We start from the raw sequence: 72,089 nt of genomic DNA, 5'->3' as shown, positions 1-72,089 counted from the left end.
AAAAGGCTAGACTGGACTTTGCTAAAATACATCTAAAAAAGCCAGCAGACAGATGAAACCAAGATCAACCTCTACCAGAATGATGGAAAGAGAAAAGTATGGCGAAGGCGTGGTACAGCTCATGATCCAAAGCATACCACATCATCTGTAAAACACGGCGGAGGCAATGTGATGGCTTGGGCATGCATGGCTGCCAGTGGCACTGGGTCACTAGTGTTTATTGATGATGTGACACAGGACAGAAGCAGCCAAATGAATTCTGATGTATTCAGAGCCATACTGTGTGCTCAGATCCAGCCAAATGCAGCCAAACTGATTGGTCGTCGTTTCATACTAGAGATGAACAATGACCCAAAACATAAAGCCAAAGCAACCCAGGAGTTTATTAAAGCAAAGAAGTGGAATATTCTTGAATGGCCAAATCAGTCGCCTGATCTCAACCCAATTGAGCATGCATTTCACTTGTTAAAGACTAAACTTCAGACAGAAAGGCCCACAAACAAACAGCAACTGAAAACCACCGCAGTGAAGGCCTGGCAGAGCATCAAAAAGGAGGAAACACAGCGTCTGGTGATGTCCATGAGTTCAAGACTTCAGGCAGTCATTGCCAACAAAGGGTTTTCAACCAAGTACTAGAAATGAACATTTTATTTACAATTATTTAATCTGTCCAATTACTTTTGGTCCCTTTAAAAACAGGGTGGCACATGTTAAAGAGCTGAAACTCCTAAACCCTTCATCCAATTTTAATGTGGATACCCTCAAATGAAAGCTGAAAGTCTGAAATTCAACTGCATCTGAATTGTTTTGTTTAAAATTCATTGTGGTAATGTCTAGAACCAAAATTAGAAAAATGTTTTCTCTGTCCAAATATATATGGACCTAACTGTATATATGGAGAAACAAGCATATTTCTCTGCTAAACATATATTGCAAAGTTTCTTATATTTTTTTTTATTATTGACGGAAAGATTGTTAAAACGACAGAGACCATCTAAATTATAAAAGTAGGTCTGTAAAGCATACCTTCCTGTGATGATATTTAATTCCTTGTTTTGGAGCAGATTTTACCCTCTGAAGTAAGGAAAAAATGGACAACAGATCATTCAAAAGTATTGCAAACTTGTTGGTATGTTAGTTTTTGTGAATAATTTGAAGGCTATGTGCACTTTTTCAATTTTGTACTGCTCCCATGCATCGAAACGAGAATGAAACAACCCTTTTATGTCCACAGCTTCTTAAAAGGGTTTTCCCATGAACAAAAGTTAATTTTAATCAACAGATCTTGGAATAATAATAAGTTCCACAATTTAATGTATTTAAATAAAATGTTCTTGTGTTGAGATAATCTTATAAATGTGCCCCTGCTGTGTACTGTATAATGGCTGTGTCTGACCTTGCTGGAGTATTATCTGATCATACCACATCTCCTGGGCAGGGGAGGAAGCAAAAGACTATACAGACATTACAGCAGGGGGTCACAGATGATTCTTTCTTTGAAGTTAAAAATAAAAAAGCGGTTTGGTATTATGTTAGCCAGTTGAAAAAAGATTGCTCTCAGTGGAAAAAAACAAGATAATCTTGTAGTTATGATACCTTTTAATGGCTAACAAAAATAAAATAAATGATGTTACAAAGAAAACTTTCGGGACAACTTAGGTCCCTTCCTCAGTCATGGTATGGCAAGATATATGAAATATATGCACACAAAGAAAAAAAAGGAAAAGAAAAGCAAAGCAGATGCATGGCATAATAAATTGACATTTAAATAAACAAACAAACTGAGCTTAGAGAGTTAGTCCTTAATTGGATTAGATTAGTGGTGTGAAAGTTTTATGGTCTCAATATCCATGTAAGATCATAGGCCTGGTGCCCTCACTGTCTCTGGAGAAGATTCCACAGATTTTGTAGTGAGACATAAATCCTCCTGACAGATTTATTCCTGTGTGGAGGGTGTCAAAGACTCTAATAAGTTTGTATTCCCAAACTCTTCTGTGTTTTTGTGATTTAAAGTTGCCTTTTAATATGACAACTTTCATATTGTTGATGTGCTGAACCACAGAAATGTTTGGCCAACGGTACCTGGGTTTTTTCATCTGTAATCGTGTGGAGATGAGACCTCATCCTTGCTCTCAGTTTCTGTCCTGTTTCTCCCACATAGAGACTCCCAATAGGAGTTTGATTAGATTCTGATCACCGTGTGATCCGATTTTCTCACATGAGAACATGGGAAAAAAATGTTCTCCATCTTCTCCATTCTGATTTTTTTTTCACGGACTCATTGACTTGCATGGCCGATTGTGATCTGAATATCGGATGCAAATTGAGTAAGCTATGACTTTTTTCATCAGACAGACTTGGTCTGAGGAAAAATATCAGACCTGTGACCAGCCCCATATAAAAAGATTGGTCCGAGTATGATCTAATGTTTTGTCGGATCACAATCAGACCAATAATCTGCAAGAGCCCTTACAGGTGGAAATGGAACATCTGAGAGTTTTGATCAACAAGTTGTTTTAAAGCCTTTACTTTCTATTACATATCCTATATTTTTATTTTTATTTTTGAATGAAGATCAAATATTGATATGTCCACATATATTAAAAAGATCAAATTGCTGTAATTGACCTAACATACACTTATCAACTAATTTACAATAATACCGCAATAAATCTGTTTGCTAAGCCGAAGTCACTGTTCCTATCAGGTCACCAATGCTCAGGTGAGTTAATATAAATGTGATGACATCATAATGAGAAATATCAGCGATGCTACTTGACCTATTGCTTTATGGACCCTAAAATGGAAGGTGATGTCATAAGTGGTGTTGTGGCAGGTATTGGAGTCACAATGGTTATGGCCATATACTGTATATGGGAATATAACCAGCTCACCTAGGAGCGAGAGCAAGGTCCATGCCGGTGGCATTGTGCACTCATTTTAAGGCTCCATAGTTAGTGCTGGTGCCTGGGACATTGCATCATTGTTGATAGTATGATGGCATCATGGGGGAAAGTGGTCACTGTCAGGGTTTTGGGTTGTTGGGTATCAGCCACTTATCTGGTTGATTGCATAGAAGCAACTTACTGGAACACAATAAACTGTCACCAACAACAGGACAAAAAGCAACAGATACTTCATCTTGAAAACCTGATAACATCAACAGAAAAAAAACTATTAGTAATATTAATGCAGTCAGTCACCGAAAATTAACTACACTATTGCTTGTTATTGAGGTATTGAATGTTTGGGGTTGCTAACATGGAAAACTCATGGACAGACGACATTTTTAAAGAAATGTTGGGTCATAATGAATCTTTAAGATTCTTAGTTTCATACACCTGTCTTATTAAAGGGAATCTGTCACCCTCTGGGCGATATCAGACCTCTACTAGGCCATACAGGTTATAGAAATGTAAATCTATACATACCTGTGTGGCCCATAGTAGAGGTTTGATTGAAGAGAAATCTGTTTTTATAAACACCGTTTCGAACAGGCTTGGTGTCCCCCGGGCGCCAAGAAATCCCCACCTATCTGTTTATTATTCCCCGATATCGCTGCCTATATACTTCGTTACCATATCCCCCCCCGCCCTGTGACGTGCACTGTTCTCCCTGACCTCCGGGCATGCGCAAAGCGCTGCTCACATAGAGCCAAGCTTTGCTTCATCCCGGCCCGTCTCTCTGTGCGCTGCTCCGTAGGGTTCTATTGCGCTGGCGCCAGGGAGTCATTGTCACTTCCTGACGCCTGCGCAATAGAACCCTGCGGCGCAGTGCACAGGCAGACGGGGCCGGGAGGGAACAAAGCGTGTTCTATGTGAGCGGCACTTTGCGCATGCCTGGGAAGTTAGGGAACACAGTGCCCTGTGACGTGCAGGGGGGGTGGGGAATATGATAATTAAGCATATAGGTGGGGATTTCGGGGAATAATAAACAGGCGGGGATTTCTTGGCGATCAAACCTCTACTGTGGGCCATACAGGTATGTATAGATTTACTTTTCTATACCCTGTATGCCCATAGTAGAGGTCTGATATCGCCCAGGGGGTGACAGATTCCCTTTAAAGGGCCCACTGGAGTACAATGTGGCTAATTCATTAAGAGGTGCAGGCCACCTAATGGATTTGGCACATCTTATCAGTGGTGTGCGCCTCTGTTCTGGGACTGCAGCAAGATTTCTGGCATAAGAAATGCCGGCACTATTGATGAATTTGACGGGTGGGCGTACCGTCCGGCCCCAACGCCTCCCCAGCTTCGCCCTTTTTGGAGCTGCTAGAAAGTGGTGACAAAATACCAAAAGACACTTTTTTTGCGCAAATATTTTCCAAAAATCCATGTTGCGCAAATATTTTCCAACTTTTCAAGTATTTTACTCCAGTGTTCTGGTGAAAACGCTCTGATGAATCACGTCATGTACACCACTATTTTGTTTCACTTTGTGCTACAATTCTGGTACATTAAATTTCCTATATTGTGCACACATAATAAATTACATCAGATATATTGTGTGATGTAATATTTTTTCTATACTGCAATATGAGTACTACTTCCAGAGACTTATAATATATGCATGAGGTTAATGCAATGTACTTTAAGAAAATTGAGCGGTTCTACTAACCTTGCTTAAATATTAAATATAGAAAAAGCAACTATGAAAATCATCATGTATCACAACATGTATGTAAGGCAAAGTAGTCATCTAGATTATAAAGTCTTACCCGAGAGAAAGGCAGACAGTTGTCGGAGAATGGCAATGACTACAGTGCTACCTCTGCTCTATATATACTAATAGGAAGAGGGACTGAGTCATCTGCCACAAATGAGATTATTGTCTTACTAATATTGGATAGTTCCTACATTCTCTGGGAATTTTTATGCGTCATTTATAGAGAACCTAAGTAACAAAACAGAGGATTGTTTTCAGAATACTGAAGCAAACCAGAAGATCCCAGCTGTCTTTGCCAAGATTTGCACAATCTTCGTTCTTGGTTTCTGTGGACAAGATGTTCATTATAATTACTTTTATATGGACTGTGATTCACCTCATATAAATCCTAACTCAATACCTACCTTACCTCAGACTACCTCTTTAAATTTAAGTATGTAAAGTGATACACAAAGGCACCACTAATGCTAAACCTTACTCATCCTCCATTCTAGTGATGGATCTCCACTGGTCCCAACCGGTATACTATTGTAGTCAATGTCATCAAACGGCAGCTTGATGTCTGTATAAAAACAGAAGTCAAAGCTGCCATGGCATAAAATAAAATAAAATTTTTCACTGTCCAGGTCTACTCTCAACACTGAAATTGCAACGCCCAACAAGGAAAAGCTTTGGAATTATGGAAATCAGAGGATCGATAGACATGTTAATGATATCCAAATGATGAAAAAAGGAAACAAAATTGTCAAAGCTTCTCGATTTATACCGGAACGTGTATGAGCGGCAAGCACAGAAACACATGCACTTACACAGCTTGGCTGCTATCAGTGAGGGTATTAATGGCTGTCTGAGGACTGTTCTGCCTCATTTAATGCACTTGCATATGCAAATCAGCAAGTGCCACTGCTGGCAGCTCCTTTTGCAATCGCTGACCAATGACGTTGTCCCAGATGTGCTTGATCAGGGACAAGTCTGGAGATGCTGCAGGCCATGGTAGCACGTCTAGGCCACGTGCTACCAACACAGTTGCACGGCCATCATGCGGGATGGCGTTATCATGTAGAAAACTGCTGCTGGGACACTTTCAAGAATGACCAGTTCCTTGGGTGAATAAGTATGTGTTGTTTGTCATCATATATAGTCTGGATAACATCTCTGTAAACATGGAGGACTCATACAGCTTTGTTGCTGCTGTCTGAAGACTCAGAGTTCTTAGTATCCTCTAAATTATAGATCACACACCATGACCAGGTTTCTTTTGTGGAGCAGGCATTTCTTTCTGTAGTATTAACTCTAGGATGGGATGAGAAGGCCATTCTTGTAGGAAAATAAGAAAAACACATCTGTCTTCCTTAGGAACTTCCTGGTTATGTAATCAGAAGCTTGGTATATGCAACTTTGTGGAAAAAAAATTATATTAGAGTCTGAATCTCCTGATGAAGACACATTTACAACAAGGCAAGTAAATCTTCCCTGCACAGAAACAGATGGCCAAAGAGGGCACACAAATGTGACGCCCAGCTGCACTTGGTATCACAGATCCTGGAAGAGTGCATTGATGGATTCCTCCACAAGAGGCCCCCATAAACATTCACACATCTCCACATTCCACCTCAGACCAGCAGAGGGAGCCCGTTAGGGATATAAATAGGGAAGGTGGAGCCAGGCAGTTTAGTCTGTTGAGAGAGTTCCTTCAGTAAACGTACCTGAGAGCAGTCAGCTGCAGTGGAGCATAGTCCAGACTCAGTTGAAGCTCAGAATAGGGAGCTTAAGGTGTGCCGGCGCCATAAGATCGGTGAAGCGCGGCAAGCTGCCGTTAGTGTGTACAGCCTAGTGAGGGCCCGAGTAGGCCGAAGGCGAGTGGAGAGTTAGTACGTAGAGGGGGCAGAGGAGCTTAACCAGCTCACCCCGAAGAATCTACCGGACACCGGGTCCGAGCTTACCAGGATCTCTACGACCCAGTAAGGCATAAACGGAATCCCTGGAGAACTACAAGTCCCAGGATCGCTAAAGTGCTGATACATAACAGAGCCAGGAGACACATAGGCCCCACAAGCTGAGGAGCATGTACTCCAAGAGAAGGCTCTACCACAAGGTCAGCCAGCGCAGGACAGAGACAAAGTTAGGCCTGGCTTCAGGCAGGTCAGAAACTTACTACGCAGAGGCAAGAGACAGGAGGCCCTACACCCGCTCATTGGGGAGGATCCTGATATGCGCCCTTCACCCTACAGTGCTCCGGGATGTGCCTGATTTTCCACCAGTAAAAGGCACTGAAGTGACTACCGTGTCCGTCCCCATTCTTGTTCTGACCCGGCTGGATCTCACCTGTCCTGCATCCCCCTCTCCGTACGCTGCCCTGAGGCCTAGCTCCACCTGTGGGGAGCTATACCATCGAGCTGCCTTATCACCGGCCTCAGTGGACTGTGCAGCGCTGGTGATTCTCACCAGAAACCACAGGTGGCGTCACGAACTTCCATAAAATTAACAAATATCCACCCTTTCAAAGAGTGACCCCAGGGTACGGGCCCAGGAGCCGACCACCGTGACATCCCCAAAGGCCAGGCAAAAGGCCCGGGTACAGAGTCGTCCCCATTCCCCCTGGGCGAGTCAATCTCTCCTGGTGTCACGAACAGGATCGCGTGCCCGCTGCAACAACGGAGTGTTATGCCCGTTGCCACCGGGTACTGTGCGCCTTTAATTAAAAACTGTGTATGTTAAACTGTGGTGAAGATTGCCGCCATTGTTGGGCCGCCGAGCGAGAAGAAGGGCGTACCCGCGGGAAACTGAGGGGCGTACCTGCAAAAGACTGCGAAGCCCCAAACGCGCCCCACGCCTCGACGTCAAGCAGGGAAGCGCCTGGTCCTGTAAGGAGCGTCGCTGAACGCTCTGACGTAGGACGCAAGCGACGCAAGATCCTGAAGACGACCGTCACCTGCGGAGCTGCGGCCTACCGGAAGAAAAACTAGAAGGTAGGCCACGGTCAGCTAGGGGGCGCCAGAATGTCCGACGAACAGCACAACGCCGGAATACCGGTCAACTTCCCTGATGTTCAACCCGCGCCCGACGCCTGGCAGGCCGTGGCGGCTGCTCCACCAGCAGCGCCTGTAACCCCTGTCATTCCCATAACTCTACCGTACATTTCTGGAGCAAAGTGGCTCCCCCAGTACAACGGCAAACCAGATACCCTGTCTGGATTCAAACGGAAGATATGCGGTATCTTGGACATGTGCCCTATGACAGGCAAGCAAAGAGCCGCTGTTGTATTAGGACAACTGACTCGTGTTGCGGAACGGGAAGTGGAAACATGGTCGGCTGCAGACCAGGAGTCAGTGTCCGCAATCTTTCAAAAGCTACAGACTGTCTTTGAGGATCTTACTGAGGCGGACCTCCGGATGAGGTTCTACAATTGTTCCCAACAGCCGGAGGACAATGTTCGGGACTATGCCTGGCATCTACAAGGGGCCCTGCGGGCTCTGAAACAGGTTAGTCCGACCAGCATTGAAAATGAGAACAAAATGCTAAAGGTACAGTTTGTCCGGGGACTGAGGTCTCCAGAGGAGAGCAGGACTGTACGTTGGTGGTCCTTGGATCATCCAGATGCCACCTTTGACAATCTTAAGGACATGGCTATAAAAGGACTGCAGCCCCTGGAAACAAATGCCATCCAATGTTACCAGGGTGGGGCTACCCCAGTGCCTGTTACACCCACCTTTTCCCCAGTGGCTGCTGAATCCAAGGTTCCAGCAACGTCCCCTAGAGAGCTGGACAGTCTGCGCTCTGAAGTACGCCAGTTGAGCAAAACCCTGACCACTGTGCTGAGTGCTCTGCAGCTATGGACGGAGCCCGAGGAAGGAGGAAAAATCCTGTTAGCCGATAGTCCCGAGGATGTCCCCTGGATGCGAAGGAGGAGGAGGCCAACACCACCCTCTACGAGGACCAGTGACCAGCACCGTCCACAGAAGGACCCTACCTGCTACCGCTGCCGCAAGACCGGACACACCACCCATAATTGTCCTTTAAACGAGAAAACCCTGGGGCCGAGGGCCGACACCCAGGAGTAAATTCCCCAGGCCCATCAGACTGGTACAACAGGTTAGTCGGAGGAAGACCTTTCCTGTCCATTGCGCTGGACGGGATCCCGACGCACGCTCTGCTGGACACAGGATCTCAGGTAACCATCATTGCCTGACGTCCTCTACAAGAGGTTCTGGTCCATGGACGACCTACATCCGCCAGCTCCAAATCTTTCTGTTTATGCCTCAAACGGACTCCCCCTTAACCTAATCGGGGATAAGAATGTGACTGTAAAGGTGGGGAGAGTGGAGCTGAAGGACCAGGGACTAATTGTAGTAGAGACTAATCCTGATGACACCAATCCATATATGGTACTAGGTGTAACGGGTCTGGGAGGCGGAACCTCTGAGCTACTATACAAGGGGGCGGTCCTTGTAAGGGAGCGGGTGGCGACCAGGGAAGACGGGCAGGCAGTCACAGCAGGTGACCGGGACAGTCTCTGAGTGAACGGGCTGGAGGTCACGGCAAGTGACCGGGGCAGTCTCTGGATGAACGGGCAGGAGGTCACGGCAAGTGACCAGGGCAGTCTCTGGATGAACGGGCAGGAGATCACGGCAAGTGACCGGGGCAGTCTCTGGGTAAAGGGTAGGTACGACCTGTGATGGCAGAGCCTCCAGGTAGGCTAGCAGGCAGACGGTAGACGTGAGCTCCCAGGTGAGCAAGCGAGAGTCTCTGGAATGGCAGGTGGTCACAGCACGTGACGGCGGAGCCTCCAGGTAGGCTAGCAGGCAGGTAACAGGTGTGCGCTCCCAGGTGAGCGGGCAGGAGTCTCTGGAATGGCAGGTGGTCACAGCACGTGACGGCGGAGCCTCCAGGTAGGCTAGCAGGCAGGTAGCAGGTGTGCGCTCCCAGGTGAGCGGGCAGGAGTCTCTGGAATGGCAGGTGGTCACAGCACGTGACGGCGGAGCCTCCAGGTAGGCTAGCAGGCAGGTAGCAGATGTGCGCTCCCAGGTGAGCGGGCAAGCTGGTCCATAGACAGACTGACAGGAGTTGGAGGGCAGACCGTCGGACCTCAGGCTAGCAGGCAGGTAGCAGAGGAGCGCTCCCAGGTGAGCGGGCAAGCTGGTCCTTAGACAGACTGACAGGAGTCGGTAGGCAGACCGTCGGACCTCAGGCTAGCAGGCAGGTAAGCAGAATATCAGGCAGGAATCAGACAGAAAACTGGCAGGAATCTGGCAGGTAACTGGCAACGGGACCTGAGGGCTGAAGCAGAGTAGTGAACAGTGCAACAACATTGCTCGGGCACCTCCATTTTGGAGGAGGTGCCTTATATATGGTGAAGTCCTCCGGCCATTGGCCGGGGACTCCTTAGGACGGCGCGCGCGGCCCCTTTAAGAGGGAGGGAGCGCGCGCCCTAAGCACAGTGGCCGGGAAGGAGCGCGCGCTGCCAGCAGAGCGGGAGGAGTACGCCGGGCTCGGAGCAGAGGGGTGAGGGGAACGGCGTCCCTGCCTAGCAGAGGGCAGGGACGCCGGCGCTACACTAGGCACTAACATTGCTGGTAACTGTTTGGGAGAAGTTGTGTTCTTGCTCCAACAGATAGCTGACACTGCCAGACCAAGACAAAGGAGGGCACTGCAGAAGGAGATCCGAGTCCTGATGTACCAACACCAAGTAAGGTTAACAGATGGTGAAATCGGTAATGTGCGGGTGACGGACCCCATACCCATTGTCATCCCCCCAATGAGTGAAATACTTATCTGGTGTAGAGCCGCCATAGGTCTTAGAGGACAGAGCTACCAGGCGGTAGTAGAGCCCCTTTGCTCCGAGCACAGACCCACGCTCTTAACCGCCAGAGGAGTGGTAGATGTACGCAATGGGAGGGTGCCCATCCGTCTTCTCAACTGTGGGGAAGATGAGGTCAGATTGCCACGTTATGCCACTGTTGCCAAATTACATGCTGTAAATAACAACTGCATTCACAAGGCGGAGTCCTTAACCTCACCAGATGAAGTGGAGTATAATGACCCTGCAACCCAGGTGGAGGATTGGTGTCAACAGCTCCATGTTGGGACGGACACCACTCCTGTCCATCAGAAACAGGGTGTACACCGGGTGGTTCAAGAATACGCGCAGGTGTTCAGTAAACATCCACTTGACTTTGGGTGGGTTAAGGGGGTTCAACATCATATCCCCACAGGCGACCATCCCACAATCAAAGAACGTTACAGGCCTATACCACCAGCGCACTACCAGAAGGCTAAAGAAATGTTGCACGACATGAGAAAGGCGGGGGTAATAAGGGATAGTTGTAGTCCCTGGGCAGCTCCCCTAGTGCTAGTTAGGAAAAAGGACGGGAGCATGAGAATGTGTGTAGATTACCGTCAAGTAAATCGCATTACATATAAAGATGCATACCCTTTACCACGCATAGAGGAGTCCCTAGTGGCCTTAAAGTCTGCAAATTACTTTTCCACCCTTGACCTCACTAGTGGGTACTGGCAAGTAGCTGTGGCTGAGGAGGATCGGGAGAAGACGGCCTTCACCCCCCCAATGGGACTCTGCGAGTTCAACAGTATGCCGTTTGGACTCTGTAATACCCCTGGAATGTTCCAGAGATTGATGGAGTGCTGCCTGGGACACCGCAACTTAGAGACTGTGTTACTCTACCTGGACGATGTGATAGTGTACTCCAGAACGTATGAGGACCACTTGAAGCACCTGGTAGAGGTATTTGAGTCGCTGTCCCGGTACGGGATGAAACTGAAGCCCTCGAAGAGCCACCTGCTCAAGAGAAAGGTACAGTACCTGGGGCACATTGTCAGTCCGGAAGGGGTAGCACCAGACCCGGAGAAAGTCACCGTCATCCAGAAGTGGCCGGAGCCGAAGAACCTCAAGGAGGTGCGTCAGTTCCTGGGACTAGTAGGATACTACCGGAGGTTTGTAAAAGACTACACCAAGAAAGCAGCTCCTCAGCAAGACCTCCTGGTAGGGCAGTCCCCCAAAGGCAGAAATCCCCCAATCCACTGGGGTAAGGAGCAAGCCGAGTCATTTCAGGAGATGAAGGAGATCCTGACAGGCGATGAGATCCTAGCCTACCCTGACTACAGCCAACCGTTCCTACTGTATACTGATGCCAGCAACGAGGGGCTGGGCGCTGTCTTAAGTCAGAAGCAGAATGGACAAGAGAAAGTGATCGCATACGCAAGCAGGAAGCTCCGCCCGACTGAGAGGAACCCAGAGAACTATAGCGGCTTCAAGTTGGAGTTCCTGGCCTTGGTATGGGCCATCACTGAAAGGTTCAAGCACTACCTGGCCTCCAGCAAGTTCACTGCCTTCACTGATAACAACCCCTTGACCCATCTTGAAACAGCTAAGCTCGGGGCACTGGAACAACAATGTATGGCTCGGCTGTCAAATTATCAATTCACAATTAAATACTGGGCGGGCCGCAAGAACACCAACGCCGATGCCCTGTCCAGGATGGCTCACCAGTCAGACACAGAAGAAGAAGTGGATGACCTGGAAGAGATTGAGCTACCTGCCTTTCACCGGAATGGGATGATCTACAAGCAACGAGCCTCCAGGAGGCAGCGTGGAAAGACGTTAAACCCCCTGCCTCACCACAGCTGGAAAGAGACCCAGGACAGTGACCCGGTTGTCAGCCGCATCAAGGAGCTGATAACCCAAGAAGGTGCCTCCCTGGAGAAGGAAGCTTCTCTCCAAGCAAAGCAGCTGTGGAAGGAGAGAAGCCGGCTGTTTATCTACCGTGAGAAGCTGTGCCGGAGGTACGTCAATCCAAAGACCCATGAGATGGTATGGCAGATAGTGGTCCCCAAGACAGACATCCAAATGGTGTTGGAGGCCTACCACGATCAGGCGGGGCACTTTGGCTGGAAAAAGCTAGAGACCCTGCTGAAGTGTTGATTCTACTGGGTAGGAATGCGCAGCTCCATCGAGCGGTGGTGCCGAGACTGTGGACCCTGTGGCCTTAGAAGAAAATACTACAGCAGCCAGAAGGCACCCCTGCAACCCATCAAGACGAGTCGACCCCTGGAGATCGTGGCCCTGGACCATGTCAAACTATCCCCCAGCAGGTCAGGGTACTCCTATTCTCTGACCATGGTGGATTACTACTCGTGTTTCCTGGTGGTCGCCCCCATCAAAGACCTGACGGCAAAGACAGCAGCAAAGACGTTCCAAGCGTATTTCTGTAGACCCCATGGTTACCCTGAGCAGGTGCTGATGGACCAAGGCCCGGCCTTTGAGGCTGAGCTGTTCAAGGAGTTCTGCCATTTGTACGGTTGTAAGAAGATAAGAACTACACCGTACCACCCACAAACCAACGGTCTCTGTGAGAAGATGAATAACATCATCATCGACCTGCTAAAGACCATACCACTTGAGGAGAGAAATCAGCGGCCACACCTACTACCTGACCTAGTGGATCTGTACAATCATATACCAGTAAGTTCCACCAATTGCACTCCGGCATATCTCATGCGAGCAAGGCCAGGAAAGCTGCCCTGGAGCTTGGTGTTGTTGAGCCCGAAGCTGATATGACCACTGAGGACTGGGACACCACCAGACAAGAGCAGTACAGGAGGGTACAAGCCTGTGTCGAGGACAGTCTCACTCGGGTGAGAGAAAAACAGGAGGCGCACTACAAAAAAACGCGCCCGCAGAACCCTTCACACCTGGTGAAACAGTATTGAAAAGGAAAAGACGAAATCACAAACTTGATGACCAGTGGGAGAGAGAACCCTACACTGTGTTACCGTCAAGATTTGACAATAAGAAGACCTGCATAATCAGTCGAGATGGAGGAAGAACGTCTGCAACAGTGTCCAGGGACCACCTAAAGTTGTGTCCAGGCTTACTGAAACCCCAAGAAGGAGTGCCTCTCACTGTACCGGAGGAACCTGAAGAATCAGTGATCCACACTGACTTAGGAGATTTCCCGGTAGATTGGCCCCAACTAGGAGGAGCAGTAGTCATCCCTGTAATTACCTTCTACCCACAGCAAGAAGAACCTGTAAGTGCCGCAGAAGAGCCTGCTCAAGCAGAATCCCCGGAAAAAGGATCCCCGGTTGGAACAGAGCAAGAAGGCCCAGCCAATGGTATGCTTGCTAGTCCAATACAGTTATGTAGCCCCTCCACACCTAGTGCTGACACATTGGGAGGTAGTGCACCTATTAGTACATCACGCATCCCGGTATTACGCAGATCAACACGTAGCACGAGAGGTAAACACACTGTCAGGTACACTCAGTAAAATAGCCAAATTTCTGGAAATGTAGATAGTTACCCCTCGGGTATTAAATTGAAATGTATTGTATTATATTGTGTACTTTCTTATATGTATGTCTTTATTAATTTGTGCTTTGCCTTGCAAATAGACAATTCAAGTGCCATGGACACTTTACCTTATTAATTCCTTTATTGTTTAGCTAAGAACTCCGTGGCTGAGGACTGTGTGCAGCCCAAAAACTGCTTTTTGTATATAATTGCACTCCCTGGAGTGCCCCTTTTGGTGACCTCAGAAGTAAAACCTGTCTGGAGTGGCTCTCCTGGAGGTCCAACTCGGGATCTTCATGCCTTGCAGCCACCCCAGGGCCTATGTTGAGGGTTTGGGACAGGTCCCTCAAACCACCAAGTACTCTACCCTGTGAGATGGACATCCTTCCTGGGAACCTCACCATAGGAGACTTGAACTCTGAGGACACTTTGTATGTAGTTATATTGTTATGCAACGTTTAAGCTTGGTGCCTCCCATAAAGGGAAGATTGTTCATGTTTCCTATTGTTTTATAAAATGTACTTCAGCCCGGGAGTGCTGAACTTTGCTAGGGGGGAATGTGACGCCCAGCTGCGCTTGGTATCACAGATCCTGGAAGAGTGCATTGATGGATTCCTCCACAAGAGGCCCCCATAAACATTCACACATCTCCACCTTCCACCTCAGACCAGCAGAGGGAGCCCGTTAGGGATATAAATAGGGAAGGTGGAGCCAGGCAGTTTAGTCTGATGAGAGAGTTCCTTCAGTAAACGTACCTGAGAGGAGTCAGCTGCAGTGGAGCATAGTCCAGATTCAGTTGAAGATCAGAATAGGGAGCTTAAGGTGTGCCGGCGCCATAAGATCGGTGAAGCGCGGCAAGCTGCCGTTAGTGTGTATAGCCTAGTGATGGCCCGAGTAGGCCGAAGGCGAGTGGAGAGTTAGTACGTAGAGGGGGCAGAGAAGCTTAACCAGCTCACCCCGAAGCATCTACCGGACACCGGGTCCGAACTTACCGGGATCTCTATGACCCAGTAAGGCATAACCGGAATCCCTGGAGAACTACAAGTCCCAGGATCGCTAAAGTGCTGATACATAACAGAGCCAGGAGACACATAGGCCCCACAAGCTGAGGAGCATGTACTCCAAGAGAAGGCTCTACCACAAGGTCAGCCAGCGCAGGACAGAGACAAAGTTAGGCCTGGCTTCAGGCAGGTCAGAAACTTACTCAGGAGAGGCAAGAGACAGGAGGCCCTACACTCGCTCATTGGGGAGGATCCTGATATGCACCCTTCACCCTACAGTGCTCCGGGATGTGCCTGATTTTCCACCAGTAAATGGTACTGAAGTGACTACCGTGTCCGTTCCCATTCTTGTTCTGACCCGGCTGGGTCTCGCCTGTCCTGCATCCCCCTCTCAGTATGCTGCCCTGAGGCCTAGCTCCACCTGTGGGGAGCTATACCATCGAGCTGCCTTATCACCGGCCTCAGTGGACTGCGCAGCGCTGGTGATTCTCACCAGAAACCACAGGTGGCGTCACGAACTTCCATAAAATTAACAAATATCCACCCTTTCAAAGAGTGACCCCAGGGTACGGGCCCAGGAGCCGACCACCGCGACATCCCCAAAGGCCAGGCAAAAGGCCCGGGTACCGAGTCGTCCCCATTCCCCCTGGGCGAGTCACAAATATCCCACTGCAGCCAATATAGACAGAGATGCTCCAGATCAGATTCAGTTAAAGGGGTTTTCCCATAAACAAAATACACTTTAATCAATAGATTTTGGAATAAAAATAACTTCCACAATTGGATGTGTTAAAAAATGTTCCTGTGCTGAGATAATCTTATAAATGTTCCCCTCTGTGTACTGTGTAACCGTCTGACCATACAGGGACATGGTCTGATCCTACCACATCTCCTGGCCAGGGGGGAAGCAAAAGACTATACAGATTTGGCACCCCAGGGGTCTGGTTGCCACAGTGGCATTGCCTCCCTAACAGGGGGTGATGCCATGCCTTGAAGCAAGGAGGGGTCCCCTAATCAGGTATACCAGCATCCAACACTTTCCTGGCTCCAGACCAGCAAGGGGAGCTCCTCACCTTCAAACTTGAATCTGGAGGCGGGGTTAGTTAGAGTGAGTTGAGAAAAGTTGGAGACAGGAGAACGACGAGGAAGGACCTGGGGAAGGGAGCTGTGAATAAGCTCTCCCCAGAGGAGAGAAGCGCAAGTGAAATGGACACCGGAGTCCGTGGTTGTGGGGCACTGAAGGCCCAGCAGCTAAATCCGGAGGGCAGGAGACTGCAGGACTCCTGGCCCCACGAGACGCCCGGCGGCTCAGCAGCATCTTATTGCCCAGCACCGACACGTGGGAGCGACACTTGAGGAAGGCCCGAGCTGCCTGCCATACGGGTGAGGAAGAGACGTTTTACTCAGGGACGATGGCCGCAGCATAGCTTCAAGCAGCAGGGCCAAAGAGAATAGTGCAGAGGGAAGGCCTACAACTTCACCTGGCGAGGTGGATGCCCAACTTGCTTTCAGGCTGCCCGGACCTCCACTACCAGCTAGTACCCGTGCCCCGGTCTGCTTTGATAAACCGCAAGTAAATATAGAGGAAAGCGCCATTAATTTGTTGTCTGGTCATTATCTGTGCCATCACCTGCATTGCAACGCACCAACAACGTCTACCTCCACAATTCATCATATACTGCCCTGGAGCTTAGCTCTGCCTGTGGATTTGCACCGCAGCGGCAGCCCCATATAGCAGCATACCACAGTTGGCGTCATGAACATTATCTCTAAAAACTTTATTCCCTTTTTACTTTTCCCCTTTAATTGACCGCCCTGGGTCACGGACCGGGTCACTGCCACCGTGACATCCCCAGCACCGACCGGCCCGGCTACCGAGTACCCCACGGCCCAGGGGGCGCATCACAGACATTAAAGCACGGGATCACAGCTGATTCTTTCTGTGAGGTAAAACATTTCCTTGCCTCTTTAAGAACTTATTTTACCTCATAGAAAGAATCAGCTGCACTTATACAGTTGGGTACAGTTTGTCCCACAGTGGTTCTGGACTTTAAACACTGGTATCAAAGCAGGCAGATAACCAATTTTAATTATTTGAAAACTAATATAAATGAGGTGAGCATTTTGAACCCACAGGTAGATTTGATTTTTTTTTCTTTATTATACTGGGAAGTAAGAACATTAAATTATTTTTCTAGCAGTGGGCTGTGGAAATGTAAAATTAATTCCAATAATATGTTCTTTTAGTCTTAAAGAGAGGGCACTCGGAGCGCCAGCACTAAGGACATTGTAGGAGCTTCCAGTTTCAAGTTGTACTAAAATTTGGCTGTGTGAAGTTACCATGGTTAGGGGGTTATAGCCCTGACCTCAGAAATCTTTATATCTTGCCTGCTTTGAAGGAGAGATACTTATTGTGCCCAGTAGATGGCAGCATCACACTGTGCACTGCCTCCTGCTCCTAGGAAAACAACTCATACTAGGGCAGGCGTTATTATTATTACTTATTTATTTATATAGCATCCTTATTATAAGTAATGTGTACTTCTGAGGAGATTTCAGCATTCCTCTACTCTCCTGCTGTAATGGTGAACTCCTCTACTGGGCTGAGCTGGCTACATAGGCAAGTTGCTATAAGTTTTGGATATGACAATAATGGCTCGCTCAAACTGCCGTGTAACACAGCCGAGTGCTATCTGATGTTTTATTGGATAGCACTCGGACCAGTGTTATTCTATGGGGCAGTGCAAATCTGGGATTATTTTCTCATGCAGATGTGGCATGAGAAAATAATCGCAGAATGCTGCGAGTGGCATCACACGCACTGATACAAGTCTATGGATGACTGTGAAACATTGGACTGCACTCAGATGACATTCGAGTGTAATCCGGTTTACACGAACACAGACAATGGAGAAGATGGAGAAATTAAGTTTTCTATCTTTTCCGCACCTGTGCTGCGATTTTCTCATGCTAAAGAATCTGATCACACTCAGATGATGCTCGGCTCAATCTCTACCTCAGAACCCATGCTACCCAGTGTCTCAGTCTCCCCCTCAGAGCCCATGTCATCCAGTGTCTCAGTCTCCCCCTCAGAGCCCATGTCACCCAGTGTCTCAGTCTCCCCCCCCAGAGCCCATGTCACCCAGTGTCTCAGTCTCCCCCTCAGAACCCATGTCACCCAGTGTCTCAGTCTCCCCCTCAGAGCCCATGTCACCCAGTGTCTCAGTCTCCCCCTCAGAGCCCATGTCACCCAGTGTCTCAGTCTCCCCCTCAGAACCCATGTCATCCAGTGTCTCAGTCTCCCCCTCAGAACCCATGCTACCCAGTGTCTCAGTCTCCCCCTCAGAGCCCATGTCATCCAGTGTCTCAGTCTCCCCCTCAGAGCCCATGTCACCCAGTGTCTCAGTCTCCCCCTCAGAGCCCATGTCATCCAGTGTCTCAGTCTCCCCCTCAGAGCCCATGTCATCCAGTGTCTCAGTCTCCCCCTCAGAGCCCATGTCACCCAGTGTCTCAGTCTCCCCCTCAGAGCCCATGTCACCCAGTGTCTCAGTCTCCCCCTCAGAGCCCATGTCACCCAGTGTCTCAGTCTCCCCCTCAGAGCCCATGTCATCCAGTGTCTCAGTCTCCCCCTCAGAGCCCATGTCACCCAGTGTCCCAGTCTCCCCCTCAGAGCCCATGTCACCCAGTGTCTCAGTCTCCCCCTCAGAACCCATGTCATCCAGTGTCTCAGTCTCCCCCTCAGAACCCATGCTACCCAGTGTCTCAGTCTCCCCCTCAGAGCCCATGTCATCCAGTGTCTCAGTCTCCCCCTCAGAGCCCATGTCACCCAGTGTCTCAGTCTCCCCCTCAGAGCCCATGTCATCCAGTGTCTCAGTCTCCCCCTCAGAGCCCATGTCATCCAGTGTCTCAGTCTCCCCCTCAGAGCCCATGTCACCCAGTGTCTCAGTCTCCCCCTCAGAGCCCATGTCACCAGTGTCTCAGTCTCCCCCTCAGAGCCCATGTCACCCAGTGTCTCAGTCTCCCCCTCAGAGCCCATGTCATCCAGTGTCTCAGTCTCCCCCTCAGAGCCAATGTCACCCAGTGTATCAGTCTCCCCCTCAGAGCCCATGTCATCCAGTGTCTCAGTCTCCCCCTCAGAGCCCATGTCACCCAGTGTCTCAGTCTCCCCCTCAGAGCCCATGTCACCCAGTGTCTCAGTCTCCCCCTCAGAGCCCATGTCACCCAGTGTCTCAGTCTCCCCCTCAGAGCCCATGTCATCCAGTGTCTCAGTCTCCCCCTCAGAGCCCATGTCACCCAGTGTCTCAGTCTCCCCCTCAGAGCCCATGTCACCCAGTGTCTCCCTCCTTCTCCCCCTCAGAGACCATGTCACCCAGTGTCTCAGTCTCCCCCTCAGAGCCCATGTCACCCAGTGTCTCCCTCCTTCTCCCCCTCAGAGCCCCTGGCACCCACTGTCTCTCTCTCATTCTCTCAGGGCCAATGCAACCCCGTCTCCCTCCTACACCCTCTCTAAGCCCATATTACCCACTGTCTCCTCCTACGCCCCATAGCCCCATAAATTCCCTTGCCAACCCTATCTATCTCCTACACCTCTTCATAGCCATGTATTCCACTATCTACCTTCCACACTCCTTCATAACCCATCTTACCCACTTTCTCCCCCCCTGAAAGTCCCTTTCACCCCGTGTGTCCCTATTACACACCCTAATAACCAATATCACACCGTCTCACTCCTACTCCTCCTCAAGGCCGTTCTATCCCTTGTCTGTCTAATTCACCCCCTCAATGCTCTCGCTACTCCCAGCCTATCTAATACACTCTCTCATAGCCCATGCCTCCCTTCTACACCCCCTCAGAGTCCATGGTACTCATTGTCTCCCTTCTACACCCCCTCAATACCCTTGCCACCCCTTATCTATCTAATTTACCTCAATGACCTTGCCACTCCCTATCCATTTCCTACACCCCCTCATAAACGATGTCAACAACTGTCTCCTTCTTACACCCCATCAAAGCTAATATGATACAATACGATATACTTTATTGATCCCGAGGGAAATTACAGTATCACAGCAGTAGAACATAGACATGAATTACAACATAACAGCAGAATTTTGCAGGTATAATCTCATACATTCCTATTCATGACTGGTCAGTACGATATACCATTAGGACACCAATAATCCACCATTCACTTGGAGAATTTCACACTTAAGTAGTTGTTGCACACTCCCATAGCAGATTTCCTGTATCTTTCCTTCTTACACCTTAGTAGGGTTAGACGGTCACTGAAGGTGCTCCTCTGCCTCATGCACAGCTCATATAATGGGTGTGCGTTATTACTCTTTACTAGTGTTGAGCCACCCCCGCAGTGTTCGAGTTCGGTTCGGTTCGTCGAACACCCGTGTGTTCGCCGAACTGTTCGTCGAACTGTTCGTCGAACACCTTCGAACACCGTTAAAACCAATGGCAGGCAAACAAAAACACATAGAAACACATAGAAAACACCTTCAAAGGTGTCCAAAAGCTGACAAAATGCTCAGAAGACACAACTAACACATGGAAAAGTGACAAGTACATATAGTCATGCGAAAAGAAAAGAGGTGGAGGAGTAAAAGGAGGGGGAGACACAGATATAGGCATGTCATGCCCTTCTAAAATCCAAAAAGTGAGAAGCCGACACGTTCAGTCCGCTCCTGCCCGTGCCACCTCCGTGTCGCCGGGTTTGTGCCAGAGCCGCGGTGAACCCTGACGGCCAGCCCCCCTCTCCCAATACTGGTGCCTGTCCGCTGGTGGGTCGAGCGAGCCCCCCTGTGGTGGAGGCAGCTCTAAGCTTTTTAATTTAAATTGTCTCTCTAATTTGAATAGATACACTTTAAATCCATTTACAAGGATCTATTGGAGGGCAAGTCTCATGCCAGCAGCCGCGTAATTCCAGCTCCAGTAGCGTCCACTAAAGCTGCTGCAGTTAAAAAGCTTTTATAAGGATCGAGCTCGGCTGTCCACCGCAAGGCATCCTACTGCCAGTCCGAGCCCCTATGCCTTGGGGTGCCTCCTGATGCTCTTCACTGAGTATCCCGTGGTCCCGAAGCATTTCCTTTGAAAAAATGAAGTATCCAAACTACAGGTGGTGTAGCTTGCTTAACAGCCGGGATAATCCGCTGACTAGCAGACACTGCTACTAGGCACAAAGTATTTCCTGGGCTAGATGCAGTTAAAAATTTGTAATTAGATACTCTCGTTGGATGCTGAGAAAGCCTTCCATAGAGTCTCCTGGCACGCCATATATGATTCTCTTAAAAAGCTTGGGGTAGGGGTCTAGGGGACCCTTTTATAGCCAAAATCACGGCCCTGTATCGCAATACGTCACCTAGGCTGAAGATAAATGGAACTGTAGCACCCTGAGGGCTCGGTTGCTACAGAGGTATTGCATCTCACCCAGAGGTGTGATATCTCACTCTCAGGTAAGGATGTAGTGTGGATCAGGACCCGACACCTGCATGCATTACACCACATTGCCGTGGGGCAGGGCGACCAATATGCCCCTGAGATGGGCACGACAGTCCCTGTCCCTGGCTGGAGTGGGGAGAGGGAACACTGAGGAAGGGGAACCCTGTAGTGCAGGAGCAGGGAGGAAGCAGTTCCTGGGTGCATTGAGAAGGGAGTATAAAAGGTGGGCACCATCTTAGTTCAGTGCAGAGAAGTCTGAGCAGAAGTGGCAGGGAGCAGGGGCTCTGCATGAGCTCTGCTCCGGAGGCGGGCCTAGTAACAGAGGCCCAGGCCTGGAAGAGGGAGAAGGAAGGAAGAGGAGCGGAGAAGGCTCCAGGAACAAGGAACGAAGGGATCCCAGGGGTGCGGACGGGCGAGTCGCCACCGCACGCCCGAATCCACCTGCGTGGAGGGGTCAGGCCAAAGGGGGAGACCGGTCCCCGAAACTAGTGGAGGCAGGAAACGACCCTCAGCTAGAAACAGGAGGCTGTGACATTTTATGTGGCGCAGCCCCTCGCTACACCCGCTAGGAAGGCACCACATAGGGTCAGGGAAACTGGCGCCAAGTTTACCAAGAGGAGGCCCGAGGCAGCCGGACAGAAGGGTTGGTAAGAAAGGCCAGACAAAGGACACACAAAGGGGGTCCTGTGAAGCACTCCAAAGTTATCTGGGAGTTGTCTGAGCCCCTCACCTGGTGAGCACAGTACGACGTGGGCAGCCGTTACCTGCAGACGTGGTCTGGATAATAAGAACTGTGAGTAAAGGCCCTGGACTGCATCACTGACTCCGTGTCATTACTGCTGCTGCCCTGCACCATCACCCCCATCCTCCGCATACACTGCCCTGAGGCTATACTCCTCCCGTGGGGAGTTATGCTACGCTCTGCTGCACCCACAACACCAGCCTCAGCGGTCTGCCCTGGAGCGGCGGTTCACTCTGACCGCAATCCACGGGTGGCGTAGTCGGACATTTAAACATCAAAACCACATAAATAGTTCCGCCACTGGTTTGACCGCCCTGAGCCTCGGAACCGGGTTGCCGCCACGGAGACTACAACCACCAGCATCCACCAAAAAGGGTCCGGCTCCGGGTGTCCCAAGGCCCAGGGGGCGCGTCAGAACATTTTCATCACCTTTCACAATCACCAATGGGACAAGGCAGGGATGTTCTCTGTCCCCTCTCTTATACATCCTAGTGACGGAGCACCTGCTCTCATCAATTCGCCATAACCCCAATATTAGGTGGATTGAGGTGGGAGGCACCGAGTACAAGTGCTCTCTATTTGCTGATGATGTCCTAGTATATATCACTCAATCACATATATCCATCCATGCTGTTATGACTGAAATAGATCACTTTGTTACATGGTCAAATTTTAAAATCAATGCAGCGAAGTCTGAGGCCCTCGATGTCTCCCTCCCCAAATCCATATAGGATTCCATCCAGTCCAACTTTCCCTTTGCCTGGCCCTCACAGGGTATCAAATACTTAGGAATTCCTATTCATAGAGACCTCTCCCATCTATGTTATCTTAATTTTGGGCCCTTTATTGAACAACTCCATACAGACCACGGTTGGCAAGTTAGAACTGTAAGATTCACTACGTGAACCACTGGTGTTTTGTGGAAAAGCACATGTACACTGTATTCCAAATTATTATGCAAAAAGTGTTTAGGAGTGATAAGGGAAGAATTTGTTTGTTTGTCAGTTAAACTCATTGATGGTGATGTGTGTCAGGGCTCTTTATATCACTGTAAGCAATTGCAGACACCTGTGCTAATTAGTTTGGCAGGTGTGTCCAATGAAAGGCAAGACTACTTAAGAAGGCTGTCTCACATTATTAAGCAGCCTACATTTTCTGCCAAAATGGGAAAGAAAAAGGATGTGTCGGCTGCTGAGAAGCAACAAATTGTGGAGTGTTTAGGTCAAGGCATGACTACAATCAACATTGTGCGATGATCAGGATGAAGTGTCTTGGCAATCAAGAAGTATGTAGCTGATTCACAGTACACACGTGTGCGTGCTGATAAGGGCAAATTGAGGACTCTTTCCTACAGGCAATTACGTCAGGTTGAAAGAGCAGCGGCAAAAAAGCCTTGTCATAGCAGCAGACAAGTTTTTGAAGCTGCTTGTGCCTCCAACGTCCCCCGAACAACAAGATGCAGGGTCCTTCAGAGGTTTGCAGCTGTGCATACGCCATCCTGTCGACCTCCTCTATCCACTTCACACAAGCAGAAACGGCTCCAGTGGGCCAAACATTACATGAAGACTGATTTCAAAACTGTTTTGTTCACGGATGAGTGCCGTGCAGCGCTCGATGGTCCAGATGGATGGAGTGGAGGATGGCTGGTTGATGGACACCCCACGCAAACACGGCTACAGCGCCAACAAGGAGGAGGTGGAGTAATGTTTTGGGCTGGAATCATGGGGAGAGAGATTGTCGGCCCCTTTAGGATCCCTGAAGGCGCTAAAGATGAACTCCATAATGTATGTGGATTTTCTCAAACAGCACTTCCTGCCATGGTTCAAGAAGAAGAACCGTGTATTTCACAGCAAGATCATTTTTCTGCATGATAATGCACCATCTCATGCTGCACATAAAACATCTGCATCTCTGGCTGATATGGGCATAAAAGGGGACAAACTTATGGTGTGACCCCCATGCTCCCCTGACCTCTACCCCATTCAGAACCTTTGGAGCATCATTAAAAGGAGTGTCTATGATGGCGGGAGGCAGTTCACATCTAAGCAACAGCTCTGGGAGGGTATTCTGTCCTCATGCAAAACAATTGAAGCAGAAACCATCCAAAACCTGACAAATTCAATGGACGAGAGAGTTCAGAAGCTCCTTTCGAACAAGGGGTCCTATGTGAAAATGTAACATCACCTAGAATAAAGTTTTGAGTTGAAAACTGTTTGATTTCAGTTTCTAACAACCTGCTAATGCTTATAATTTCAAAAATGACCATTTTTTTGGTCTTTATTAAAATGAAAAGGTTGATCGAAAAGTTTGGGGGATCTAAGAGTGTGGCAACCCAGTAGTCATGATTACTTCGAATTCTGACAATATGAGGGTCATGCTGCAGGTAGTGCAGCAAGAAGGCACTTATGTGTCTTGCGCATCTCGGAGCCCCAAAATTATTTTCCGGGCTAGATGCAGCTAAAAATTATTATTAATTTTAAATCTGGTGAAGCTTTAGTATAGATGGCCTAATAGGATCATTGCTGCACACTGCTACAAAGCCCAAATTATTTTCCAGTCAAGATACAGATAAACATGATTAGTAATTTTAAATCTGGTGGAGCTTATTATAGATGGCCTAATAGAATCAGTGCTGCACACTGCTACAAAGCCCAAATTATTTTCCAGCCAAGATACAGATAAACATGATTAGTAATTTGAAAGCTTAAAACGGTTGGTAGGGTGATTTTAACCAATCAAGCTTTTACTCTCCCCAGGATGACACAGGGGTAGAAAAGTCGTTTCGGATCCATGATTTGTTCATCTTTATGAACATGAGTCTGCTACATTATCAGTGGAGAGCCGCGTGCGCTTATCTGTCAGCACACCACCAGCAGCGCTGAACACACGTTCAGACAGAACGCTGGCTGCGGGGCATGACAAGATCTCCAAGGCGTAAGTGGCTAGCTCCGGCCATTTATCCAGATTGGAAGCCCAAAAAGAGCAAGAGTCCAGTGACACAGTCGTGGCTTCAATGTTTACTTGGAGATACTCCTGTACCATCGTCTCTAGGCGTTGACTATATGTCAGACTTCTTGTCTCCTGTGGCCTTGCAAAGGATGGGCTAAAAAAGTGGTGAAATGATTCCGCAAAATTGATGTTACCAGCAGATACTGTGGTTTTGTTACGGTTTGAGTGCTGAACACTTGACGGTCCCACGGTTGGCAAGTTGGAACTGTGAGATTCACTACGTGCACCACTGGTATTTTGTGGAAAAGCACATGTAAGATTCTGCAACAGTCTCTGCTGATACTCCTGCATGCGTGCATCCCTTTCTATGGCAGGAATAATTTCTGCAAATTTACTTTTGTACCGGGGATCTAACAGTGTGGCAACCCAGTAGTCAGGATTATTTCTAATTCTCACAATTCGAGGGTCATGTTGCAGGTAGTGCAGCAAGAAGGCACTCATGTGTGTTGCGCATCCAGGAGCACCAAGTCCCTGTTGTGTTGGTGGCGAGGTAACAATCATGCTTCCTTCCTCTGTCCTCTCCCCCCAACCTCGCACAATAGAAATGTGATCAAGGTCTCCCTCATCTGATGAGTCTTCCATCAGTTCGTCCTCCACTTCTTCCTGGGCTCCTGCACCTTCCTCACTAGTTTGGCTGCTACCATGCGCCCTGGTAAAACCATCTCCCCCACCCTCACATGCCTGCCGCCTTGGTGCTGCCGACCGTCTGGACCTTGCAGATGTTAGCCCTTCCACATACAACTCCTCCTCCTCTACTACCTCCACCTCCTCTTGTGCCACCACCTGACTCCGAATTCTGTTTAACATGTGCTCCAGCATGTAAATCACCGGAATAGTCATGCTGATAATGGCATCGTCAGCACTAAACATCTTCGTCGCCATTTCAAAACTGTGCAGAAGGGTGCATAGGTCCCTGATCTGAGACCACTCCTCCAGCGTGATTTGCCCCACCTCTGGATCTCGTTGGCCCAGGCTATACGTCAGAACGTATTGCACCAGGGCTTGTCGGTGCTGCCACAGTCGCTGCAACATGTGCAGAGTTGAATTCCACCGGGTAGGCACATCGCATTTTAGCCGGTGAAGTGGCAGGCCCAACGACTTCTGTAGAGATGTAAGTCGCTGAGCTGCGGGATGCGAACGGCGAAAGTGAGCACACAGCGACCGTGCCCTCTGCAGAAGGCCATCTAGTCTGGGATAGTGGGCTAAAAATTGCTGGACAACCAGGTTCAACACGTGAGCCATGCAAGGCACGTGTGTGACATTGCCCCGGCGAAGGGCCGCACCCAGGTTTGCAGCATTGTCGCACACGGCCTTCCCTGGTTTCAGGTCCAGTGGAGACAACCATTCATGAAATTGGTTCTCCAGAGCTGACCACAACTCCTCAGCTGTGTGACTCACATTTCCCAGACATTTCAATGTAAAAACCGCCTGATGACGTTGAGCCCTACTGCCAGCATAGTAAGGAGGTGTGCAGGATCCCTTCTGCGCAGTTAGAAAGCTTGTGGCATGACCAGACAGGCTTTGGGTGCAGGTGGAAGACCGAGAGGAGGTTGAGGAGGCAGAAGCAGTGGAGGAACTTTGACATAAAGAGGATTGACGCACAACTCGTGGGGACGGCAAGACTTGGACAGCAGCCCCTTGTCCTGCTGTCACCATAGTTACCCAGTGCCCAGTCAGCGACATGTAACGCCCCTGTCCATGCCTACTCGTCCAAGTGTCTGTGGTGAAATGCACCCTGTCACACACAGAGTTTCTCAAAGAAGCGGTGATGTTGTGTGCGACATGCTGGTGGAGCGCAGGCACATCTTTCTTTGAGAATTAGTGCCGACTGGGCATCTGGTACTGGGGCACTGCGACGGACATAAGGTCTCGAAAATCCTCTGTGTCCACCAGGCGGAAAGGCAGCATTTCTGTAGCCAAGAACTTGCAGATGGTGAAATTCAAATTCTTAGCTTTCTCATGGCTAGGAGGAAATGGTCTTTTACTTGTCCACATCTGAGGGACCGAGGGCTGGCTATTGTGCTTAGACGGGGTTGATAAGGGTGTCCCCGGCAAACTGCCGGTCTGTGAGGAAGATGCAGGTGGACATGTTAGGTTGCCTTGATCCAAAGGTGGTGCTATCGATGTCGGACAGCGCTCAACACCAGCTGGTGTTACCACCTCCAAAGAAAATGATGACCTGCCAATCACGCTGGCTGTTGCGGGTAAAGAGGTGGCAGGTCTGCGGCCCAAAACAGGTGTGACTGCTGTCCCCCCAGTCACAGAGGATGAAGAGGCCGCGGATGCACAAGATATGGCAGACGGTGGTTGGCCCGGCCGGCTAGGCCGCATTGTAGCACACTGAGCTTCCCACTGCAACTTATGCTTCATGTCCATGTGCCGGTTCATGCATGAAGTACTCAAACTATGTATTTTTTTGCCTCTACTTAGCTTTTGCTGACAAATGTTACAGATAACACGAGTTGGGTCATCTTTATCGATCTGAAAAAATGCCCAGGCTATGCAAGGCTTAGCACCCATGCGACCTGAAGAGCCACCACGACTTGTGGTGAGAGGCAGAGTTGTGTTTGAGGATGCAGTTGTTGACGTGCTTCCAGTACTACGTCTCTGTCCAGGAAGGTGCAACCTGACCTCGTCGTCACTAGCATCTTCCTCCTCCTCCTCTGCTGACCTCATCTCTTGGCTGACTGTGGGTTGACAGTAAGTGGGATCTCCAACCTCATCATCATCACCCTGTGCGTTATCACACCCGTCGTCCTCAGAGCCAACCTGTTCCTGCCCTGACAAAAAACTAAAGTTGTCGCTCCAATCAGGTATTTGAGTCTTATCATCGTCTTCCTCATTGTCTCCACCAACAGGAGTTACAGTTTGGGAATGAGGGTCTACATTATGGTCAGAACCTTCTGCGTCTGGTCCTGGATCCGACTCATAAAGATTCTGGGCATCAGTGCAGATCATTTCCTCGTCTGGATTCACAGAAGCGCTGGAGTCGACCTCTGATTCCCAGGCTATAGTATGAGTAAACAGCTCTGCAGACTCAACCATCTGTTCTACCTCATACTCAGACGGGCAGCTGAAGATTTGGGAGCTGTGAGGAAGCAAGTGCGATTGGGGTGACACCTTTGAGGACTGGAGTATTTGTGATGTTGAAGTTGATGTGGAGGAGAGCCCACTTAAAGGAGCACTTGATATCCGTTGAAGCACCTGCTGTTTTTGTGCCTCATCTGGAATTTGTAGCGATTGGCGTGGCCGTAAGAAAGGGATCTTATCACATTGTCCGCTAAAAGAAGTAGACATTTTAGTTTGGCTGGAAGATGGTCTTTCTTCTGCAGATGTTACTGTTGCTTTAACACCTACCCCACGGACACAACCTTTTTTCCCCTTCCCAACATGCCTATTCCCCTTTCCACCAGCAGCAGGCCTTTTTCCACTCATTTTGGTGGTTAACTAATTAACAACTCTGGAGTTGTTTGCACAAAAAAACAATGGATGGTAACCGAGCAGAGCTGAGTGGCCAAACTGTGGTATTAGGCCAAAACTATTGGCTGGGTTAGATGCAGAAAAAAATTATATTCAATTTGCAACCTGATGGAGGTCAGTATAGATGGACTAATAGAGAAAGTCCCACACACTGCTAGAAGGCCAAATATTTTTTCAGAGCTAGATGCAGAAAAAAATATATTCAGTTTGCAAACTGATGGAGGTCAGTATAGATGGACTAATAGAACAAGTCCCACACACAGCTAGAAGCCCAATATTTTTTCAGAGGTAGATGCAGAAAAAAATATATTCAGTTTGCAACCTGATGGAGGTCAGTATAGATGGACTAATACAACAAGTCCCACACACAGCTAGAAGCCCAATATTTTTTCAGAGGTAGATGCAGAAAAAAATATATTCAGTTTGCAACCTGATGGAGGTCTGTATAGATGGATTAATAGAACAAGTCCCACACACAGCTAGAAGCCCAATATTTTTTCAGAGGTAGATGCAGAAAAAAATATATTCAGTTTGCAACCTGATGGAGGTCAGTATAGATGGACTAATACAACAAGTCCCACACACAGCTAGAAGCCCAATATTTTTTCAGAGGTAGATGCAGAAAAAAATATATTCAGTTTGCAACCTGATGGAGGTCTGTATAGATGGACTAATACAACAAGTCCCACACACAGCTAGAAGCCCAATATTTTTTCAGAGGTAGATGCAGAAAAAAGTATATTCAGTTTGCAACCTGATGGAGGTCAGTATAGATGGACTAATACAACAAGTCCCACACACAGCTAGAAGCCCAATATTTTTTCAGAGGTAGATGCAGAAAAAAATATATTCAGTTTGCAACCTGATGGAGGTCTGTATAGATGGACTAATACAACAAGTCCCACACACAGCTAGAAGCCCAATATTTTTTCAGAGGTAGATGCAGAAAAAAGTATATTCAGTTTGCAACCTGATGGAGGTCAATATAGATGGACTAATACAACAAGTCCCACACACAGCTAGAAGCCCAATATTTTTTCAGAGGTAGATGCAGAAAAAAATATATTCAGTTTGCAACCTGATGGAGGTCTGTATAGATGGATTAATAGAACAAGTCCCACACACAGCTAGAAGCCCAATATTTTTTCAGAGGTAGATGCAGAAAAAAATATATTCAGTTTGCAACCTGATGGAGGTCAGTATAGATGGACTAATACAACAAGTCCCACACACAGCTAGAAGCCCAATATTTTTTCAGAGGTAGATGCAGAAAAAAATATATTCAGTTTGCAACCTGATGGAGGTCTGTATAGATGGATTAATAGAACAAGTCCCACACACAGCTAGAAGCCCAATATTTTTTCAGAGGTAGATGCAGAAAAAAATATATTCAGTTTGCAACCTGATGGAGGTCTGTATAGATGGATTAATAGAACAAGTCCCACACACAGCTAGAAGCCCAATATTTTTTCAGAGCTAGATGCAGAAAAAAATTATATTCAATTTCAACCTGATGGAGGTCAGTATAGATGGACTAATAGAATGATGCTATGCCCAAAAGATTTTACTTCACTAGGTGCAGTAAAAAAATTGGTATTCTATACACAGGTGGTATATCTTGCAACACAGATAGGCTACTCCACTGACTAACAAACTCTGCAATAGGCCAAAAAGGATTAGCTTTGCTAGATTCAGCCAAATGCTGTGAAAAAAACTTGCACAGCACTGGCACAGACCTGCCTGGCAAAAACTGATAGGAACTGATGTAACCTAGTCCTGAAAAGGACTCCAATTACAATTAGTCTTTACTCCCACAATCTATCTATTTAAGAGCACAGACCTGCCTGATAAAAGTCGTAGGAAATGCTGTAACCTAGTCCTTAAAAGGACTGCAATCACAACTATTCCCTACTCCCAAGCTATCTGTAGATTTGTGCGAAAATTGGCTTGAAATTAACAAGGTATAGCGCACACAGCAACAGCGGTGCCGTCTAACACGCAGCTGCAGCAGTGAGAAAATGGTGGCGACGGGGAAAATGGCTTGGTCTTATAGGGCAAGGACATGTGACATACACTGCCAATGACACATGCCCTTGCTTGTGTGAAAAAAAGCACTTCGCTCCGTGTGTGCGCTGCTGATAGGCTGACAGATTGCACCTCCCCACTGTAAATGCGGGAAAGAGGAAAAAAAATGGAGATCTTCATTGTTCCTGCAGAGATCCATCCCCTGCCCCTCCCCCCACCCCGCTGTACACTCAAACTGCGTATTAACATTAATTTTCATCATTACTGAGAAAAAATCCAGTTATGATTTTGGTGCACGAACAGTTATCGAACATAACCTCGAACAGCCGAATTTTTCTCAAATTGTTCGTGTTCGCCGAACGGCTCGAACACCGCCCAAAACAGCTCGAATTTGAGATTGGCGAACAGTTCGAGTAGAACAACGCTCATCTCTACTCTTTACTGCCAAACACTTCTTCTGAATTCTTTCCACCACTACCTCCTCAAAAGTGGCAAGATGGCAGCCACCAGCGGAGCTTGCCTTCTTGATAAGCTTATTAACATCAGACACCTGCACACTACTTCCCCAGCATATGATTGCGAGAAAGATGGCACTTGCCACTACGGACTGGTAGAACATTTCTAACATTTTGCTGCACACATTAAACGACCTTAGTTTCCATAGGAAGTACAGTTTGCTCATCACCTGCTTGTAAATCTTCTCCATATGGCACCTCCAGTCCAGTTAGCTGTCCAAGTGGACCCCCAAATATTTATAACTCCCGACCTGTTCCACTTTCTGAACAGCAATAGTGACAGGTGGACAGTCCATCTTTCTCCTGCTGTAGTTCATCACCAGCTCCTTAGTTTTCTTTATGTTTAGTTGTAAAGAGTTGGCTTGGCACCAATCTGAAAAATCTGACACCACCCTCCTCTATTCCTCCTCACCCCGGCCCCCCCTAATGCATCCGACTACAGTCATCTGAGAATTTTTGGAGGTGGCAAAAATCTGATTTATGCTGAAAATCTGCTGTATACAACGTGAAAAGAAATGGCGACAGCACCGTTCCCTGAGGGGCACTTCTCAATAATCTGCCAGACACAACCGCTCCCATCTGTACAAACTGTGGCTTGTCTGACAGGTAGCCCATTATCCAATTTCTCATCCCCTCCTTCACCTTCATATCAGTCATCTTTTTGCATAGCAAGAGTGGCTGTAAGACATTGAAAGCACTGGAGAAGTCAAAGAACATTGCGCATACAGTGGTTCCATCATTGTCCAAAAATGAGACCAGAGACATCAACAGCATCGTCCACCCCCAATCTATGCTGGTAAGTGTGGCACACAGGACCCGTTGCAACAGGTCGGTTCATCCTGTTCTTGATGCCAAATTGACGCGCCCCCTGGGGCCGTGAGGTACTCGGTAGCCGGGCCGGTCCTTTTCTGGGGTAGTCACAATGGCAGTGACCCGGTCTGTGGCCCCGGGCGGTCAAATAATTAAAGAAAAGTAAAAGGGGAATAAAGTTTTTGGAAATAATGTTCGTGACGCCACTGGTGGTATGCGCCTATCTGGGGCCGCCGCTACGGTGCCGATTCACTGGAGCTGATGGTGATGCAGCAGAGTTGGTTCAGCTCTCCACAGGCAGAGCTAAGCTCCAGGGCAGTATATGATGAATTGTGGAGGTAGATGATGTTGGTGGGGTGTAATGCAGGGCTGGTGATGCAGTAATTAGTTGAGGACACAGTGGGGTGGAGTCTTCAGGCTTTACTTATGTTACGCTCGCACCCGGACTGACTGGCGTGAGCTTGATTAGTGTTCCCACTGGACCATGAACCAAGGAGTGCCTGGAGGGGCGTAACTATCAACTCGGTCCGACCAAGGTCACAATGCGGTTCAGTGGACTCCATGAACCAGGGAAGAAACGAGCAGAGGGACCAGGTGCTACTCCAGGTCAGACCCCGGTCACAGCTGTTGACCCACACTGGGGAATGCAGGAACAGGCAGGTTAGGCTGGCATACAGACAGGTGGGTACTAGCAGGCATGGCTGGTATGAAGACAGGTGGGTATTGGCAGGCACGGCTGGTATGCAGACAGGTGGGCACTGGCAGGCACGGTTGGCATGCAAACAGGTGGGCACTGGCAGGCTCGGCTGACATGCAGGATAGGGACCAGTACAGACTGGGACACAGGAACGGAGCCGCAGGTGCGGTGAACTAGCAGAGCAGAACCGCAGGCGCGGGGGACAAGCGGGGCAGAGCAGAGCGAAACTGCAGATGCGGTGAACAAGCAGAGCAAAGCGAAACCGCAGATGCAGTGTACAAGCAGAGCAGAGCGAAACCGCAGGTGCGGTGAACAAGCAGAGCAGAGCGAAACCGCCAATGCGGTGAACAAGCAGAGCAGAGCGAAACCGCCAATGCGGTGAATAAGCAGAGCAGAGCGGAACCGCAGGTGTGGTGAACAAGCAGAGCGGAGCGGAACCGCAGGTGCGGTGAACAAGCAGAGCCGAGCAAAACCGCAGGTGCGGTGAACAAGCTGAGCAGAGCGGAACCGCAGGTGCAGTGAACAAGCAGAGCGGAGCAAAACCGCAGGTGCGGTGAACAAGCAGAGCGGAGCAAAACCGCAGATGCGGTGAACAAGCAGAGCAGAACCGCAGGTGCGGTGAACAAGCAGAGCAGAGCGGAACCGCAGGTGCGGTGAACAAGCAGAGCAGAGCGGAACCGCAGGTGCGGTGAACAAGCAGAGCAGAGTGGAACCGCAGGTGCGGTGAACAAGCAGAGCAGAGCATAACGGCGGGTGCGGTGAACAAGCAGAGCCGAGTGGAACCGCAGATGCCGTGAACAAGCAGAGCCGAGTGGAACCGCAGGTGCGGTGAACAAGCAGAGCCGAGCGGAACCGCAGGTGCGGTAAACAAGCACAGCAGAGCGGAACCGCAGGTGCGGTGAACAAGCAGAGCAGAGCGGAACCGCAGGGGCGGTGAACAAGCAGAGCAGAACAGAGCAGAAGGTGCAGGCAGACAGGACAGGGCTCTGTTCACATGGAGCAGACTGGAAAATACAGGAAGATAGTTAGAACACAGGAGGTAGATACGGAGGCAGGGAAACGGGACGAGCAGAACCAGATACGCACAAGGTACTTACAATGAAGTAGCGAGTGGACACAAAACTCACAAACAGAAGTACAGAGACAATGAGTTGGAGTTAGGTGCAGGTTCAAACACTGCAGGAAAAGGGAAGGTTCGGACATAGAGACAAACAGGTAATGGGCTAGGACACTGTTCAGACAGGAACTGAACCAGGAGCAAGATACAGGAATGAGCCGGGGAACTCAGCCCCCAGGGTGGCGGAAACAGACTAGAAGTCACAGATACAGGAAACAGGCCTGGGTATACAGCCCCCAGGGTGGCGGAACAGACAAGATACAGGACAAGACCTGGCAATTCAGTTGCACAGAACACAATGAATGAAAGTGTTGCTCAGGCACCTCGTACTGGGTGGAGGGGGTTTAAGTATCCAGTGACTCACAGCAATAGGCTGGGGACGCATTTGGACTGCGCACACGGAAGCTTTAAGAATCAGGAAGTAATAGCGCTGCCGCCCTAAGCCAGCAGACAAGAGACATACAAACAGCAGGTACTGGAGCAAAGTGTGCAGCCTGGCCTGATAGGTAAGATTGCGGTCTTGCATGGTGGGAGGTGGTAAGCCATGCAAGCACGCCACCAGGGATGTTACAACTTACAGTTGTTAAGTTGCTCCAAGTTACAATGGCCAGGTTATAACTGCCCATGTCGTCCTGTGTCCTCTGGGGAAGTGATCCAGCCAACTCTCAGGTATCTTGGAAGCACTTGAACGGGACCCCTTTCTGTGTACCTCTCCAGGTCGTCTCTCCGCACTGGCTCTCGCCCTCCTGCCCTGCTCCTCACACCCAGTGTCCCAAGCCAGTGGCCGCGGGCCTTGTCGGGCGACGTCCTCTGAGTCCCCTTGGTCCTCTATGGCCACCTTTTTGGCGATTAAGTGTGGAGTGTGGCTACAGCACCTGAAATGCTGCAGCCTCCGGTTTTCTAGCTGAGACCTAAAGTACTCCACTAGGCTGGGGCCGGTCCTCTACTGCGGCCTGATCCCTCCACGTCAGCGTGAATTCGGGCGCACGGGTGGCATCCTGCACTCGCCGTGCCCCAGGGATCCCTACTGTCTCTCTGGGATCCTCCTCACTGCTCCTGTCTTCTTCCTTCACTTTCCTCCTGGGCCTCTCTCACTAGGCCCGACTCCTATCTCACTCCTTCCTTCCTCTCCTGAGCAGAGCTCCTCCTGAGCTCCCAACTCCCAACTGCCTCTCCTCTGAACCACCGAACCCCTGAACCTCTTTCTAGAACTTTCTACCCTTCTTTTTATACTCCTACCCTCTGTGCTCCACTGAACTTCTTCCTCCACCCACACCCACTACATGGTTCCCCCTCTCTTGGTTCCCCCTCTTCCAGCCAGGGACAGGGCTCAGCAGTGAACAAGTGCATCTTGCCCCTCCTGCTGGTCTGGAGTGGTGTAGTATTGGATGTTGGTGTGTGGGTCCCGTGTAGTACTCCCTCCTTACCTGAGAGTGGGGTACCACACCTCTGGCTGAGATGCAGTACCTCCGTGGCAACTGGACCCGCAGGGGCGCCACATAAGCAAACGGTAAGGGGTCAGCAAAAGCCCTCACCCTCAGACACAAGTAAGAAAGCACTAATCTAATGTCACTAATGTCCCCTCCTGTCTCCTTCATACACCCCCTCAGAGCCCATGTTACCCACTATCTTTTTCTTGCACACTTTCAGAGCCCCTACCACCTTTTCTTCTTTCTACACACCCTCAATGCCCAAGTCACCCATGGTCACCCTCCTATACCCCCTGTGAGCACTTGCCATTCACTGTCTTCCTCTTACACCCACTGATAGCCCATATCACCCACTGTCTTTTGCCCTACACCCCTTCAAAGCCTCAGGGACCCTATTTCCTTCCTACACACCCTCGTAGCTCATGTCATCCACTGTCTACCTCCTAAACTCCCTAATAACCCATACACTCTCACTGTCTTCCTCTTATAACCCTCCAAAGACCATGTTATCCACTGATTCCTAACCTCCCTGAGCCCCTACTACCTTGATTCCCTCCAGTCTCCTACAGCCTATGCCACCAACTGTCTTCCTCTTGTTCCCCTCTCACACAGAGCATCCGGTAGGATATGTTGCCCATTGACGGTTGTGTCTTCTGCTCCCTCCACACATAGAGATCTTACCATTTCCCCTCACTTCTCACAGAGCTACTACATCATTAACCCCCTCTCCCAAAGAGACCCTGACAGGTAACATCACTCCCTTTCTAGTCTATGTGGCTTTCCGTTCCACCACCCCTTTCTAACAATAAAGCCTTGCTGACCGAATAGAGCCCAACTAATCCCCGAGAATTCTGCCAAGTAGTGACTCCCACATACCACCTTCCCCTCACAATCTCCATGCAAGGTGGTGATATCTGAACTAAGCATTTTTAATTCAGAAAAGTGGGACGATTTTTTCTCACTTTTCATCCATGTGCTGTTTGAATACAATTCGCTATTTTACTGAGCAGTTTTTAATTATTTACAGGACCATTTACAGTTTCCTGTGTTACGCGATTGCAATGTATCCGTAAAAATAGGATGTCAATCTGATGATTTTTAAATATAGCTGAGAAAAAAAACACAGATCTGCACTGCCTCATTGAATAACATTAGTCCTTGTACATTGCTTTTTTTTCGGATTGCACTCATCTAAGTTATACACTCTGTAACGCTAATGGGTTTGGACCACTGCGCCAAGGGCCGGGCTTACCCTGGAGGGGCGTGACTAAGTATCTACTGGGTATTCACTAGAGCCTCTGTTGGTGAGGATAGGCTGGGCCGCTGGCAGACACCGGATACCACTCCGGACTGCAGCAGCTAACCAATGGTCAGAGCAGGTATATGATGTTCAGGAGGAGAGAGACAGAAGCGTAGTCAGGCGGTCTGTGGTCATGGCAGGCAGCACAGGTTCAGAATGCAAAGCCAGGGTCAGGAGCGAGGTGGTAAGAAAGAATGGGTAAATCAGTTGGGTTGGTAACAGGTGAGACGAGACGAAATAACACAGGACTGATTGCTGAGACTGACAAGAGCCAGGAACCGAAGCTCAGGCAAGGTTTGGAGAGCGGCTGTGCTTGATATAGCACCTGCTGGTTGGTAATTGACTGGGGAATCCAAACCCTGCAGTACACAGCTGGGTTAAATGCCAACAGGGTCTTGCTGCTCCCCCCTATAGCCAGGTGGAGACATCAGGGATATGCAGTAGAGTTGGAAGTGCTGCATGTGTAAGGGGGAAGACCGGGGTGTAAGTGCTTTCAGAGCAAGGGATCCGGAACTGCCGAGGCCGTACCTCTTGTTGCAGGGGGAAGACAGACTGCAAGCAGAGGAGTCATGTGACAGGGAAGCAGGGGGTGTGTCGAGAGAGAGAGCTGGGAGGTCAGGTGAGAGAAAGACTCCTGGTGTGACGAAAGAGAGGGAGAGACAAGGATATTTGCGCGGGAAAGCGGAGCTGAGTCCTGCAGAGCAGAGCAGTGTGAGAGGGTCCAGGCTCCTGGCTACAGGACTTGGAGCAAGGGATCCGAGTGCAGTGAACCGGAGGAGTCAAGCTGACTGTAGGGAGAAGAGACGCAGGGTCCGTGGAGCTGAGCACGTGAGGTGCCGTGTTATGGACTAGGGGCTCAGTGGGTAAAACCGGAGACCGCCCGCTGCCGCCAGAAGACGGAGCATTGTTTGGGCGGGGAAGCCTGAAGACAACGTCACCAGCACCAGCTGGCAACTGCCTTGTAGAGGATACAAGTCAGCTAAGTGAAAAAACTGTCGTTTGTTACCGGTTTGACACTGCTACATCTAGTTAAACTGTAAACTGTCAGTTACAGACTAATACCTGCTATTTCCCCATATTTTCCCCTGTTACTCCCTGCGTGGAGATTCACCTTGTTATCATAAACTTTCCCTGTTTATTAACCCTGTATTGGCTGCTCTGTGCTTCTGTGTCACTGCATCTAAAGTACCTGTGTTACACATGGAGTCAGCGCGGAGACTAGACATGAGGATAAACAGAGTGGCTAATGCAGTGAGTTGCACGGTGGCAGGAACAAATGTGAGTTACCGCCATGACATGCTCATGTGAGTGAGCCCTAAGTCTCTCTTCTGTAGAGTGTGAGCTGCTATGATCAGCGATCTTCTCTCTCTCTCTTGCTTTTAGTGTGTAAGCTCTTATGGCCCTCTTTCTCTCTTCTGTAGAGTATAAGCTCTTACGGTCATTAGACTTCTCTCTCTTCTGTAGAGTGTAAGCTCTTATGATCAGTGGGGTTCTCTCTTTCCTATAGAGTGGAAACTCTTATGGTCAGCAGGGCCATCTCTCTCTTTCTCCCCTCCTTTCCAACATGTGAACTTTCCAAGTAATAACAAGCTTTCCAGTATTGAGATTTGCGCAAATTTATGCACCGCAAATCAAATTTTTTTTGAACAATTCAGCTGATTTGAATTTCAATAGATCCACTCATCTCTACATATTGCCCTTACCACCTGCTTAATTAACTCTTCATATTTACAGGGGAGTGCAGAAGTAGGTGTACAGTTTAAACAATAGTTGAATTATAATTACCTTATCAACTGTGCATGTTTTTCTTTATTATACTCAATATTTCATAACGTCACAAAAGAAAAAGTCCATCTCGGTAAGGTCTGGTTTCCACCCGCGGCTGTTAACCAGTTAAATGCCGCTGTTAATCTTTGAATTCTTTAATCTTTGAAATAAATTAACTCTTTGATGATATTCTAATTTTGTGAGATTCACCTGTACATTTCCCAGCAGCACACTGCTTCTTCTCAGTGCTGCAGGCCCCTCTTATTGCTCTCTTGTGTGCTCCAGATAAAGATACATAGATCTCACAATGAGCAATTATTATTTTTTGGATAAAAGGACCATTGGTAGTTTACAGTCTCCACATTTCATTGGTGGTGGCATAGCAGTGTGAGCAAAGCATAGCTGAGCTGTGCTACAACATGGCTGTTAGGGCAGTGAAGATGCCATTACAAGATCTGGGGGATGTTTTTAGACAGGCTATAAATGCATAGGTTTTTCATGAATTAGACAAGGTCATGAGTAGTGTTGAGCATTCCGATAATGAAATATCGGGTACCGACCGATATTCGCTGTATTGGAGTTCCGATACTGAGTTCCGATACTTTTAGAATATCGAATACCGGAATCGGAAGTTCCCATAATGCAATGAGCCAGTTTGATTTTATTCAGCCAATGAGGATCCTAAGAAGTGTGGGCACATCCTGTTAGGCATGTTAGGCATGTTAACTAATGGCATGGCTGTGATTGGCTGCTGAAATGATGTCATGATGCACTATAAAAGCCGCCGCCGCTGCCATTTTGGGTTCACTCTGCTGTGAATTCAGTTAGGGATAGGACACTGCTGTTCTGAGGGACAGTTTGAGCTATCGATTTGCTTTATTGTGCTTTACCCAGGCTACTTTATAAGCTTTCTTTTGCCTTGCAGTTCTAGGGCACTGTTCTCTGCACTGTTCAGGGCTGACTGCGAGGTCTCTGTGTGTTAGTGCAGCTCATGCTGTAGTGTGTTCTGCAGCCACGTCCGGTTGTAGTCCGCTCAGCGTGCGTCACTGCCTCATACCTTGTCCTTTTTTGCATTAGTGCTGCTCATTTTTCCTGATTTCTCCTATTAGTGTGGTTCCATCCGTATCCAGCTAGATTGCTTCCAAACACACTATATAGGAGTAGATAGAGAAGCTTTCTTTTGCCTTGCAGCGCTAGTGCACAGTTCTCTGCACTGTTCACGGCTGTCTGCGAGGTCTCTGTGTGTGAGTGCAGCTCACTCTGTAGTGTGTTCTGCAGCCACGTCCGGTTGTAGTCCACTCAGCGTGCGTCACTGCCTCATACATTGTCCTTTTTTGCATTAGTGCTGCTCATTTTTCCTGATTTCTCCTATTAGTGTGGTTCCATCCGTATCTAGCTAGATTGCTTGCAAACAAACTATATAGGAGTAGATAGAGGAGCCTTTCTGCAGCCTTGTGCCCTGCAGCCCCAGCCAGATTAGTATTAGCCTATTTTTTGTAGCCTCATCTATTGCATTGTAGGTTACCTTCCTGCATTGTAATAGCTACAAAAAGTTTGTGATACTATCGGTTTTACATCTTTGGGCACATCCAGTGTCTTTTTGTGAAAAAAAAAAACGTAAATAAAGTTCACCAAACACTCCACTTTACAGTTGTGTAGGCCACATTAGCTCATATTAAAGTCTAGTCCACACTTTATAAAATTAGTGTTTCTTATACCTGTTAGCAGCTGTTCAGGAATAAGCACACTAAGCCCTTAGTACTTTTCTGCCTACCTTTATCAGTCTACCAAGATGAGGAAGGCAGGGAGTAAGGCTCGTGGGCGTGGGCGTGGAGTTTCTGCAGGGAGAGGACGTGGAGATTCTGTGCCTGCTGCGGGCACCAGTGACTCAGCATCCCCCAGTTTTACCAGGCAACAGTCCTTTATGCGCAGCTTTGTAGGAGCTCGCTGTACCCCACTGCTACGGGAGGACCAAATTGAAGCCGTTGTCGGGTGGATGGCAGCTAACGCATCGACTTCAATTAGTTCCAGATCCTCTCAGGTCCTGAGCACTGAAGAGCACCCATCTGTCTCTTCACCATCTGCCAAATTGCCCAGGCAGTCAGAGAGCCCTGGACTGGAGCCATCTCTACTTCTGTTCTCTGAATCTCTTGGCTTGGAAAGAGGGGGCCAGCCAAGCAGAATTCTAGCATTTGAAGAAGAGGTAGTATGCAGTGATGCGCAATCGCTTTGTCTCTCTGAATCTGAAGAGGCAGGTGGGCCAGTGCCTATGGTCAGCAGCACACCTCAGTACGCATCTGATGATGAGACTCAGGTGCCACTTTCTGGTGTGTACTGTGCTCTCGAGACTACCCAGGAGAAGCAGTTGTTTGAAGAGGGTAGTGTAGATGATGAGGTCCTTGACCCATCATGGCGTGAGGTAAAGGAAGGTGGTGGGAGCAGCTCTGAGGAAGAGATTCCCCGAACGGCCCAAAAAGGAGGGAGAGGGAGGGGGCAGACTTGGTTGCCTGTAGCCTCCACTTCGGCACCCATTAGGAGCATGCATCTTCCAAAACCCAAATCGGGCGCTCCCAAGACTTGCAGTGCCTGGTCCTTTTTTGACACAGTTGCAGATGACATTTGCTTTGTCAAATGCAAGCTGTGTAATCAGAAAGTGAAAAGAGGGAAAAGTGTCAGCAACCTCAATACCACAAATATGTGGAAACATGTGCGGACCAAGCACGTGGTGGAGTTACAAAGACACACTGAAGACCTTTGCCAACCTACAGCGCCACCTACCACCTCTTCAGCTCATGTTGTAGCCTCTTCCTCCAGCTGACACACAGCTGGTTCGGCTTCCTCACAGGATCGCCATGGAAGAACCTCTGGCACTGTTGTACAGAGACACAGTGTCATTCCACCCACAGCACCACTTTCCCTGTCATCCTCACACTCCCAGGCCAGTCTACAGCCATCGTTAGCACAGGCATGGGAGAAAAGGCGCCCATACTCGACAAACCACCCCCGAGCACAGGCTCTGAATGCTGGCATTGCAAAACTACTGTCCCTTGAAATGCTATCATTCAGGCTGGTGGAGACAGTCCCACAGTACAACGTGCCCAGCCGCTTTTATTTCAGCAGGCAAGCCGTCCCTGCCCTGCAACAGCATGTGGAGGGAAAAATTAAACAAAACACCGTCAGTAGCAAGGTCTACCTGACCACCGATGCGTGGACCAGTAAGCATGGACAGGGACGATACCTTTCCCTCACTGCCCATTGGGTAAATGTTGTGGAGCCGGGTACAGATCTTGAGAGTGGCGCTGTACGTGTTCTGCCAACTCCAAGGATTGCAGGAATCCAGTCTGTACACATTGACTCCTCCTCATACTCCAGTTCCTCTGAATCAGCGCTGCAGGAGCCGTCACGGTCTACCTCCACATCGACCCGTGAACGGTTACCTGTTACGACCGATATGAGCACAGCCGTGGCCAAACGTCAACAGGCCGTATTGAAGTTAATTTCTTTGGGGAATCGAAGCCACACAGCGCAGGAGCTCTGGAATGCCATCAAGCAGCAGAGCGACGTGTGGTTTTTGCAAGCGAATCTCCAGCCAGGCATGGTAGTGTGTAGTGTTGAGCCACCCCCGTAGTGTTCGAGTTCGGTTCGTCGAACACCCGTGTGTTCGCCGAACTGTTCGTCGAACTGTTCGTCGAACACCTTCGAACACCGTTAAAACCAATGGCAGGCAAACAAAAACACATAGAAACACATAGAAAACACCTTCAAAGGTGTCCAAAAGCTGACAAACTGCTCAGAAGACATAACTAACACATGGAAAAGTGACAAGTACATATAGTCATGCGAAAATAAAAGAGGTGGAGGAGTAAAAGGAGGGGGAGACACAGATATAGGCATGTCATGCCCTTCTAAAATCCAAAAAGTGAGAAGCCGACACGGCCAGTCCGCTCCTGCCCGTGCCACCTCCGTGTCGCCGGGTTTGTGCCAGAGCCGCGGTGAACCCTGACGGCCAGCCCCCCTCTCCCAATACTGGTGCCTGTCCGCTGGTGGGTCGAGCGAGCCCCCCTGTGGTGGAGGCAGCTCTAAGCTTTTTAATTTAAATTGTCTCTCTAATTTGAATGAATACACTTTAAATCCATTTACAAGGATCTATTGGAGGGCAAGTCTCATGCCAGCAGCCGCGGTAATTCCAGCTCCAGTAGCGTCCACTAAAGCTGCTGCAGTTAAAAAGCTTTTATAAGGATCGAGCTCGGCTGTCCACCGCAAGGCATCCTACTGCCAGTCCCAGCCCCTATGCCTTGGGGTGCCTCCTGATGCTCTTCACTAAGTATCCCATGGTCCCGAAGCATTTCCTTTGAAAAAATTAAGTGTCTAAACTACAGGTGGTGTAGCTTGCTTAACAGCCGGGATAATCCGCTGACTAGCAGACACTGCTACTAGGCACAAAGTATTTCCTGGGCTAGATGCAGTTAAAAATTTGTAATTAGATACTCTCGTTGGATGCTGAGAAAGCATTCCATAGAGTCTCCTGGCACGCCATATATGATTCTCTTAAAGAGCTTGGGGTAGGGGTCTAGGGGACCCTTTTATAGCCAAAATCACGGCCCTGTATCGCAATACGTCACCTAGGCTGAAGATAAATGGAACTGTAGCACCCTGAGGGCTCGGTTGCTACAGACGTATTGCACCTCACCCAGAGGTGTGATATCTCACTCTCAGGTAAGGATGGAGTGTGGATCAGGACCCGACACCTGCATGCATTACACCACATTGCCGTGGGGCAGGGCGACCAATATGCCCCTGAGATGGGCACGACAGTCCCTGTCCCTGGCTGGAGTGGGGGGAGGGAACACTGAGGAAGGGGAACCCTGTAGTGCAGGAGCAGGGAGGAAGCAGTTCCTGGGTGCATTGAGAAGGGAGTATAAAAGGTGGGCACCATCTTAGTTCAGTGCAGAGAAGTCTGAGCAGAAGTGGCAGGGAGCAGGGGCTCTGCATGAGCTCTGCTCCGAAGGCGGGCCTAGTAACAGAGGCCCAGGCCTGCAAGAGGGAGAAGGAAGGAAGAGGAGCGGAGAAGGCTCCAGGAACGAGGAATGAAGGGATCCCAGGGGTGCGGACGGGCGAGTCGCCACCGCACGCCCGAATCCACCTGCGTGGAGGGGTCAGGCCAAAGGGGGAGACCGGTCCCCGAACTAGTGGAGGCAGGAAACGACCCTCAGCTAGAAACCGGAGGCTCTGACATTTTATGTGGCGCAGCCCCTTGCTCCACCCGCTAGGAAGGCACCACATAGGGTCAGGGAAACTGGCGCCAAGTTTACCAAGAGGAGGCCCGAGGCAGCCGGACAGAAGTGTTGGTAAGAAAGGCCAGACAAAGGACACACAAAGGGGGTCCTGTGAAGCGCTCCAAAGTTATCTGGGAGTTGTCTGAGCCCCTCACCTGGTGAGCACAGTACGACGTGGGCAGCCGTTACCTGCAGACGTGGTCTGGATAATAAGAACTGTGAGTAAAGGCCCTGAACTGCATCACTGACTCCGTGTCGTTACTGCTGCTGCCCTGCACCATCACCCCCATCCTCCGCATACACTGCCCTGAGGCTATACTCCTCCCGTGGGGAGTTATGCTACGCTCTGCTGCACCCACAACACCAGCCTTAGCGGTCTGCCCTGTAGCGGCGGTTCACTCTGACCGCAATCCACGGGTGGCGTAGTCGGACATTTAAACATCAAAACCACATAAATAGTTCCGCCACTGGTTTGACCGCCCTGAGCCACGGAACCGGATCGCCGCCACGAAGACTACAACCACCAGCATCCACCAAAAAGGGTCCGGCTCCAGGTGTCCCAAGGCCCAGGGGGTGCGTCAGAACATTTTCATCACCTTTCACAATCACCAATGGGACAAGGCAGGGATGTCCTCTGTCCCCTCTCTTATACATCCTAGTGACGGAGCACCTGCTCTCATCAATTCGCCATAACCCCAATATTAGGTGGATTGAGGTGGGAGGCACCGAGTACAAGTGCTCTCTATTTGCTGATGATGTCCTAGTATATATCACTCAATCACATATATCCATCCCTGCTGTTATGGCTGAAATAGATCACTTTGTTACATGGTAAAATTTTAAAATCAATGCAGCGAAGTCTGAGGCCCTCGATGTCTCCCTCCCTAAATCCATATAGGATTCCATCCAGTCCAACTTTCCCTTTGCCTGGCCCTCACAGGGTATCAAATACTTAGGAATTCCTATTCATAGAGACCTCTCCCATCTATGTTATCTTAATTTTGGGCCCTTTATTGAACAATTCCATACAGACCACGGTTGGCAAGTTAGAACTGTAAGATTCACTACGTGAACCACTGGTATTTTGTGGAAAAGCACATGTAAGATTCTGCAACAGTCTCTGCTGATACTCCTGCATGCGTGCATCCCTTTCTATGGCAGGAATAATTTCTGCAAATTTACTTTTGTACCGGGGATCTAACAGTGTGGCAACCCAGTAGTCAGGATTATTTCTAATTCTCACAATTCGAGGGTCATGTTGCAGGTAGTGCAGCAAGAAGCCACTCATGTGTGTTGCGCATCCAGGAGCACCAAGTCCCTGTTTTGTTGGTGGCGAGGTAACAATCATGCTTCCTTCCTCTGTCCTCTCCCCCCAACCTCGCACAACAGAAATGTGATCAAGGTCTCCCTCATCTGATGAGTCTTCCATCAGTTCGTCCTCCACTTCTTCCTGGGCTCCTGCACCTTCCTCACTAATTTGGCTGCTACCATGCGCCCTGGTAAAATCATCTCCCCCACCCTCACATGCCTGCCGCCTTGGTGCTGCCGACCGTCTGGACCTTGCAGATGTTAGCCCTTCCGCATACAACTCCTCCTCCTCTACTTCCTCCACCTCCTCTTGTGCCACCACCTGACTCCGAATTCTGTTTAACATGTGCTCCAGCATGTAAATCACCGGAATAGTCATGCTGATAATGGCATCGTCAGCACTAAACATCTTCGTCGCCATTTCAAAACTGTGCAGAAGGGTGCATAGGTCCCTGATCTGAGACCACTCCTCCAGCGTGATTTGCCCCACCTCTGAATCTCGTTGGCCCAGGCTATACGTCAGAACGTATTGCACCAGGGCTTGTCAGTGCTGCCACAGTCGCTGCAACATGTGCAGAGTTGAATTCCACCGGGTAGGCACATCGCATTTTAGCCGGTGAAGTGGCAGGCCCAACGACTTCTGTAGAGATGTAAGTCGCTGAGCTGCGGGATGCGAACGGCGGAAGTGAGCACACAGCGACTGTGCCCTCTGCAGAAGGCCATCTAGTCTGGGATAGTGGGCTAAAAATTGCTGGACAACCAGGTTCAACACGTGAGCCATACAAGGCACGTGTGTGACATTGCCCCGGCGAAGGGCCGCACCCAGGTTTGCAGCATTGTCGCACACGGCCTTCCCTGGTTTCAGGTCCAGTGGAGACAACCATTCATGAAATTGGTTCTCCAGAGCTGACCACAACTCCTCAGCTGTGTAACTCACATTTCCCAGACATTTCAATGTAAAAACCGCCTGATGACGTTGAGCCCTACTGCCAGCATAGTAAGGAGGTGTGCAGGATCCCTTCTGCGCAGTTAGAAAGCTTGTGGCATGACCAGACAGGCTTTGGGTGCAGGTGGAAGACCGAGAGGAGGTTGAGGAGGCAGAAGCAGTGGAGGAACTTTGACATAAAGAGGATTGACGCACAACTCGTGGGGACGGCAAGACTTGGACAGCAGCCCCTTGTACTGCTGTCACCATAGTTACCCAGTGCCCAGTCAGCGACATGTAACGCCCCTGTCCATGCCTACTCGTCCAAGTGTCTGTGGTGAAATGCACCCTGTCACACACACAGTTTCTCAAAGAAGCGGTGATGTTGTGTGCGACATGCTGGTGGAGCGCAGGCACACCTTTCTTTGAGAAGTAGTGCCGACTGGGCATCTGGTACTGGGGCACTGCGACGGACATAAGGTCTCGAAAATCCTCTGTGTCCACCAGGCGGAAAGGCAGCATTTCTGTAGCCAAGAGCTTGCAGATGGTGAAATTCAACCTCTTAGCTTTCTCATGGCTAGGAGGAAATGGTCTTTTACTTGTCCACATCTGAGGGACCGAGGGCTGGCTATTGTGCTTAGACGGGGTTGATAAGGGTGTCCCCGGCAAACTGCCGGTCTGTGAGGAAGATGCAGGCGGACATGTTAGGTTGCCTTGATCCAAAGGTGGTGCTATCGATGTCGGACAGCGCTCAAGACCAGCTGGTGTTACCACCTCCAAAGAAAATGATGACCTACCAATCACGCTGGCTGTTGCGGGTAAAGAGGTGGCAGGTCTGCGCCCCAAAACAGGTGTGACTGCTGTCCCCCCAGTCACAGAGGATGAAGAGGCCGTGGATGCACAAGATATGGCAGACGGTGGTTGGCCCGGCCGGCTAGGCCGCATTGTAGCACACTGAGCTTCCCACTGCAACTTATGCTTCATGTCCATGTGCCGGTTCATGCATGAAGTACTCAAACTATGTATTTTTTGGCCTCTACTTAGCTTTTGCTGACAAATGTTACAGATAACACGAGTTGGGTCATCTTTATCAATCTGAAAAAATGCCCAGGCTATGCAAGGCTTAGCACCCATGCGACCTGAAGAGCCACCACGACTTGTGGTGAGAGGCAGAGTTGTGTTTGAGGATGCAGTTGTTGACGTGCTTCCAGTACTACGTCTCTGTCCAGGAAGGTGCAACCTGACCTCGTCGTCACTAGCATCTTCCTCCACCTCCTCTGCTGACCTCATCTCTTGGCTGACTGTGGGTTGACAGTAAGTGGGATCTCCGACCTCATCATCATCACCCTGTGCGTTATCACACCCGTCGTCCTCAGAGCCAACCTGTTCCTGCCCTGACAAAAAACTAAAGTTGTCGCTCCAATCAGGTATTTGAGTCTTATCATCGTCTTCCTCATTGTCTCCACCAACAGGAGTTACAGTTTGGGAATGAGGGTCTACATTATGGTCAGAACCTTCTGCGTCTGGTCCTGGATCCGACTCATAAAGATTCTGGGCATCAGTGCAGATCATTTCCTCGTCTGGATTCACAGAAGCGCTGGAGTCGACCTCTGATTCCCAGGCTATAGTATGAGTAAACAGCTCTGCAGACTCAACCATCTGTTCTACCTCATACTCAGACGGGCAGCTGGAGATTTGGGAGCTGTGAGGAAGCAAGTGCGATTTGGGTGACACCTTTGAGGACTGGAGTATTTGTGATGTTGAAGTTGATGTGGAGGAGAGCCCACTTAAAGGAGCACTTGATATCCGTTGAAGCACCTGCTGTTTTTGTGCCTCATCTGGAATTTGTAGCGATTGGCGTGGCCGTAAGAAAGGGATCTTATCACATTGTCCGCTAAAAGAAGTAGACATTTTAGTTTGGCTGGAAGATGGTCTTTCTTCTGCACCTACCCCACGGACACAACCTTTTTTCCCCTTCCCAACACGCCTATTCGCCTTTCCACCAGCATCAGGCCTTTTTCCACTCATTTTGGTGGTTAACTAATTCACAACTCTGGAGTTGTTTGCACAAAAAAACAATGGATGGTAACCGAGCAGAGCTGAGTGGCCAAACTGTGGTATTAGGCCAAAACTATTGGCTGGGTTAGATGCAGAAAAAAATTATTTTTAATTTGCAACCTGATGGAGGTCAGTATAGATGGACTAATAGACCAAGTCCCACACACCGCTAGAAGCCCAAATATTTTTTCAGAGCTAGATGCAGAAAATTTTTTTATTCAATTTGCAACCTGATGGAGGTCAGTATAGATGGACTAATAGACCAAGTCCCACACACTGCTAGAAGCCCAAATATTTTTTCAGAGCTAGATGCAGAAAAAAATTATTTTTAATTTGCAACCTGATGGAGGTCAGTATAGATGGACTAATAGACCAAGTCCCACACACCGCTAGAAGCCCAAATATTTTTTCAGAGCTAGATGCAGAAAATTTTTTTATTCAATTTGCAACCTGATGGAGGTCAGTATAGATGGACTAATAGACCAAGTCCCACACACTGCTAGAAGCCCAAATATTTTTTCAGAGCTAGATGCAGAAAAAAATTATTTTTAATTTGCAACCTGATGGAGGTCAGTATAGATGGACTAATAGAACAAGTCCCACACACCGCTAGAAGCCCAAATATTTTTTCAGAGCTAGATGCAGAAATTTTTTTTATTCAATTTGCAACCTGATGGAGGTCAGTATAGATGGACTAATAGACCAAGTCCCACACACTGCTAGAAGCCCAAATATTTTTTCAGAGCTAGATGCAGAAAAAAAATATTTTTAATTTGCAACCTGATGGAGGTCAGTATAGATGGACTAATAGACCAAGTCCCACACACTGCTAGAAGCCCAAATATTTTTTCAGAGCTAGATGCAGAAAAAAATTATTTTTAATTTGCAACCTGATGGAGGTCAGTATAGATGGACTAATAGACCAAGTCCCACACACCGCTAGAAGCCCAAATATTTTTTCAGAGCTAGATGCAGAAAATTTTTTTATTCAATTTGCAACCTGATGGAGGTCAGTATAGATGGACTAATAGACCAAGTCCCACACACTGCTAGAAGCCCAAATATTTTTTCAGAGCTAGATGCAGAAAAAAATTATTTTTAATTTGCAACCTGATGGAGGTCAGTATAGATGGACTAATAGACCAAGTCCCACACACCGCTAGAAGCCCAAATATTTTTTCAGAGCTAGATGCAGAAAATTTTTTTATTCAATTTGCAACCTGATGGAGGTCAGTATAGATGGACTAATAGACCAAGTCCCACACACTGCTAGAAGCCCAAATATTTTTTCAGAGCTAGATGCAGAAAAAAATTATTTTTAATTTGCAACCTGATGGAGGTCAGTATAGATGGACTAATAGAACAAGTCCCACACGCTGCTAGAAGCCCAAATATTTTTTCAGAGATAAATGAAGAAAAAAATTATTTTTAATTTGCAACCTGATGGAGGTCAGTATAGATGGACTAATAGACCAAGTCCCACACACTGCTAGAAGCCCAAATATTTTTTCAGAGCTAGATGCAGAAAAAAATTATTTTTAATTTGCAACCTGATGGAGGTCAGTATAGATGGACTAATAGACCAAGTCCCACACACTGCTAGAAGCCCAAATATTTTTTCAGAGCTAGATGCAGAAAAAAATTATATTCAGTTTGCAACCTGATGGAGGTCAGTATAGATGGACTAATAGAATGATGCTATGCCCAAAAGATTTTACTTCACTAGGTGCAGTAAAAAAATTGGTATTCTATACACAGGTGGTATATCTTGCAACACAGATAGGCTACTCCACTGACTAACACACTCTGCAATAGGCCAAAAAGGATTAGCTTTGCTAGATTCAGCCAAATGCTGTGAAAAAAACTTGCACAGCACTGGCACAGACCTGCCTGGCAAAAACTGATAGGAACTGATGTAACCTAGTCCTGAAAAGGACTCCAATTACAATTAGTCTTTACTCCCACAATCTATCTATTTAAGAGCACAGACCTGCTTGATAAAAGTCGTAGGAAATGCTGTAACCTAGTCCTTAAAAGGACTGCAATCACAACTATTCCCTACTCCCAAGCTATCTGTATATTTGTGCGAAAATTGGCTTGAAATTAACAAGGTATAGCGCACACAGCAACAGCGGTGCCGTCTAACACGCAGCTGCAGCAGTGAGAAAATGGTGGCGACGGGGAAAATGGCTTGGTCTTATAGGGCAAGGACATGTGACATACACTGCCAATGACACATGCCCTTGCTTGTGTGAAAAAAAGCACTTCGCTCCGTGTGTGCGCTGCTGATAGGCTGACAGATTGCACCTCCCCACTGCAAATGCGGGAAAGAGAAAAAAAAATGGAGATCTTCATTGTTCCTGCAGAGATCCATCCCTTCCCCTCCCCCCGCCCCGCTGTACACTCAAACTGCGTATTAACATTAATTTTCATCATTACTGAGAAAAAATCCAGTTATGATTTTGGTGCACGAACAGTTATCGAACATAACCTCGAACAGCCGAATTTTTCTCAAATTGTTCGTGTTCGCCGACCGGCTCGAACACCGCCCAAAACAGCTCGAATTTGAGATTGGCGAACAGTTCGAGTAGAACAACGCTCATCTCTAGTAGTGTGTGACAATGGCCGAAATCTGGTGGCAGCTCTGGGCCTAGGCAACCTCACTCACATCCCATGTCTGGCACATGTGCTCAACTTGGTCATGCACAGTTTTTTGAGGGACTATCCGGATCTTGATGCACTGCTGCACAAGGTCCGCATAGAGTGCGCTCATTTGCGGCGGTCCAGCATCGCAAGATCGCGCATTGCAGCTCTGCAGCGCCGATTACGCCTTTCGGAACATCGCATCATATGTGACCTACCCACCAGGTGGAATTCAATGTTACATATGTTGGAGAGGTTGTGTGAGCAGCAGGCAGCAGTATTGGAGTACCAGCTGCAGCAGGCGCAAACAAGTCTCACTGCGCGCCGTTCACACTTCACCACCACTGAGTGGGCCTCTATGAAGGACATCTGCCACGTTTTGCGTGCCTTCGATTATTCCACGCGGATGGCGAGTGCAGATGATGCACTAGTCAGCATGACTATCCCCCTTATCTGCCTGCTTGAAAAAACACTGCAAGCACTAAGGGAGGAGGTTTTGGAAGAGGTGGCGGATGAGGAGTCACAAATGCCATCTGCTTCTGTACAGTATGCGCAACGTGGTTCCTCACAAAGGCCTAGGCAGGGGACACTTTGTGAGGAGGATGAGGAGGAGTCAATGGAGGAGGAAGACATCTGTCCAGAGGAGGGAGGTACACAATGCTCTAGTAGTCAGTATCTAGAGCGAGGGTGGGGTGATGCAGAGCAGGCAGAGATCACGCCTCAAGCAGGGGACAGCGTTTCTTGGCCAGTTGGCAGTCTGCAGCACATGGTTGATTTCATGCTGCAGTGCCTGAGAAACAACCGCCGCATCGCCCACATTCTCAACACGGCTGATTATTGGGTGTCCACCCTCCTAGATCCTCGCTACCAGGACAACTTACAAAGCCTCATAACACCGTTGAACCGAGAGCGTAAAATGCGGGAGTACCAAGACACACTGGTGCATTCCATCATGTTCTCCATTCCACCCGAGAGCAGTGCTGCTAGTGCTTTACAAAGCAGCTCAGTGCATCGAGGCAGTGGAAGAAGCTCTGCACAAAGAGGGAGCAGAAGCAGCGCCTCAGCACAAGGCAAGACCAGTATGGCCCAAATGTGGCAAAGTTTTGTGTCCCCGCCACAAATGTCTACACCATCACAGACGGCTATAGTCAGCAGGAGGCAACGTTTCCGTCAGATGGTGACAGACTACATGTCTTGCCCTCTCAGTGTACTCCCAGACGACTCTTCCCCCTTCAAGTTTTGGGTCTCTAAGCTGGATACATGGCCAGAGCTTAGCCAGTATGCATTGGAGGTGCTGGCTTGCCCTGCTGCTAGTGTATTATCGGAACGCGTCTTTAGTGCCGGAGGTGGTGTACTAACAGACCGTCGCATGCGACTATCCTCCGATAACGTTGACCGGCTTACTTTTCTGAAAATGAACAAGGCCTGGATCTCGCATGACTTTGCCAGTCCTCTTCCAGATTAAATAATTGGTTGTCAACAGTATCCAGGTCTTCTGTTGTGTTCATATTTCTACCACCTCAACTGTAATCCCTGGGCTCCAACACCGCCAGTTGCTGCTCAGAAGTGCCGTTTGCACAGTCAACACTTGATCCAGTGTTATTGGGGTTCAGTAACGTCAGATGTTCCCCTGCTGTGTGTCTGGCAATTTCTCCTGCTCTGTCCACATTCACACTACTACTGATTTTAAACTTGCTCCAATTAGGTCTCTGGCTCCCCTGTTTTCAGTATTTACACTGGGCTCCAACACCGCCAGTTGCTGCTCAGAAGTGCCGTCTGCACAGTCAACACTTGCTCCAGTGTTATTGGGGTTCAGTAACGTCAGCTGATCCCCTGCTGTGTGTCCGGCAATTTCTCCTGCTCCGTCCAAATTCACACTACTACTGATTTTAAACTTGCTCCAATTAGGCCTCTGTCTCCTCTCTGTTTTCATTATTTACCCTGGGCTCCAACACCGCCAGTTGCTGCTCAGAAGTGCCGTCTGCACAGTCAACACTTGCTCCAGTGTTGTTGGGGTTCAGTAACGTCAGCTGATCCCCTGCTGTGTGTCCGACAATTTCTCCTGCTCTGTCCAAATTCACACTACTACTGATTTTAAACTTGCTCCAATTAAGCCTCTGTCTGGCTCCTCTCTGTTTTCAGTATTTACCCTGGGCTCCAATACCGCCAGTTGCTGCTCAGAAGTGCCGTCTGCACAGTCAACACTTGCTCCAGTGTTATTGGGGTTCAGTAACGTCAGCTGATCCCCTTCTGTGTGTCCGGCAATTTCTCCTGCTCTGTCCAAATTCACACTACTACTGATTTTAAACTTGCTCCAATTAGGCCTGTCTGGCTCCTCTCTGTTTTCAGTATATACCCTGGGCTCCAACACCGCCAGTTGCTGCTCAGAAGTGCCATCTGCACAGTCAACACTTGCTCCAGTGTTATTGGGGTTCAGTAACGTCAGCTGTTCCCCTGCTGTGTGTCCGGCAATTTCTCCTGCTCTGTCCACATTCACACTACTACTGATTTTAAACTTGCTCCAATTAGGCCTCTGGCTCCTCTGTTTTCATTATTTACCCTGGGCTCCAACACCGCCAGTTGCTGCTCAGAAGTGCCGTCTGCACAGTCCACACTTGCTCCAGTGTTATTGGGGTTCAGTAACGTCAGCTGATCCCCTGCTGTGTGTCCGGCAATTTCTCCTGCTCTGTCCACATTCACACTACTACCGATTTTAAACTAGCTCCAATTAGGCCTCTGGCTCCCCTGTTTTTAGTATTTACCCTGGGCTCCAACACCGCCAGTTGCTGCTCAGAAGTGCCGTCTGCACAGTCAACACTTGCTCCAGTGTTATTGGGGTTCAGTAACGTCAGCTGATCCCCTGCTGTGTGTCCGGCAATTTCTCCTGCTCTGTCCAAATTCACACTACTACTGATTTTAAACTTGCTCCAATTAGGCCTCTGTCTCCTCTCTGTTTTCAGTATTTACCCTGGGCTCCAACACCGCCAGTTGCTGCTCAGAAGTGCCGTCTGCACAGTCAACACTTGCTCCAGTGTTATTGGGATATAGTAACGTCAGCTGATCCCCTGCTGTGTGTCCGGCAATTTATCCTGCTCTGTCCACATTCACACTACTACTGATTTTAAACTTGCTCCAATTAGGCCTCTGGCTCCACTCTGTTTTTAGTATTTACCCTGGGTTCCAGCACCGCCAGCTGTTTCCCAGCAGTGTCTTTGGCATGGGTACTCCCTCCTGCCCAGCCTGGTTCCAGCACGCCAGCTGTTTCCGGGTAGTGTCAACGTCACTTTGCCTCCAATACGTTGTCCTGTCGTGTTACGGTCGAGTTAGCCGACTCTATGGTGCCTGCAGTTTAGGTGACTCCTATGTGGGCTGCGGGATCTGGCAATGAAGGCTGGTTCCATAGTGCCAATAGGACAAGCACCCCTTGTAGGACTGTGGGTTTCAGTAACTCCGGCCGGCTCGCAGCCTTGCAACTTTTTTTTTCATGTGTACCTTCTGCTGCCTATCTGAGTTCCAGTACCATTAGCTAGTTCTTTGGAAGTCAATCTTGAATATATCCCCCTGGGTTCCAGTAATATCAGCTGGTTCCAGGCAGTGCCTTTGGCTTAGGTGCCTCCTTCTCGGTATCCGAGTTCCACCAACGTCTGCTGGTCCTTGGTAGTGCTTTCTGGCACAGGTACCTCCTGCTTAGTAACCGGGTTCCAGTACCATCAGCTGGTCCTCGGTAGCTCCATTGGCTCTTGTACCTTCTGCTACCCATCCGGATTCTAGTACTGTCAGCTGGTTCTCGGCAGTTCCTCAGCCTTCTTGTACCTTCTGCTACATTTCCACGTTCAAGCTTTTTGAAATGGTTTTTGGTAATCACTCTGGATCTCTGACGACAACCCTGAAGACGACGACATTGAAGACCACCCCGAAGAAGACGATGACCCCGAAGACTACGACCCTGAAGATGACGACCCTGAAGACCACACCGAAGAAGACGAGGACCCCGAAGACGATGACCCTGAAGACGACGACCCTGAAGACCACCCCGAAATAGACGAGGACCCCGAAGACGACGACCCTGAAGACGACGACCCTGAAGACCACCCGAAGAAGACGAGGACCCCGAAGATGATGACCCTGAAGACGACGACCCTGAAGACCACCCCGAAGAAGACAAGGACCTCGAAGACGATGACCCTGAAGATGACGACCCTGAAGACCACCCGAAGAAGACGAGGACCCCGAAGATGGCGACCCTGAAGACGACGACCCTGAAGACCACCCGAAGAAGACGAGGACCCCGAAGATGATGACCCTGAAGACGACGACCCTGAAGACCACCCCGAAGAAGACAAGGACCCCGAAGACGATGACCCTGAAGATGACGACCCTGAAGACCACCCGAAGAAGACGAGGACCCCGAAGACGATGACCCTGAAGACGACGACCCTGAAGACCACCCCAAAGAAGACGACGACCCCGACGACGAAGACCCTGAAGATGACGACCCTGAAGACCACCCCAAAGAAGACCAAGAAGATGACCCTGAAGAAGATGACCAAGAGGACAAAGAATAAGAAGACAACCACCAAGATACAGAAGAACAAGAGACAGAAGACCAAGAAGCTGCAGAACAAAAAGCAGAAGAACATTAAGCATAAGACTAAAAATCAGAGCAAAAGATATTATCTAAATTATAAGCAGAAGAAGACTAAGCAGTGTATGGGGGTGAGTCCGTTCCTCCTCGTGGTGCCCCTGGAAAACACCTGCTGCTGCAGGTCAAACTGAACGCGGAAAAATCGTGTTGTAAATATTTTGCGACAGGCAGAACGGAAGGTGTAATCTTCAAACTTTTATAGATAACAACTACAGGGATGCCTGTCACAAATAAGAATATGATGAAGAAGAAGAATATGAAGAAGATGAAGAAGTAGAATATGAAGAAGAATAATAGTTGAATAAGAAAAATATGAAGAATTTAAAAAAAAAGAATAATAGGAAGATGGTGAAGAAGAAGAAGATGAATAAGGTGAAGAAGAAGTTGATGAAAAAGATGCTGCTGCTGAGGATGATGAAGGAGAAAGCGTGGGAGAAGTAAAAAAGAAGGTGAAGAGCATGGAAGTAGTGAAACATAAATATCTGACAAAATATAAAAAGCTTAACATAGTCAATATCTTTGTAACTCCGAACGTCTTAAAAAAAATATTAATTCCTGCTATTCCATTTGATTGGGCTAAACCTCTATGCCTTTAATGTCTCCTCCACCTCCCCCAATACATTCTACATTATTCTTAGTTGTTTTCCTTCATGTAGAATTAACCTACAAGGAAACAAAGGGTTTATTTTCATTCCGATATTTGTGTCCCATTGACTTGCATTGGTTTCCGGTATCGGAATCGGCGATATCCAATATTTTTTGGGTATCGGTCCGATCCAATCCGATCCGATATTTCCCGATATCGGAAGGTATCGCTCAACACTAGTCATGAGATGCAGATGCAGCTGGTATCAGTGGGATCGTCAGCTTAGCTGTCAGATGCTTTATTGCACAGGGTTGTTAGTTGTATCTGAGCATGCTCCACCGACAGTATAAGAACTACTGGAGGACAGATCCTGTGGCAATGTCGTGTAAAGTCATCATTACGGGGGTGATAGCTACAAATAAGTACCATATCATTACCATATTAAGACCATCTTATTACCATTTAATGTGTGGAGCTACCAGAATGCTTGATTCAGAGATTTACCCAAAACAATGAGCTCAAATGGCCATATTGATGCATAGATTCTTTGTTTAAACAACATTAAATTAAAAAAGCCATTACTTACCATAGACATTTGTACATTTGTTCAAAAATACTAGTTTTAATCACACACACACACACACACATATATATATATATATATATATATATATATATATATATACAGTTATATGAAAAAGTTTGGGCACCCCTATTAATCTTAAGCTTAATGTTTTATAAAAATTGGTGTTTTTGCAACAGCTATTTTAGTTTGATATATGTAATAACTGTTGGACACAGTAATGTTTCTGCCTTGAAATGAGGTTTATTGTACTAACAGAAAATGTGCAATCTGCATTCAAACAAAATTTGACAGGTGCATAAGTATGGGCACCTCACCAGAAAAGTGACATTAATATTTAGTAGATCCTCCTTTTGCAAAAATAACAGCCTCTAGTCGCTTCCTGTAGCTTTTAATGAGTTCCTGGATGCTGGATGAAGGTATTTTTGACCATTCCTCTTTACAAAGCAATTCCAGTTCAGTTAAGTTTGATGGTCGCCGAGCATGGACAGCCCTCTTCAAATGATCCCACAGACGTTCAATCATATTCAGGTCTGGGGACTGGGATGGCCATTCCAGAACATTGTAATTGTTCCTCTGCATGAATGCCTGAGTAGATTTGGAGCGGTGTTTTGGATCATTGTCTTGCTGAAAGATCCATCCCCTGCGTAACTTCAACTTTGTCACTGATTCTTGAACATTATTGTCAAGAATCTGCTGATACTGAGTGGAATCCATGCGTCCCTCAACTTTAACAAGATTCCCAGTGTCGGCATTGGCCACACAGCCCCAAAGCATGATGGAACCTCCACCAAATTTTACTGTAGGTAGCAAGGGTTTTTCTTGGAATGCTGTGTTTTTTTGCCGCCATGCATAACGCCTTTTTGTATGACCAAACAACTCAATCTTGGTTTCATCAGTCCACAGGACCTGCTTTTGCATGCCTCAGCCGACTCTGTTTGTGGCGTGCTTGCAGAAACGGCTTCTTTCACATCACTCTCCCATACAGCTTCTCCTTGTGCAAAGTGCGTTGTATAGTTGACCGATGCACAGTGACACCATCTGCAGCAAGTTGATGCTGCAGCTCTCTGGAGGTGGTCTGAGGATTGTCCTTGACTGATCTCACCATTCTTCTTCTCTGCCTTTCTGATGTTTTTCTTGGCCTGCCACTTCTGGCCTTAACAAGAACTGTCCCTGTGTTCTTCCATTTCCTTACTATGTTCCTCACAGTGAAAACTGACAGGTTAAATCTCTGAGACAGCTTTTTGTATCCTTCCCCTGAACAACTATGTTGAATAATCTTTGTTTTCAGATCATTTGACAGTTGTTTTGAGGAGCCCATGATGCCACTCTTCAGAGGAGATTCAAACAGGAGAACAACTTGCAAGTGGCCACTTTAAGTAGCTTTTCTCATGATTGCATACACATGGCTATGAAGTTCAAAGCTCAATGAGGTTACAAAACCAAAAAAAGGGCTTTAGTAAGTCAATAAAAAGTAGGTAGGAGTATTTAAAACAAGAAAATGATAAGGGTGCCCATACTTATGCACCTGTCAAATTTTGTTTGAATGCAGATTACACATTTTCTGTTAGTACAATAAACCTCATTTCAAGGCAGAAACATTACTGTGTCCAACAGTTATTACATATATCAAACTGAAATAGCTGTTGCAAAAACACCAATTTTTATAAAACATTAAGCTTAAGATTAATAGGGGTGCCCAAACTTTTTCATATAACTGTATATATATATATATATATATATATATATATATATATATATATATATACAGTACGGACCAAAAGTTTGGACACACCTTCTCATTTAAAGATTTTTCTGTATTTTCATGACTATGAAAATTGTATATTCACACTGAAGGCATCAAAACTATGAATTAACACATGTGGAATTATATACTTTACAAAAAAGTGTGACCAACTGAAAATATGTCTTATACTCTAGGTTCTTCAAAGTAGCCACCTTTTGCTTTGATGACTGCTTTGCACACTCTTGGCATTCTCTTGATGCGCTTCAAGAGGTAGTCACCGGAAATGGTCTTCCAACAATCTTGAAGGAGTTCCCAGAGATGCTTAGCACTTTTTGGCCCTTTTGCCTCCACTCTGCGGTCCAGCTCACCCCAAACCATCTCGATTGGGTTCAGGTCTGGTGACTGTGGAGGCCAGGTCATCTGACGTAGCAACCCATCACTCTCCTTCTTGGTCAAATAGCCCTTACACAGCCAGGATGGTCCAACTAAACCAAACCGAATGGAATAGCATGCCGCTGCAAGATGCTGTGGTAGCCATGCGGGTTCAGTATGCCTTCAATTTTGAATAAATCCCCAACAGTGTCACCAGCAAAGCACCCCCACACCATCACACCTCCTCCTCCATGCTTCACGGTGGGAACCAGGCATGTAGAGTCCATCCGTTCACCTTTTCTGCGTCGCACAAAGACACGGTGGTTGGAACCAAAGATCTCAAATTTGGACTCATCAGACCAAAGCACAGATTTCCACTGGTCTAATGTCCATTCCTTGTGTTCTTTAGCCCAAACAAGTCTCTTCTGCTTGTTGCCTGTCCTTAACAGTGGTTTCCTAGCCGCTATTTTGCCATGAATACCTGCTGCACAAAGTCTCCTCTTAATAGTTGTTGAAGAGATGTGTCTGCTGCTAGAACTCTGTGTGGCATTGACCTGGTCTCTAATCTGAGCTGCTGTTAACCTGCGATTTCTGAGGCTGGTGACTCAGATAAACTTATCCTCAGAAGCAGAGGTGACTCTTGGTCTTCCTTTCCTGGGGCGGTCCTCATGTGAGCCAGTTTCTTTGTAGCACTTGATGGTTTTTGCAATTGCACTTGGGGACACTTTCAAAGTTTTCCCAATTTTTCGCACTGACTGACCTTCATTTCTTAAAGTAATGATGGCCACTTGTTTTTCTTTACTTAGAATTTGTATTATGGCAAGAAAAAAGCAGCTAACAGTCTATTCAAAAAAACAAACAAATTATGTTAACTAAATACCCTTTATTATTTATTATTATTTTTGCACTGTGCGATCTTCAGTTATTTGGGTATTTTTCTTGTCTTTGGTTTCTCTAAGAGTCTATTCAGTAGTACTATCAGCTGTGTATCCACCAGACTTCTGCACAAACACAACTGATGGTCCCAACCCCATTTATAAGGTAAGAAATCCCACTTATTAAACCTGACAAGGCACACCTGTGAAGTGAAAACCATTTCCGGTGACTACCTCTTGAAGCTCATCAAGAGAATGCCAAGAGTGTGCAAAGCAGTCATCAAAGCAAAAGGTGGCTACTTTGAAGAACCTAGAATATAAGACATATTTTCAGTTGTTTCACACTTTTTTTGTTAAGTATATAATTCCACATGTGTTAATTCATAGTTTTGATGCCTTCAGTGTGAATGTACAATTTTCATAGCCATGAAAATACAAGAAAAATCTTTAAATGAGAAGGTGTGTCCAAACTTTTGGTCTGTACTGTATATTGACCTAACTGTAAGCTACAACTTCTTTACCCCTACCTTCTGAACTGATCAATCACTCTGAAAACTGCAAAAATCATTTAAGACCAGACAGAACACTAGATTACTGAAGGATCAGGTTACAGTTGCCCATCAAAGTGTATAATGAGGTAGGAGGAGCTTGAGGGAGTTGCAGAAACACGTAGAGTAGTAGTATTTTATCTCTCCTCAGTGCTGGATTATAACTACACTGCTAAGTAATGTTGTGCAATGTCTTCTATGTGGTGACGCCTGAACGATACTACATAAAGACATAGACCCTGATTCTTCAAAGCTTTAGAGCCCAAAAAGTGGCGTAAAAGCTTTGAAATGTCACAAAATTCTGGTGTAACTCACAGTTGCGCCAAAGTTTTGCATCTTTTTGGCGTTTTCATGCCAGATTCTTCCAGGTCAGCTGAAAGAGGAGCAGCTGTGGTGGGTCGGGGCTGAGTATAGGCATGACTACTTTGAAGAACCTAAAATATAAGACATATTTTCAGTTGTTTCACACTTTTTTGTTAAGTATATAATTCCACATGTGTTAATTCATAATTTTCATGCCTTCAGTGTGAATGTACAATTCTCATGGTCATGAAAATTCAGAAAAATCTTTAAATGAGAAGGTGTGTCCAAACTTTTGGTCTGTGCTGTATATATATATATATATATATATATATATATATATATATATGTATATTTTCCTATGTAAACCACAGGCCGCAGTTACAGCTTCGGGTAACAGTTTTACTGTTGCTTCTAAAAATGAAGACTATGAAGAGAAAATAGCAAATTTGCTGAAGGAGCTCAGCTCTTTCAAGGTTTGTCAATCAGTTTCCGTTTCTTATTGTTCTCCACGTTACTAAAAAAATACAATTAAAATTCAGGTTGACGTCAAGTGCATACTACAACTGTATATTAGGAACAGTAACAAGACTGGACTGTTGGGGCCCATTTAAACATGCGGATAATCCTAGGAACACTTATTTACTGATTATCAGTTTGCCTAAACAAACAATCACCTGACGAACAAGCAAAACACTCGTTTGTCAGGTGAGATGATTTTTAAAAATACTGTTCTCAGATTGCCATATAGAAAAGTGTGATTCATCATTCCACATAAAACGTTTCCACTGCTCCAGAGTCCATTGGTGGTGGGCTTTACTTCAGTCCATCCGATGGCATTGTACTTAGTGATATAAGGCCAGAATGCAGCCATGCCATAAAGCTCCTGGCTCACAATTGTTCGTCTCATGTTAATGCCAGAGAGTAGGTTAGAAACTCCTTAGTTATTGAATCAGCAAAGCCATGGTGACTTTTATGCTTTATGCTACTCCACATTCGGTGACCCCGGTGTGTAACTTTACGTGTAAATCTATAGTGGTCATCTATTTTTCCAGCTATATGTTATTGTGGGATTGCAATATTTAGTAACGGAAAGACGGGCAAGTGCATTTGGAAATAACATTTGTCAAAAGTCCTGTAAAAAAAGAAAAAAATTGCAATTACCAGATTTATTTTATTTTAGGATGAACATAAGGCGCTATCTGAAGAGAAGTCTTCTTTAAAGCGGGAACTAGATGCATCTCAAAGCACAGCGGCCATTTTACAGGACGAGAGACAGAAACTGACGCAAGAAGTTTCTGAGTCCAAGAAGGAACAAGATGATCTTTTGATACTTTTAGCTGATCAAGACCAAAAAAATCCTCAGTCTGAAAAATAAACTGAAAGATCTTGGAGAACAGGTTAGGCAGCTTGAGAGTAAAAGGCACATTGTCAGCACAGACATATGGCAAATTATATAGAGGCGCCAGCAGAGTCATCAGTGAGGCTCCTGACTACAGACAGAAGTCACAAGGCGTTTTACCTTGTGCCACTAGTCTGAGCTGCTCCATATGGAAATGTAATTTCTCATTTGTCATTCCCATGTTGTGCAGTGTAGTAAAGAGAAATTCTTACCTATCTGGCCAGTAACTTACAGGGAGACAAGTAATGTGTTTGATAAATTATGTGATGGATAGTGTTGAGCGATACCTTCCGATATCAGGAAATATCGGATCGGATTGGATCGGGCCGATACTCAAAAAGTATCGGATATCGCCGATTCCGATACCGGAAACCAATGCAAGTCAATGAGACACAAATATCGGAATGAAAATAAACCCTTTCTTTCCTTGTAGGTTAATTCTACATGAAGGAAAACAACTAACAATAATGTAGAATGTATTGGGGGAGGTGGTTGCCCAAATCGATGGGAACAGTGCTCACAGTGAAACATGAAAAGCCGGCAATTCAGCAGCGGCATACACCGGTACCCGACAATTTAGAACAGAAAGAATAGAGCTTCACACATAGATTAGATAGATAGAAACATGTCAGCCACATATATAAGAAGTACCGTGACAGTGTTGCTTACTGTACTTGTCATTTATTGTAAAGGATTTATTTAAAAAAATAATAGTGTTTTCATGCACCTTCTCTTTAAAAAAGCCGGCCGGCAATTCAGCAGCGGTACCTGACAATTTAGAACAGAAAGATAGAGCATCACACATAGATTAGATAGATAGAAACATGTCAGTCACATATATAAGAAGTACAGTGACAGTGTTGGTTACTGTACTTGTCATTTAGTGTTAAAATAAAGGATTTATAAAAAAAAAAATTGGCGTGGGGTTCCCCGTAATTTTAGTCTCTAGCGGAGGTTAAGCAGATGGCTGGGGCAGATGTTTGAAGCCTGGGAAGGGGGTAATACCCACGGAGCTTCCCAGGCTACTAATATCAGCCCCCAGCTGAATACCTAGCCTTTACTAGCTATTAACAAGGGGGACCCCCCCCAAAAAATGACGTGGGGTCCCCCCTATTTAATAGCTAGCAAAGGCTAGGCAGACAGCTGGGGGCTGATATTAATAGCCCAGGAAGGGTGCCATGAATATTGGCCCCCTCCCAGGCTAGAAACACCAGCCGTCAGCTGCCCCAGAAATGGCGCATCCATAGGATGCGCCAATTCTGGCACTTAGCCTCGCTCTTCCCACTGCCCTGTAGCGGTGGCAGTGGGGTAATAGGGATGGGGTTGATGTCAGCTTATAATGCCAGCTGACATCAAGCCCAGGTTTGTAATGGAGAGGCGTCTATAAGACACCCCCATTACTAACCCCATAGTCAAAGTTAAAAAACCCCACAAACACCCAGAATAAAGTCCTTTAATTGAAATAAACACACAATTCTTTATTGTTCTAAATTAAACCATACTTACCATCACGCCCATTCCAGCTGAAGCCAACGATCTCCTGCAATAAAAGTAAAATAATAAAGCAACATCATCCTTACCTTTCGATGGTTCACAGGACAGCTCCAGCTCTGCAACATCGAGATGACAGGCTGGACCGCAGCAGAACGCTGCCATCCAGCCTGTCATCCCGCGGACACTGAGAAGCGCAGGCATGCTTGCGCTCCTCAGTGTCTCGCTGTGACGGCATCCAGATGAGCCGACAATGAACTCGGCTCACCTCATGCACATCACTGACAGCGTGGGAGAATTCTCCTGCGCATGCGGTGAGTGTGAGAGAATTCTCCTGCTGAAGTGCTGAGCGCAGGAGAATTTTCCCACGCTGTCAGTGACGTGCATGAGGTGAGCTGAGTTCATTGGACATGACCTCGGTTCATCTGGATGCCGTCACAGCCTGACACTGAGGAGCGCAAGCAAGCCTGCGCTTCTCAGTGTCTGCGGGATGACAAGCTGGATGGCAGCATTCTGCTGCCGTCCAGCCTGTCATCTCGATGTAGCAGAGCTGGAGCTGTCCTGGGAACCATGGAAAGGTAAGGATGATGTTGCTTTATTATTTTTCTTTTATTGCAGGAGATCGTTGGCTTCAGCTGGAATGGGCGTGATGGTAAGTATGGTTTAATTTAGAACAATAAAGAATTGTGTGTTTATTTCAATTAAAGGACTTTATTCTGGGTGTTGTGTTTTTTTTAAAATACTTTACTAGAAATTCATGGTGATCATGTCTAATATTGGCATGACCCCATGAATTTCGGGCTTAGGGCCAGCTGATAATGCCAAGCTGGCCCTAACCCCTTTATTACCCAGTGAGCCACCGCACCAGGGCCCTGGATGAGTTGGGTACAGCGCCAGAAGATGGCGCTTCTATGAACGCGCCATTTTCCGGGGTGGCTGCGGACTGCAATTTGCAGCGGGTGGGGCCCAGAAAGCTTGGGCCTCCTTGCGCTGCAGATTCCAGCCCCCAGCTGCCTAGTTGTACCTTGCTGGACACAAAAATAGGGCGAAGCCCCACGTATTTTTTTTTTAAATTATTTCATGAAATTCATGAAATAATTAAGAAAAAAAGGGCTTCCCTATATTGTTGTGTCCTGCCAGGTACAAATAGACAGCTAGTGGTTGGGGGCAGCCCGTTCCTGCCTGCTGTACCTGGCTGGACACAAATATATGTGCATGACCAAAGTAATGTCTCCCCTGTGTACAGCGCTGACAGGCTACATGGAATAGGGAGCCGCTGCTCTCTATGCCATGCAGCCGATCAGGCTGCAAAAACTGAAAGTCCCATAGTGGGACAATGTGTAAAAGTAAAAAAAAAAAAAGTAGAAAAGTGAAATTTTTTTTAAAATAAATTGTAAAAATATTTAAAAAAAATGAAAAAAATAATCCCCAAAAAATAAAAATATATTGATCCCATAATATTTATTTATTATGAAAAAAACAAACAAACAATAAAAGTACACATATTTGGTATCGCCACATCTGGAACGAACTGACCTATAAAACTGTCCCACTAGTTAACCCCTTTAGTGAACACGGTAAAAAAATAATTAAAAAACGAAGCAAAAAACAATGCTTTATCATCATACCTCCAAACAAAAAATGGAATAACACTCTATCAAAAAAACAAATGTAAATAAAAATGGTACCACTGAAAACGTCATCTTGTCCCGCAAAAATCAAGCTGCCACATTGCTCCATCATCCGAAAAATAAAAAAGTTATAGCTCTCAGCGATACAAAAAATTTTTTTTCTAGAAAATCGTTTTTATTGTGTAAAAGCGCCAAAACATAAAAAAAACTATATAAATGCGGTACCATTGTAAACTTACTGACCCGAAGAATAGTGCTACATTATCAATTTTACCACACGCGGAACGGCATAAAAAAAACCCCCAAAAACAATTCCTGAATTGTTGGTTTTTGTTTATTCTGCCTCCCAAAAATCTGAATAGAAAGCGATCAAAAAATGTCACATGCCCGAAAATGACACCAATGAAAACATCAACTTGTCCCGCAAAAAACAAGCCGTCACATGACTCTGTCGGCCAAAATATGGAAAAATTATAGCTCTCAAAATATGGTGATGCAAAAACTAGTCTTTTCAAAAAAAGCGTCTTTTAGTGTGTGACAGCTGTCTATCATAAAAACCCGATATGAATCTGGTGTCGCTGTAGTCGCACCGACCCAAAGAATAAAGTCGTCTAATCACTTATACCACACGAGGAATGGGGCAAAAAAATAAACTCTAGGGTTAGGGTTGTGCTAGGGTTAGGGTTGTGGTTAGGGATAGGGTTGGGGTTAGGGTTGGGGTTGGGCTAGGGTTGGGGTTAGGGTTGTATTAGAGTTGGGGTTGGGATTTTTTCAAAAGTAAAGAAAAAAATTATGACAATATGGCGACCAGTGTTGAGCGAAAGTGCTCACTACTTGAGTTTGCATCGGGTGCTCGGGTATGCACTGAGTATCGCGGTTGTTCGAGTGACATGCTCGAGTCTCTGCCCCATATGCTTCGCGGCCAAAAAAAAGTTGCTGGGATCACCTGCCAAGCACGACGATCCCCGCATGTTTTTTTTTGTGTGTCTAACAACCGTGAAACATACGGGGCAGGGACTCGAGCATGTCACTGGAGCACCCGCGATACTTGGTGCATACCCGAGTACCCGATGCAAACTCAAGTAGCGAGCACTTGCGCTCAAGACTAATGACAACTTATTCAATATGATGACCTAATGTTATCAAATTCTGTCGTACCTTTGGGTTCAAAATGTACACTATACCCCTTGATAAAATCCTTGAGGGGTCTAGTTTCCAAAATGGAGTCAATTGTGGGGGGGGTTTCCACTATTTCGGCACATCAGGGGCTCCCGAAATGCGACATGGCGTCCGCTCTTGATTCCAGCCAATTTTGTGTTCAAAAAGTCACACAGTGCTCCTTCCCTTCTGAACCCTGACGTGTGCCCAAACAGTGTATTTTCCCCACATATGGGGTATTGGCGTACTCAGGAGAAATTGCACAACAGTTTTTTATGTTCCATTTTCTCCTCTTACCCTTGTAAAACTAAAAAATTTGGGGCAAAAAGATAATTTTTTTTTTATTTTCACGGCTGCATGTTATAAACTTCTGTGAAGCACCTGAGGGTTCAAGGTGCTCACCATACATTTAGATAAGTTCCCTCAGGGGTCTAGTTTCCAAAATGGTGTCACTTGTGGGGGGTTTCCACTGTATAGGCACATCAGGAGCTCTCCAAACACAACATGGCGTCCGCTCATTATTCAAGCAAATTTTACATTCAAAAAGTCAAATGGTGCTCCTTCCCTTCCGAACCCTGCCGTGCGCCCAAACAGTGGTTTTCCCCAACATATGGGGTATCGGCTTACTCAGGAGAGATTGCACAACAAGATGCATGGTGCAATTTCTCCTGTTACCCTTATGAAAATGCAAAACTGGGGGCTGAAAAATATTTTTGTGGGAAAAATTTGAAAATTTTATACTTGTCATACCCGACTCCGTGGTGGAAAATGTGATTCATAGAGTAAAAAAAGCACAGAATGCCATGGACCTAAAAGAAGTCAAGGTAGACTGGCACCCAACCATCATCCCTGCAAGCCAAATGGTGGAGGTGGGGTGTGGAGTCCGGGTAGAATCGGGAAGAAAAGTCCAGAAAAGACTGTTCATGCCAAAAGACTCCTCAGAACTGCCGGAAAGCCTAGTTCAAGGTGAGACTGTGCTTAGGATTCCTACTGGTGGGTTTGCTTGAGTGACAGTAACGGTGATGAATATGATGAAACACGAAATTAGACTGGATCCAAAGACTGTGTTAAGTCACATTGAAACCGTTAAAACGGTATATCCAGCCAGTGTGAGATCCGCCCAGGGTTCTACTGTGAATTCAGCCTCCCCACCAAGGAACAGGAGTTGCCCAGGGGAGGAAATTACATGATCCACCCCAGGGTCCTGGCATCCCCAAGTACCCCTGGAACACTTGTGTGCTGAAGATATAGCAATAGCAAAACAGATGCTGAGAGGAGAGTATCATGCATTTGACGTGCCCCCTGGGCCGTGGGGTACTCGGTAGCTGGGCCGGTCTTTGCTAGGGGAGATGTCACAGTGGTGGTGACCTGGTCCGTGACCCAGGGCGGTCAATAAAAGGGGAATTTGGGAAAGGGGATTATAGTTTTTATATAATGTTCGTGATGTCACCTGCTGTATGCTGCTATATGGAGCCGCCACTGCGGTGCAGAACCTCTGGAGCTGATGATGACGCAGCAGAGTTGGTTCAGCTCTCCACAGGCAGAGCTTAGCTCCAGGGCAGGAAGTAGTGATTTTATAGATGTTGCGGTTCGGTGTAGTGCAGAGGATGGTTCCTTTCCATAGGACAGAGCTTCCTGCTGGCATAGGTAATCACTCTCTTTGCCTTGCTGTACATGGGACAGCACCGTTCCCAATCCCACATTGCTGGCATCGGTATGGAGTACAAATGGTTGGCCATAGTCGGGGTAGGCCAGGACTTCGTCTCCAGTAAGAGCCATTTTCAGTCGAGTGAAAGATTCGTCATCTGGTTTACCCCATTTGAACGGAATTTTCGGGTTCTTGGTCTTCTTGGACTGGCCCACTAAGAGGTCCTGCATGGGTGCCGCTATCTTGGTGAAACCCTTGATGAATCTCCTGTAGTAGCCTACCAGCCCGAGGAACTGCCGCACTTCCTTGATAGTGGAGGGTCTTGGCCAGTCCTTGATCACAGTGACTTTTTCAGGGTCCGGTGCTACACCTCTGGCGCTTACCACATGACCTAGGTACTGCACCTTGGGCTTCAACAGGTGGCACTTGGACGGCTTTACTTTCAGGCCATATCCAGATAGGGCTTCGAACACCTCGACCAGGTGCTCCAGGTGGTCTTCATATGTGTAATGCACACGCCCGGGCTGAGCGGCGTGTGCGTGTGATTCCACTGGACCGTGCCGGAGAGTGAATGCCTGGAGGGGCGTAACTAGGTATTCACCCGATCCGACCAGGGTCGCACGACGGCATACGACGCCAGTGCACCAAGGAGGAATCGAGCAGAGGGACCAGGTGCTACTCCAGGACAGACCCCGGACACGGCTGTTGACCCACACAGGGGAATACAGGAACAGACTGGTTAGGCTGGCTCACAGACTGGTGGGAATAGGCAGGCACGGTTGGTATGCAGGCAGGCGGGTATGCAGGCAGGGGGGTACAGGCAAGCACGGCTAGAGTGCAGACAGGAAGGCACTAGCAGGTAGGAACACAGGCGGGATAGGACCCAGTACACACTGGGACTCTGGAACAGAACCACAGATGTGGCGGACAAACACAGCAGAGTGAGGCCGCCCAGAGAGGTGAGCGAGAGCAGGGCAGGACGAGACCGCCCGGAGCGGTGAGCAAGAGCAGGGCAGGACGAGACCGCCTGGAGCGGTGAGCAAGAGCAGGGCAGGACGAGACCGCCTGGAGCGGTGAGCAAGAGCAGGGCAGGACGAGACCGCCTGGAGCGGTGAGCAAGAGCAGGGCAGGACGAGACCGCCTGGAGCGGTGAGCAAGAACAGAGCAGGACGAGACCACCTGGAGCGGTGAGCAAGAGCAGAGCAGGACGAGACCGCCTGGAGCGGTGAGCAAGAGCAGAGCAGGACGAGACCGCCTGGAGCGGTGAGCAAGAGCAGAGCAGGACGAGACTGCCTGGAGCAGTGAGCAAGAGCAGAGCAGGACGAGACCGCCTGGAGCGGTGAGCAAAGGATAAGAGCGGAGCGAGACTGCCGGAGCAGTGAGCAAAAGGATAAGAGCGGAGCGAGACTGCCGGAGCAGTGAGCAAAAGGATAAGAGCGGAGCAAGGCTGCCGGAGCAGTGAGCAAAAGGGGTCAGAGCAGGACGAACAGGGCTCTGTTCACACGGAACAGACAGGAAGGGAAAGGCAGAGCCAGATACCCACAGGGTATTTGCAGTGAAGTAGCAAGTGGACCACAAACTCACAAACGGGAGTACAGAGACAACAAGCAGGAGTTAGGTACGAGTTCAGACTCTGCAGAAAAAGGAAAGGAACGGACATAGAGGCAAAACAGGTAAAGGATAGGAGAGAGTTCAGACTGGAACTGAGTGTACGGAAGAGACCGACACTGCAGCGGGATACAGGAGCGGGTCTGGGAATACGGCCCCCAGAGAGGCGGGACGAACAGGCAAGGAGCGTGTTCAGACAGGACAGACAAGATACAGGAGCGGGTCTAGGTAATCGGCCCCTAGAAGGCGGGAGGAACAGGCTAGGAGCGTGTTCAGATAGGACAGACAAGATACAGGAGCGGGTCTAGGTAATCGGCCCCTAGAAGGCGGGGGGAACAGGCTAGGAGCGTGTTCAGACAGGACAGACAAGATACAGGAGCGGGTCTAGGTAATCGGCCCCTAGAAGGCGGGAGGAACAGGCTAGGAGCGTGTTCAGACAGGTCAGACAAGATACAGGAGCGGGTCTAGGTAATCGGCCCCTAGAAGGTGGGGGGAACAGGCTAGGAGCGTGTTCAGACAGGACAGACAAGATACAGGAGCGGGTCTAGGTAATCGGCCCCTAGAAGGCGGGGGGAACAGGCTAGGAGCGTGTTCAGACAGGCCTGGAAATACAGCCTCCAGGATAGGCAGACAAGAGAACACAGAACGGGACCTGGCACCTTCAGAGTGCAAGCACACACTGAATGAAACACAATGCTCAGGCAGGGATTGATTGGAGCAGCTGGGTTATATACCAGGTGACAGACAGCAATAGGCTGAGGACACACAAGGGGTGTGACCCACAGCAGGTACAAAAAGCAGGAAGTGATCGGGCGCCGCCCTTAAGCAGCAGAAACAGACACAAACAGACAGCATGGAGGTAAGCCAGAGAGACATTCTGGACTGGAGATCAAGTGCGCGCTCTTGCACAGTGGGAGATGGACCACCATGCAAGGGCGCCGCCAGGTATGTTACAGTACCCCCCCCCTTACGCCCCCTCTTCTTCAGGCCTGCCAGAATCTTCCGCAGTGAATTAGAGGGCCAATCCTTCACTTTAAGGAGATCACTCCCACTGTCCACAGGAAAAACTGGTCTCATCTGGTTAGCTAGGATGCTACCTCCTATCCAGCCATCCTCAGCAACAGACGAAACGGGTGGAGTACCAGGAACAGCACACAAGGAAGTCTCTCTCCACATATTTTCAGGTGGCACCCCAGAGGGTACAGGAGACAACTGGAAGTCCTCCACCGGGTTGTAGGGGAGCAGAGACTTGGGAGTAAACTCTGCTTCGAGGTACATCTTGTCAAGCTCACAGGAAGAATTAGACGGGTTATCAGGTACAGGATGAACAAAAATCACTGTCTCTTTGTTATCTGGTGGTACCCCGGAGGATTCAGGAAACAACTGGAGGTCCTCCGCCGGGTCAGAAGAGTGCAGAGGCTCGGAGAAAACATCCGCTTCAGAGTACACTAGGTCGGACTCACTGGACGAAGCAGGCGAGGTATCGGGTACCGAGTATAGGAAAGTCTCTGCCCATTCACCACCAGGTGGCACCCCGAAGGGTTCTGGAGACAACTGGAGGTCCTCCGCCCGGTCGGAGGGGTGTAGAGACTCGGGAGTAACCTCTGCTTCAGAGTACACTAGGTTGGACTTACTGGACGAAGCGAGCGAGGTATCAGGTGCATAGTATAGGAGAGTCTCTGTCCTTTCGCTACCAGGTAGCACCCCGAAGGGTTCTGGAGACAACTGGAGGTCCTCCGCCTGGTCAGAGGGGTGTAGAGACTCATGGGTAACCTCTGCTTCAGAGTACACTAGGTTGGACTCACTGGACGAAGCGAGCGAGGTATCAGGTACAGAGTATAGGAGAGTCTCTGTCCTTTCGCTACCAGGTAGCACCCCGAAGGGTTCTGGAGACAACTGGAGGTCCTCCGCCTGGTCGGGGGGGTGTAGAGACTCATGGGTAACCTCTGCTTCAGAGTACACTAGGTTGGACTCACTGGACGAAGCGAGCGAGGTATCAGGTACAGAGTATAGGAGAGTCTCTGTCCTTTCGCTACCAGGTAGCACCCCGAAGGGTTCTGGAGACAACTGGAGGTCCTCCGCCTGGTCGGAGGGGTGTAGAGACTCAGGGGTATCTACCACTTTGGGGTACCCATTGTCAGGCTCACAGGACGGAGCGGACAAAGTATCGAGTACCAGGTGTAGAGAAGTCTCTCTCCATTTGTCATCGAGTGGTATCCCGGAGGATTCAGGAGGCAACTGGGGGTCCTCCGCCAGGTAGTAGAGGTGCACAGACTCTGAGGTAATCACAGCTTCGGAGCATCCTTGGACATGCACACCGGTTAAAGTGGGTGAAGCATCTGATGCCGGGTGCAGGAAGTTCTCCTGTGTGGAGTCTGGATGGGCAGTAGTCTCTTCGGGCAGGAGAACTGGTGCACTACCCACGCACATTACCCGTTGGGGCTTCTCCGGGATACAGGGAGATGAAGCTTCAGTAGGGACTTCAAGGTTGGGGTCATGAGGTCTCAGGGAGGACAGACCCTGGCGTGACGGCTTGCCTCTACGTCTAGCACGTCTGGACTGCCTCTTGAGGTTGGGAGAAGTATTCCGGAGAGCGTAGTCACCCTGTGAGGATTCTGGGTGGGCAGTAGTCTCATTGGGCTGGAGGACTATTGCGCTACCCACACACATTACCCATCGGGGCTGCTCCGGGAAATTGGGAAGTGAAGCTTCAGCAGGAGCCTCCGGGTTAGGATCATCGAAGACCATTAGAAAGGCCACCAGGAAGGCCATTATGTCCAGGACGATAGGATCCTGTGTTTCCCATAGGGGGTTGATCCATTCCAAGGCATCACCCGCTAGGTTAGACATAATGAATGCCACCTTCACCCGATCGGTGGGAAAACATAGAGGGTAGAACTTGAAGTGTAGCATGCATTGCTCCACAAATGCACGACTTTGTCTTGGATCCCCATAGTAACGTGGCGGATC

Source organism: Phyllobates terribilis, unplaced genomic scaffold (genome assembly GCF_046119375.1).
Source record: "Phyllobates terribilis strain yellow unplaced genomic scaffold, ASM4611937v1 Scaffold_1__5_contigs__length_1240528914, whole genome shotgun sequence".
Taxonomy (NCBI): Eukaryota; Metazoa; Chordata; class Amphibia; order Anura; family Dendrobatidae; genus Phyllobates; species Phyllobates terribilis.
The sequence above is the reverse complement of the archived record's forward strand: the minus strand, read 5'-3'. Positions refer to the sequence as shown.